Source organism: Abrus precatorius, unplaced genomic scaffold (assembly GCF_003935025.1).
Source record: "Abrus precatorius isolate BTA unplaced genomic scaffold, Abrus_2018 Scaffold6, whole genome shotgun sequence".
In the NCBI taxonomy this organism is placed as follows: domain Eukaryota; kingdom Viridiplantae; phylum Streptophyta; class Magnoliopsida; order Fabales; family Fabaceae; genus Abrus; species Abrus precatorius.
This window is the reverse complement of record NW_020874406.1, coordinates 23,315,008-23,372,111: the sequence shown is the minus strand read 5'-3', so window position 1 is coordinate 23,372,111 and position 57,104 is coordinate 23,315,008. Positions and strand designations below refer to the sequence as shown.

The following is a 57,104-nucleotide window of genomic DNA, read 5'->3' as shown; positions in this document are numbered from 1 at the left end:
TGCTATTAATTAAAAATTTTAAAAAATATAAAATTATAAGAAAGGATAGTTAAATTAAAATTGATATTTACAATTTATATTTTTTAATAAATTTCAAATATTAATAAAAAATACATTAAAAATTTGTATTACAGATATTTTCTCTCAGCAATTTCATGCCCATCAAAACTTGCACTGTTTAATGGGTCAAAAGCTGAAGCAACAGTGAAGGCCTCGGCTATCCAAAGCCCAATTGAATGTTTCTTTTGAGAGCAAAGTTTGAGTTGGGAACAAAACAATGCATCACTGTTAATTGATTCTTTGTCTCTGAATAAGGGAATGATTGGTTACTCTTAACCTGACATAGAGTGGCATCTTGCTGTTATTCTTTGGTTTCACTGCACCTAAAATGATTTGCATGTTTATGGAAGCTTTATTTTATTTATGTGATAAGGAGAAAATAAATAGAGAAAACAAACGTATAGTTAATAAAAAGGAAATTTTAATTTATTAAAAAAATTAAATATATTTTTTAAAATTTTGAAAAACAATTAATTAAATGTACTGGATATTCTTTGATAAGTATTATTTCTATTTCTATTTCTTTATCAAGAGAAAGATGACTCTGTTTAATTTAAAGTTGAGTAAAATTAATTTTATTAAAAAAAAATGTTGCACGGTTAAATATTTTTAAAATGTGAACATAAATTAATTTGATTTTTGTTAAAATGTGTATTATACCTAGAAAAGTGTAAGAATTCATTAGTCTAACAATACACAAACAAGCCTGAATTGCACAGGACTAGAAATCTAATATTTTGTCAAAATTAATTGTTAAAAATTTTAATTTATCGTTTATTAATTACTTAAATAGAATAAATATTTGGGTCTTGTTATAGTAACTCAGGACATTGGTTAAATCAACGAAGAATTTTTTTTTTAATTGATATTACTTTAGAAAGTATTGAAGGTCACAGATATGAGATATTTTTAAGTTTTGAAATAAAATATTTTTCTGTTTTCATTATTTATTAATATTTTGAGGACATTTATTAGTGTTCTTAAAATATTTTATACAAATAAAAAGATAATAATACAAAATAATTAATATTATTTAAATTTATATATATAAATTAAATTTATTGTCCTGCTTGTAGATAAACAAATAGAAATAGAAGTGACATTCTTTTAGAATACTCTTAACGAGACCATTTCTATTCTTCTCGTGTGTAAAGTAACATCAATTGTTTGAATTTGTGCTTAGAATGGTGGACCACATAGCTGTTTGCATTGAACTAGGGGCACCTTGCAATATCATGTCCATTTACTCTAGAAAAAATAAGGGTGAAAAAATGATATAATTTGATATATTATATCAGTCATTACAATAATTATATACTCATATTAATATTAATATTTTTATTTTTATTATTAAAAATAAATATAGCAAAAAATTATTTTTCTACTTTCAGTCTTTTTTATAGGAAACAAAAAACTAAATAACTGTAATCAAAGAAAACAATTAAGTCAGTTATTTTTTTATAAATATAAATTTTATTCTAAAAACACTATGATATTAAATAGTGTAATTAGTAATTTATATATTTAATGATACTAATAAAAAAAAGATATAAAAAAAATTTAGTAATTAATGTATTTTGAATCTATACTTTATTTTTTATTATAAGATAAAAAAAAATACTCTATTTTATTTCCTATAAAAAGAATTGGAGGTAGTATTTTCTTATGCAAAGATTTAAGAATAATAATATATAATTCATTATTAAATACCATTTAAAAATATTGCCGAATAGCTTGATATATTTGATTATTAAATGCTTTTGCATTGGAACACAACTAAAATTCTTCCCTACCAGAAGCCAAACAATTGCAAATTCTTTGCCTGCCACCCACAGGCCAAAGTTTGGTAAATGGTAACCATCATGCACCACAACCAGTCTTTAACTATCACCTTAATTAAAAGGCTCAAATTCTTCCTTTCTTTCTTCTTTGAGAAAATCCACCGACTTTTTTTATACATGCATAATGGAGGAAAATGACTTTTTAAATGAATTATTTATATATATATATATTATTATAATTAACCCATTCCCTTTATGAAAATCTCAAAAGGCTTAATTTATATAAAAAAATATGGTGCATTATACTAATGAATAATTCTATTAATATAATATAAATCATTATTTCATATCTCACAATGATGATATAATTAATTCAGTTTTTATAAAAAATAGTATACTAACCTGAGCTAATAAACAGTAAGCAGAACATTTTAATGCATTAACCCATCTTATATATATCACCTCGTTGTTGAAATCCAAGCAAAGCATAGGGAATCCCAAAAAGTGTCGAATAGTTTGTTCATAATAGTCATCACAAAATGACACTGAGCAATAAGACAAATCTATTGCACTGGCAGGTAGGGGACTCTGTTACTGATTTCGAATGAACATATTACTTATTATTATTATTTCTAAGATGCCCCTTCTTACATTAATGTGGTTTTTTTTAATCTAGTGTATTTTTCCTATTGACTAATAGCACCAGTATAAGTTTTAAAAGAATAAAATGCAACAAAAATTGTGCATGTATGTAGCAAGTTTTTTTTTTTTCTTCTCAAAATGCTCCTAGCACATTGATTCATGGCATGATTATTTTAACATTCACTGACTCTGCACATTAAGTGTATGTTTAAAAAATATGTTAACAAATCATAAATCTAAATTCGACATAAAAGTTATAGTTAATAAGGTTAAAATAAGCATCAATCAATACAACATACGAATATGCGACGAGTGCATGAACAAAAAACAAAATAAAGGTGGAATGTACTAGCTATAGATGATGAGTTAATGCTTCTAACCTGATTGGCATTGTACGACTCCATCTGAGGCTACTTACAATGAAGAATTGAATGTTTTTTAACACTTGGAAATGTTTCCAAACAGAGGAGCAAAATGTCCCCAGCTAGCTCATGGAATTTGGGAGAAGATAGAAACTGTAACAATTAACCTGTTACATACAATATGTAAACAAACTTGTTTTTTTTTTGTCTTCCAGCTAGTTCATAATGACATCTTTCTGTTTTCCTGAAATTGCATTAGGAGAGAGTCAGAGTGAGACTGTTTTGTTGTTTGTCTCAGAGAGGAATAGAAAATTGGCCACATTTGTCCTGCACTGTCACTATTTACCTTCTTCCTTTGGGAAGATTATATATATTTATTATAAAATGTTCAATCTGATCTTGAATAATTCAAGCACCACTTGAAGGCAATAGCAATGCTAGGCAACAATCTCATCACGTGGCATGACATAATTGCCAGCTTGCTCAATCTCATACATGTACATATAAATGGCCAACATCATTGGCTAATGCAGTTTGGTCTTGAAAGTCATCATGATTCTTGGATTTTGGCTACTTGTTCAGTCCATGAGCATTACTAATACTTGCATTGGTGACTGTACCCTGAGAAAAAAGATAGAGAGGAATTTTGATAGTAATAACTAATACTTGTTGATTCCACAAAATAATCATAATGCTAATCATTCTTTGCCCTTGTGATTATTTGGTTACCACCAGTACTAGTCATGACTAAAAGCAGGAGCAAAAGCAATGATGGACAAGGATGAAACATCTTGTTCATTGTTGCTTCTGCATATTGGTCTGGACCACAGAACAATTCATTTATGAAAAAGGTTATTGTAGAAGCTATAATAATATAATTTGTTACATTATATGAAAAAATAATACCTATGAGTGAGGGTATCATTACTGATGCCTGATCCTATTTTTCTTTTCTTTTTGGGTCCATGCTCTATTTTGATATATCAAAGAAGCAAATATTCAACATAATTCAATGGGAAAAAAACTGGTAGTAAATTCACGGTTTCAGCTTCTACAATTTAAGAAAGATGCTATCGATATATATTATTCATTGTGCCACTTATAGCATATTTGCTTAAATAATAGAAAAAATAGTATTTGAAAATTATTATAAACTTTAACTTTTATTGTTGTTGTTAAAATAGAGTGCTACAATTGTTTCATACAAAATTGAAATTATTGCAACCATATTTCACAGAGTCTATGATTGTGATTATGATCAGTTAATCATTCTACCTATTTCACTCATTCACTGTGTTTATTTTATTTTTATCTAAGTACTTCATGGGATGGATAGGAAAAGCACTCTGATACCTCTTTTTAGTGTGTCCCGTAAATCATTTACGCCGTCATTTTAATGAATGATGAATTCTTTCCTTTTAATTTTATCTCAATTATTGAAGAATTTCCCTACCTTCAATAGTCATTTGGCCAAAGAAACAAATCTGAAACTTTGCAGTGTTAATGAGAAATTATTGCATGGTAAGATATTACTATGTCTATAGTCTCTACAAATTATAAAATAATACATAGTTAACTTTTTATTAATTTATATTTTAGTTTAAAATATAGTAATTATTATTTTTTAATTAATCAGAATTATGACAAGAATAATCTCATATCATATAATAACTTTTCTTATATTTTTTAATTGATTAAGATCACATGATGTGATAGTCTTAAATCATATAATATTTTTTTCAGTGTTAATAACTAAAATTGGGTAAGAGAAAGTATTGAATGTTGGTTGGTTTTATGTAAAGTTGAATAAAAATAATTTTAAATGATTAAATGTAATTAATACGTGTATATATTAATTTAAATCACATAATATTTTAATTAAAAATAATTTTTTATCGAAAAGCACAAAAGTTGATTTTGTAATTTTTAAAATAAAAAATTATTTAATTGAAGTATTATAAAATTTTATGATAATATTCTTTGATGAGACTTAAAATTTTACTTCCATAATATATATTAACTATTTATTATATAAACAATTAAGATATAATTTCAATTTTAATTTAAAAAAATAACATCTAAAATACTTATGATAATGTAATTCTATCTTTAAAATAAGCAAGTCTTAATTTTTAGTACTACTCGCTACCATGATGACATGATATCCTAAATAAATAAGTAACTTTTAACCATGAATATGAACAGATACCTATGAGAATTCATTCCAGTTAGACAATAATGGCGGTTCATGATTCTCTCCACATCCACTGGCCCACTACTCCCTCTTCCTTTTTCCATTTCTTTTTTCTTGTCTCTTTTACCTTTTTTCTCTTCTCTTTTCCATTCAATTCATTTTCACACTCACTCACAACCCACTGTTTCGGTTTCTGCTAACAAACATCCCAGTGCCCACACACACACAAAAAATCTCTTTCTTTCAGCTTGAAGTTTCATGATCTAGAGCTTTCTGAGCCTGCATTCCCAGCTGCAGAAACCTCTCTGGGGTGCTTCATTACGCTCTAGGATCAATGGGTAAGCTCCATTTCGTGTTGGGTCTCACCCTTTTGCTTCTTCTTCACACTGTCTTAGCCGCGCCATCCACTACTTCACCTGCAAGTAAGTCTCCTCTGTGTTATATTTCCACTTTAGTTTCATCCAATTTATTCTTTTTAACTCAAAATTTGTCTCTTTCTTCAGAGATTGTTAGTGGGTTTATCTCAAATGCTATGCCTGCTTTCACCAAATGGGTGTGGTCGCTTAAAGCACCCACCAAAACGGGTATAGATCTATCACAATGCTGCTTTTGCATTTTTTTTTAATTTGGAATTTTTGGGTTAATTGGAATTGGAATGTTGCAGCGATTGGTGGGAAGTCGATGATGAAGTTTGAGAGTGGGTACACTGTGGAAACCGTGTTTGATGGAAGCAAGCTTGGAATAGAGCCTTATGCAGTTGAGGTGTTGCATAATGGGGAGCTTCTGATTTTGGATTCGGCTAATAGTAACATTTATAGGATTTCTTCTTCACTTTCTTTGTGTAAGTGTGCCAATGTGGTGGACTGGTAGCTTAAACTATGATCTGATTGACTCATTGCCATTATTCAATCTTTTTTTTTTTTTTTTTGGGGGGGGGGGGGGGGGGGGGAGAGGAAATTAGCATATCTAGCTTCTTGACTTTCTTATGCCTTCACTGTTGTCACCATGGACTAAGTCTTTCTTGGAATTGGAATTCCTCTGACTTTGGAAATTATGAGCTACTCAACTTGTGTTCTTTTGATAGTGGAAAGTTGTGACATTTTGCTTACTACCTCACCACAACATTCTGCTCAGTATTTCTTGCAAAAGTCAAATTTGAATCCTTTTAGACCGGTCATACTAGGTCGCATTCGTTCTAGTTTTTTTTTTTGTTGAACTTGAAGTTCATTACTGTCTGAGACTAAAGCATATGATATAGTTGCCATGTAATTCTTGTTAAAGATGACAAAATGTTATTTCTTATTAGCGGAATTGTGTCTCCCCCTGCTCAACCGCTTTTCGTATTGAAGAATCACAAAGAACTAACTGAAGTAATGTGCAATGTGCTAAGTATGATATCGTGTCACTCTAGTTCCTGTTTGTGAGCTTTATGAAGATGTATCACACTTTAATTATGTTGCTGTTTTCTTTTAAATATAATTTCTCGGCCACATTTGATCTCATTTGCATTTGAATTTGTATATGTCCTACATTTCAATAATAAAATGTGCATTGCAATTCTGCAGATAGCAGACCGAGGCTGGTGGCAGGATCTGCTGAAGGATATTCTGGACATGTTGATGGAAGGCTTAGGGAGGCTAGGATGAATCACCCGAAGGGGATAACGGTTGATGACAGGGGAAATATCTATGTTGCTGATATAATGAATATGGCAATTAGAAAAATTAGTGATTCAGGTAAACATTGTTATGCTCTGAACAATCCATTGTTCTCCTCTCCCCCTTGAGATCCATTTTTTACTTCTCACATTAGAATAGTTGGAAACTTTTTATTGAATTATTGTTTCTATTTCCAGGTGTCACAACAATTGCCGGAGGAAAATATAGTCGTGGAGGGGGCCATGTTGATGGTCCAAGTGAAGAGGCTAAATTTTCTAATGACTTTGACGTGGTTTATGTTGGAAGTAGTTGTTCCCTACTTGTCATAGACAGGGGTAACCAAGCCATCAGGGAGATCCAACTCCACTTCGATGATTGTGCTTATCAATATGGAAGTGGATTTCCACTTGGTAAACTAAATCAATCCAGAGTCTTTAGAAATTCTTTTAATTAAAAATTAAGATTGAGTACCGTCAATTTGCAGGCATTGCAATGCTTGTTGGGGCTGGCTTCTTTGGTTATATGTTGGCACTATTGCAGCGTAGACTTGGTACAATTGTAGCATCTCAGGATGTGAGTGCCTTGTGTTGTCTTTACCCTCCTGCATACGTTAAATCAGATGAAATAAAGACATTACAAATAAATTGGTCATAATTAAATATGAATGATTCTCCATTGATAGAATAAAAAAATTTATATGCAGTTGATAGCTGGAGTTATTTTGGAAAGTACAACGTTCTCAAGTCTTTCAATAAAAATAAATTTGTCACTTCTGTTGATAGCTACATGCAAGGAAAGCTCTCATTTTATGTTATGCTATGGTTTCAAATAAAATTCAATTTTTTAACTGCGCATGTGCAGTTAAACTCATGCTTTCTTCTTTAAAACTGGATAATTTATGGTTCCTTAAAAGGATTTCTGAATATATTAGAAAACTTCAGTCACTAATTCATCTCATGCTTATGTAGCCTGAGGGTCCAGCAATCTCTGGCATTTCACCAAGTCCATATCAAAAGCCAGTGAGGTCTGTCAGGCCTCCTTTAATTCCATCAGAAGATGAATTTGATAAGCAAGAAGAAGGTTTCTTTGGATCCTTTGGGAAGCTTCTTACCAATGCTTGGGCATCAATAGTGGAAATAATGGGAGGATTATTTCCTGGTTTCAGAAGAAAACCACAGAGCTATGAATTTCAAAGCCAACCGATATTCCGGCAACCTCAAAAACAAGTACATGCTTGGCCTGTGCAAGAAAGTTTTGTGATTCCAGATGAAGATGAGCCCCCTTCTATTGACACAAGAACCCCAACACCTCGAAAAACATATCCTTTCATGTTCAAGGACGCAGAAAAAATGCAACAACTGTGGCAAGGTCGAGCATTCTATAGTGGATGGGATGGAGATCTTCAGCAGCAGCAACAACAACAACTTAAACATCATCATCGTCACCAGTATCATTCATCAATCCCTCACACTTACTATGAGCAAAGCCACGAGGAAACCAATGAGATATTATTTGGGGCAGTGCAGGAGCAGGATGGGAAGCAAGAAACTGTAGTTATCAAGCCCGTGGATTATGGTCAATCTCTCTATGATCATCACGATATTCGGTCTCGAATCAGTTCTATGGGTTATATCCACAAGTACTAGGTATATATACAATCAGAAAGATTAGGAGTAATGAATCCCCTATCCAAGCTTTAATTAGAGAAGGGAGGATGGGGATGAAACCAAGTTCACGAAGTGTAATGATTTCTTTGAAACAGTGGAATCCTTGTAAAGAGGAGCTGATCATCAAAATATTAATTGTTCAATCAGTTTTGCCAAATTGTTGGTCGCTTTGGCCATAATTTGAGGATGAGATCAAGAAATTTTAGCTCGATAATTTTCCTTCTGATGATGTTTAAATGTCAAGCAGAAGTTCTCTGCCATTCAATATAGATAAATTATATGCTTTATTTTTTCCCTTTGTCCCAGCTTCAATCTGAAAGTTGTGACATGTTAAGAGTTTTTCTTCCTCTAGAAGTATAAACATTAGATCATTGTACTTTGTAGGGTACCATGCAAACTTTTAATGTTTGTTATGCTTCTAGACAAATAAAATCTCCTCCTCTTAGAGCATGTCAGAACTTGTGTTTGATGATATCAGTGTTTCACTTACCCTTTTGCAGTTCTTCCAAATGCAGAACAGTTACAATAAATAAATCAATCCTGAACTGAATTTCTTAATCTAGGTAGATTGACAAGGATGAAGGGTCCCAAGGTTAAAGTTGTTGCCCATGGATCACTTTTTAATTTCCATGTATATTAAATTAAAAATAAAGCAGCTATCGGTGATTGAAATTAAAAAACAATAGTTGTGACAAATGAATGTAGAGAATTGAAGGGGGTCATAAATTGATAATTGATGGTAATAATTGAAGGTGGAAGCTGGTAAGGGGAGTGACCACCGGAGTGTGTCAACACTAAATTTCCACTCAAGTGGATCTCGACATGACATGTTGGGAGCTCCCACTAGCCACTACACGTGAGTGACATTATGACATTTTGCATTATTAATTTCTCAATACTTAACATTGTCTTAAATAATTTTTTATTGACTTAATTTGATCCAAATATCAATTATGTTTAAAACTAATTATAAAACATATTGAATTTCATTCTCAAATTAGTATGGTATTTATCTTTTTCTCTAGTTTGATATTCAAAATGAGTTATTTATCTCTCTCTCAAATTAGGAAGAAAAACTTAATTTGAGCATTTATAAAAATAAAGAAATTAAATGTGAATAAAGGGACTAAAATCATACATACGTTAAAAATATAAGGACCAAAAGTGCAACTAAATTAATATTTTTTATAAAATCATCTGCGAATAAGACTTAACACTAGGATATCAAACACAATTGATATAAATGTTTAGAGCAGATCAAAGCTTAACTAGTTCTTCAATTTGTACCATCTTTGAAAAATGTATGTAAGTAACATTTGCAGTTAACTTAGTGCATGTTTGAGAAATTAAACCAATAATCCAAGCTTTGCAGTCTCTTGCATCAAAGATGCCTTGGGGTATGATCTCTGGAAAAGTAGATGAGATTAAATACAAAGATTTCAAATTTTGAATTATTATGAAATATACATCGACGAGAATCGGCTAAGCACAATGAATACCAAAAAAATTAAAAATACACAGAGAAATGTGGATCGGGTGAATACAGGATGTGGCTCTTGGTTTATTTTTGTCAACATCCCTGATGGGCTTTTTTGGGTTAATACGGCTGTTGGGTTTAAAACAAATGATCAGCCTCAAGGCCTTCTTTTTTGGGCCCCCAAGGTCGTCTCAAGTTGTAAGGATAGATAATGAAAAAAACAAAATGGAATGATATGCAATTATCCGATCCTGTTAACAAAAAATAGTTGAATATAAGAGGCTGGGCCCGATTCTAGACTGGGATAACTTCATGGAGATTTATTTTTTATACTTTCCTGCTTTTATTGGAAATTTTAATTTTAAAACTTTTATAAAATGTACATTTTGAAATAGATTTATAAGTTATGTTTTTAATGCGATTTAAATTTGTAATTTATCTGTTGAAGTTTAATTTTCAGAATGTATTAAATTTCCCTTCAAAAATTAAATTCCAGCAAATCAATTTGAAAATATAATTTTCAGAAGTAATAAAAATAAATTATCTTCATTGTGCGCAAGAAAAAGAAAAAAGAAAAAAAAATGGGGGAGAAGGGATAGAAACACGGCGGTGCAAGAAGAAATTTCCTAACTCTACTCATCACGTTTTTATTTAAATACGCTTACTCAAATTTTTACATAAAAAATTGAGTTGAATTGATGATATGAAAAATGTCGCAACGAAAATAAAGTTATATTGAGAAATGATAATTATATGTTTCATAACATATTCTACAATGTACCTTTATTATTAAATAAAATATATATAGTCTACTCAGAGAGAATAATATGCAAAATAACTTAGAGGAAAAAGAAAATAAATAATTTAAAAAGTAAGGAAGCTGAATGAAATAAAAGAAAAAATAAGTTAATACAAAACAATAAACACAATTCGTTGCGTTAGGATTTGTTTTTATTTTTAAGTGTATTAAATGTTAATTAATTGCAAAAAATGAATGAGAATATTTGTAGTTTTTTAAACTGTGACAAAATTTTCTTTACTTTTTTAATGAAAAATTAAATTTGATCTTACCGAGACAATTTATGATAATCAATTTGCTACTTATTACTTACCTTGTATTTTTTTAAGTGTAGTTCCAATACCATTTTTTATATCTAAATTACAAAGTAGTTTATTTGTTTTCTTAATAAATTGAGAGAATAAGCAATGTTGAATCCACATCAAATAAGTTAATTCAACATTTTTTCATGTCTAAATCATTTATATAAATTTAGTTCTGAATTATTACATGATCATCAAACTATTAGAGTGGTATTTATATGGTTAATACTTTTATGTTGGAGATTATTAGAGTGCGTTTAGTAATATAAATTTATATTTTATTTAAAATTTGGTAATTTCTTAACTTTGTTTAATAAGTTGAGAAGTTGTTTAATAAATAAATAAATTTTTTAAAAAACAGTATTTAACTTCTAAAAGTTAATTATCAATAATTATTTATCCTTTTTATCCTAACTTAAAAAATATATATGAGGATTTTTGATTGATTATTTAATTAAATGCTTATTTAATAAACATTTAATTAAACAATCAACTAGTTGATTACAAATAAATAAATATTTATTTTATTAATAATAAATAAATAAATTGGTATGTAATTATAATATTATATATTTTTAATCGTTTAACACATTTTAACTAAATAAACAGTTAATTTTGTTAAATAACTTCAATTCAGTCAAATAATTAGACAATTATAAAATTTTAACTAATTTCACAGACACAGGCTTGAATTTTTAAATAATTTTATTGACTGAAATCTTATTTAAAGAAAACTGAAGAGGCTTTGGATAAGTTAATTGCTGAAATTCATACAAATCTTATTACAGACAGCAATGAAATAGCTTGGAATAAAAGCTTAATTTGAGCTTATAATATTTTAAGAATACTTTTGATAGTTGACTCTGGATTTTTGGTTGTACTAAATTTATGACTATATTTAATGAGCTGATTATGGATCTTATTATATTAGTTTTTCATATTTTGGGGTTGTTATTAAGTTCTGGTTGTCTTGAGTGGGTTTTTTCTTTCCCCAATATAAGGTGAGAAAAATATTAACTTTAGAATAAAATTATTACTATAAATATTATTTTCATTTTCTTTTCTCCAAACATAAGAATTTTTTTTTTAAAGAGTTATAACATCTCACTAAAACAGTATCAACAATTGTGAACAAATCATTGTGACAGTTTCCTTTCATTTAAAAGGGTCAAATTTTATTACTTTTAATTCCGGATGAACATACAATTATTATGGGGTTTGAAGTTTCACTTTTGTGTAATCAAAATTTGGTTTCAATTAGAGGTTTACTTTCATGCCCACACGACACATATCTCTCTCTATGAGAAAAATTGAAGACAAAAATTTCAAAATATAATTTTTATTAGATTGAATTATATTTTAAATTAATTAAGCTTAAAAGTCAGTGCATGAATATTCAGTCGATGAAAATCAATACATTACTTGTACTTCTAAAATATGTCGATAAAATTACAATGGTAATTTATTTATCTACAATTTTATTTTCGGAGTTACATTTTACTATTTTTGTATATTCAAAAGTTTACTAGTTTTGGTGAAAAGTACGTAGAATAGATTTATTTATTGTCTTTTAACAAAACGAATGAAAAACAAAAACCGAGTTCAATCTAGAATACTTCATGTTAAATTGAATTAAATTTAAAATAAATAATAATTAAAAATTTAAAAATAATAACATGATTTTTTAAAAAAATTATATTCAATTACTATCTTTATTATTTAGCATCTGTCACCTCGATTTGTTTTAAAAAAACTCATATTCTTACACCAATTTTTTTTTATCTCTTTTTTAGTTATCATCTCATGAATCATATCTTTTAATTTTTTTTTTCCTTCAAACGTATAATTTTCCATTAAATTATAAAAAATCACATCAGACTCAGGTGAATGGTCTGTACCAGGTATCTCTCTCTCTTTTCTTTTTTGATAGCATCTATCTTCTCTTTTCTAACACTTGGTTTATAAATTGAAAATACGTTTGAAAATTAAAAAAGTTATAAATTAATTGAGTTCGTGACTGGAACAAAGTCTTCTCCAACATAATTAATTAATGCCCAAGTGAGGAAATATTTTTATTTATTTATTTATCATAGAGCAATACAATAGAGTCTTTTAGTTTTTACTTTTGCAAATGCAGCAAAGTTTACGAAACTGTCCCTAGTTATTTAATTTGTTTATTATTTGGGTTTTTTAATTTCATTTCCATTTATTTCTACTCAGAAATTTCAGAGACGGAAACGTTAAAATTGTAAAATCGTTGCAAAGTGGAAGAAAGGAAGGAAGAAAAAGGTGCGGTGGTGTTGAGTTGTATTATATTGTTTCCTCTGAAATTCACAGAACTCGCGCACACAACACACACATAACGCGAACACTCCCTTTGTTTCAGATCCGAATCTCTCAGCGCCTCCCCGATTCGGATCTCCGATTCCGGTGACCCGATTGATCTCCGTTTCCGATTCCTTCCCTTCGCAATTGGATCCGATTTGAGCTTCTCACCGGCCACAATCACCATCAATTATGAACCCGTTCTCTTCAGGGACGCGTTTGAGGTAAGCAATTAAATCTTCATCTTCTTCGCCTGTTCTCGAATTGGATCAACATCAAGTGCTTGCACACGCACACACTCTCGCATCCGGCACCATGCGTTCAAATGCTCCTTCTTCGTGCTGGTTTTGTAGCCAAGTAGGGCTTTGTGTTTTGGAAAATCTTGAATCATCTCCGCATTTTTATTTTATTCGAATTTGTTGCTCTTTTAAGTTTTATGTTCACGATTTCGCATTATTTTTCAGCTAAAATCAGTGATGTTTGTTAATAATTCCTTGATAACTGGTTTTGATGCGCTTAGCTGGGTTGGGGTTTGCTCATGGTATCTGAATCAGATATTGAAATCGAACTCTTGCGTCAAGTTCTAAACTTAGATAAACATTGCACGTCTTAAGAGGTTCTTTTGTATAGTTGTAAAACCATTGGAACAATTAACATATAATGTATCTTTAGTTTGTTGGTAGGATAAAATCTTGAGCATACAGTGCAATATTGTAAGCAACTGAATGATGTGGAAAGGTGCTCATGAGGTTCTGGATCACGAGAGTACATGACTCCCATGTTATAAGACAGATCTTTATTTGTCTTCCTTGTCTACAGAATGTCACTGAAGCTGCCCATCTTAAGTGCCATGACCAACCAGATGGATAATGGATTTAAATCCAGAGTTAACGGTTGTTTAGGTTGTTAATGTATCTGTGATTTATATAATGTTAAAACAAAAATAATTAAGAACTAGAAAGCTGAACATTTTTATTTGCATTATTTCAGCTGGAGAAGCAATGAATTTGCAAATTAGCATCCTATTCCTATGGTTTTGGTTGCATTGTGTGCCCCCATGTTGAGTTTCTGAATGGATTTGAAACTTGTTTTACACACTTGGTTGGTTTTGGGAGGGGAGCAATGTGCCATGCCTTGAACACTCTATCAATTTGCTTTGTCAATAGTGAGAGAATCTCTTGTCCTCCCCTTCTATACTAACATTGACTAAAACATTACATAAAAGAGTTGAAATTACAATCCTTGTATACTATTGCCAGCAAAAGCAGAATTTTATTTTCAGCATATTCTTGTGTAGCTTTTGGTGTGTTTTTCTTTTTACATTTCTGATTGAATTTTTATTTTAAAATTCCTTTTGGTTGGCAAAGTCAAATACACTGTATGTATTCCAGGTTTTCATGCAAGTTGCAAAGATGATACATCTTTAGTATTTGGTTTCTGTTAGATTTTAATTGAAATCAAGATCTTTTAATTTTCTGGATCATATCCCAACTTGTAGGGACATGATTAGGGCCATTCGTGCTTGCAAGACTGCAGCAGAAGAACGTGCTGTTGTAAGAAAAGAATGTGCTGCCATTCGTGCTGCAATAAATGAAAATGATCAAGACTATAGGCATCGGAATCTGGCTAAGCTAATGTTCATCCACATGCTTGGTTACCCCACACATTTTGGTCAAATGGAATGCCTCAAGTTGATAGCATCTCCTGGATTTCCAGAGAAAAGAATAGGTTATCTTGGCCTCATGTTACTTCTTGATGAAAGACAAGAAGTTCTAATGTTGGTCACCAATTCTTTGAAACAGTATCCAGTTTCTAGTTAATGTTTCATTTTTTTTGGTATTCCATGATATTTACATTGCACTTTACAAATTTGTTATTGATAATGATCTTGTACTTGCTGGAAGCAAATGAGGAAAAAACATTAATAATGGGTCATAGCAAAGCCTTAACTGAATCACAGAGATCTTAATCACACAAATCAGTATATAGTGGGACTTGCACTTTGTGCTTTAGGTAACATTTGTTCAGCGGAAATGGCTCGTGATCTTGCACCAGAGGTTGAGAGATTGCTGCAATTTCGTGATCCAAATATTCGGAAGAAGGTGACTTTTTCCTTGTACCTCATGTATTGAATCCGAGTTTTTATCACTTCTGAAACATTTAAGTTTCATATGTAGTGATTTTTTGGTTATATATTTTGTGGGGGGGGGGAAATGACCATGAATGTTTTTATGACTTCTTAGTGACACAGTGTCTTCTAGACAGTAACATATTGCTCTTGAATCTTGAAGCTTAATGATTAGTTTTGAAGTTCCTCTACTTTTATTCTGCAAGAGGTTGCTTGTTATTTGTTGTTCTTTCTTCTTAATTTATTGTAATGATGTTTACTTCATGAATTTTGAGGAATTTTCTTACATGCATCTGGCGATTATTTTCAACCATTCTAGGAACTATGTGTTTGCCCAATGATTTTTTTAATCTATATTTCGGGTAAGGAAGTAATTCCGATGCACACAAATTAATGATGCTTTATGTTGGATGCTCATTTAATGAGTCTGCACTTTCATTATGTGATATTAATAATAACAAAAAATGGTTACTTTATGTTGGTCTGTGCAGTGTGCGATAGCCATTTGACATGGCAAAAGTAAATTTTGGGATGTACAATCATGTTTGACCATATCACACCCAAAATTGTTTTGAGTTATGAGAATGAATATGAAACATTAAGTGGTTGTAGATATCATTTTTTTCATTGATTACCAGAGAAGTTGTTTGTGACTGTTCCTTTTTCTTTCATGTTCATTATTTTGAGTGGAAGTCTACTTATTAAAATCCTCCTATGTATTGTACTTAACATGCAACAATTGGTTCTGTAACCTTGTCTATGTTATCACATGTCAGTGTTTTGTGATCTCCCAATTTCCTTTTTCTAAATAATTACAACATTGCAATGTAATTTAATATTTAGGTTATGGACAAAATCTTTCTCATTTAACATTGTGAGCTATGACTTATCGTTATTCATTCTCATTGACTAACTGTGCTCACTGTTATATAGGCAGCATTATGCTCTATAAGGATCATAAAGAAAGTTCCAGACTTAGCTGAAAATTTTGTCAATCCTGCCACTTCCTTACTTAGGGAGAAGCATCATGGGGTTTTGATCACTGGGGTTCAGCTATGTACAGATCTGTGTCAAATTAGTCCTGAAGCTCTTGAACATATTAGAAAGGTAGTTTTTCATCTCTTGTAAATTGTGTTGTCAAACACAATGTATTTTCCTATAACCCACTTTGGATATTAATTGATTTGAAGTAAACTTATCTATTGTAGACTTAGCATGACAAATATTCTGTGCTGAAAATCTAATTATCTACATATATGTGCATATGGATTCTTCTTGGTATTTGTGAGTTACAAGTGTCCATGAATTTTTGGCTTTAATTCTTGACAATGTATTAATTTTGGACATTTTCTGTTGTAACAAAATACTTTGTGAACAATTAATACAGAAATGCACAGATGGTTTGGTCAGAACTCTTAAGGATCTAGCCAACAGTCCATACTCCCCAGAGTATGATATTGCTGGTATCACAGACCCATTTCTCCACATCAGATTGCTTAAACTTTTGCGAGTGTTGGGTGAAGGTGATGCTGATGCTAGTGATGCTATGAATGACATACTTGCACAGGTCAGTTGTGTGTTTACATTATTATATTATTATAGTGCTCATGCTGCAATGATTGGGTTATTGCATTTTCTGCATGGCTCTGTGGATGAACTTGTATGTTGCAAACCATTGGATATCTTGTCCACTTGCATGTGATTTGATTAAGGAAAACCTTGGTACAAACTACAAACACAAATTGATATGGACATCCTAAGAAAGATTGAAAAGTTTTTTACTTGAGAGAAATTTCTTTTATTGAAGAAAAATTTTGTTAGAGAGAGGAGGAAAAGTATAAGTAGGGGTAGGATAGGATAGGATATCTTCCAAAATAGTAAAACTAGACATGTAACATGAAAAATTGAAGAATTGCAGCAGGGATGTCTAGCTCTCTGCCTATCTGAAATTGCAACTCCCTTGAAACTACTGTAAGCACAATTTCAAAGGGAAGCCATGACATTGTCCTATAACACAACAAAATAAGGGGCCAAGAGATCCTTACAGATGCAAAAATTCTGCTCGGCTGTTCCTACCAAATGCACCAAAGGACTATTATGATTTAGATGAGATCAAACATTTCTTGTGATTTTGGATGTTGGTGTGTTTTGGTGGCATTGATTGGAAGATGTTCTATTTTAGGTTTATTTAATGTATCGTGGATCAGGTTGATTTTGCACTAAAGTAGGACAAAATCAAGAAAGAGTATAAGTTGATCCCTTTTTTTATATATGAACTATCTATAGAAAAGAAGAGCTTTTCTGCCCTTCAGTCAAATTATTAGTACTTGTGGTTCTAAAAGTTGGGATATTCACAATGATTTACTGGGTGTAGTAGCAATATGGTAATGATGACTTTGAGTTGTTGAAATGCATGAATATTTCATATTTATGAAGTTAGAATGGGTAGGCGTGTTCTACAATTAAAAGTGTTTTGACAGTTTGTACTTAGTTTAAATGTTGATGTTAGTCTGCTTTGGTTTCAAATTTATTATCAATTTGCTAGTGGTTCTTAAGGTGTTATGTGAATTCCAAAATGTTTTGAAAGTGGATTTTTTTCATTCCTAAAATCAGAGTAAAATAATGTATTTGATGAAAAATTACTTAGTAGAATATGCTTAAAGTTTGAAGTTTATTTTTAATCTGTTATTCTTTTTCTTGCATGCATGGGCTTGTATGCGTGGCTCATTGAGAAGCTGGATTTTCTTCTGTCTTCAAATGCAAATTTATCTGTATATTTCTAACTAATTCTTCGAAGGAGATCACGAGGAGGGTGGCTTTTGGTGTCTATGTATAATTGTATGGTACACTGAAAAATTAGGTTTATTTTGGCTAGCACTGGTATTTATGCTGTAATTATATGTGTATGATTTGGTCAGTTTTAGATGCTCCAATTACCTGGCCAAGCTAAGTTTTTTTCTCATAAACAGTGTTAATGACTTGTTGCTGTAATCAAGAGTTAGATCATTCAATTCAATATTCATAGGATTTGTTTGTTGTTTACCAAATCTGTGTTGTGAAGGTATTAATGAATTGATGAGTTTTAGTCTACTTTTCATTATTGTTGATGGCCATCTCTTCTGAAATTTAAGGTTGATGATCTTTAAAGTTGCTACCTGTTTTAGGTGGCTACGAAGACCGAATCCAATAAAGTTGCAGGGAATGCCATTTTATACGAGTGTGTTCAAACAATAATGAGCATTGAAGATAATGGTGGCTTACGCGTGCTCGCCATTAATATCCTTGGAAGATTTTTGTCAAACCGTGACAATAATATCAGGTCTATTTCTGCTCATTTCTGTCTTTGATAAGTAACTGAAAAATTTGATTAAGGCGTATGTATACCAATGTTATCAATGGTGGATGCCAAGGCAGCTTATGGCGGAAGCATGGCGGTGATAATAAAATAATATAATCTATATTATATATACAAAAAATATATAAGAAACTGCAGAATGTAATAAAAAACCCAAAAGCTAACATCATATGCCAAAATCACTGAACCTAATTGATAGAAAACCAACCAATAACAACAAATGCGTGATAAAAAGATATCATAAGGCTCATGATAACATAATAACGTATTATCATAAATCTCAAAGCTTTTGTTATTAAGTCATGTTAAGGAGAATTGCTGCTCAACCCAAGTAATAATGTGGCAGAGGTGTTAAAATGAAAAAATGGATGAAAAAACAGAAGGAATACTGAACCTGAGAAGAGAGTTGGCAAAATTTGAGAAAGAAAAATTGGTAAGTGAAAGAAAATTAACTGAAAAAACAGAATGAAAAACAGATAATGAAAACTGAGGTTGAAAAGGAAAACGGAAAAGAAAATGAGAAAGGAAGGAAATAAAATTGAGAAAGCAAGATAAGCTAAGAAGGAAATCTGTGAGTGAAAGAAACAGGAAGATTAAAGAAAAAATGAATGAAAAATACAATTGAGGAGGAAGGCAGAAAGGGAAGATAAAAAAACAGAATGGAGGAGGGAAAAAAAATGTGGTTCACTGGAAAATGGGTCACATCAGAGATGATGGCTATGGTGGTCGCTGGAGATGGTGGCCACATGGAGTGGGGAAGGTAAGAGAGGGAGTAGAAAGACTAAGATGCCAGAGCAGTAGCAAATAAACAGCTGCAGGCTCAAAAATCACAGTTTTAGGGTCAGCAGCCAAATTCCCCCCCTTTTTTTGAGGAATTTCTAAAATTTCCACCATGGCTGCTATTTGACAACACTGACTTACACAAGTGCATTAAGCAATTCACCTTGCAAAGTTCCACTTTTAAAGCTTGTTACAGTCCAATGAATTGGTGCAAGAATCTAGGAGGTGTTCTTGATTAGTAGGATTGATCTCTTGACCCCTTTAAACATTCTCCTGTTATGGTCCAACTTACAACTATAACGCTCATGTGGCAAGTGACCAGGAACTGTCTATTTTTTCCTTGTTAGAATATCCAGATTTTGTTAGATCTATGGCCCCCAAACCAGTATTTTGACTGGTATCAACTGAATATGTAGAGAGTAATTACTTTTTAATGTTATTTCTTGTAAGCTTATAACTTGAAAGGAGCATCTAGGAGTCTAGGACACTTAATTTTATTCTTAACTGGTATAGAAATGATCCAGTTATCCATTACTCATCATTATGACGTGTTGCCCACTTTTCCAAATGCCTTTTCATAGGTGCATTGCTTATCATTTGAGCAATTGATTTAGTCTTACCTATTTCGCTATTGTCTTGATCCAACATATATAAATAATTTTTAAAAACAGGGGATCCCAAATATTTTGATTAGAACATTTGCTTGATTATAGCAAAGACATTTACGGTTGGATTAAATTTAATTAACTGATATGCAGTAAGCACACTTAGTTATATTCTGAGAATTCTATACTCTATAGTAGTTTAAATTTAGGTTTAAATATACTTTTTGATTCCACAAAATAAATCGCATTTCGATTTTGTTTATTGTAATTATTTTTAAGTCATTACATAATTATTGTTTTTGGTCCTTCTTACTAATGTGCCTTCAGGAAAAAGTGACGTGACACAAGATTGATGCATGAAAACACTTGAGTTAGCTATTTCATCATTTAACATTTATTAGGGACCAAAACCAACAAATTTTAAAAATGTAGGGACTAAAAAAAATTTGTAAAGACCAAAAGAAAAATGCAGTACTTTTAGGGGCCAAAAAAATATTTAACTTTGAAATTTATTATTACTTGTTATATATAAGGGCTGTTTGTTTTTAGATTTTTTTTTTTAAATTTTAACTATAAAAATGTCACATTGTTTTCGTTCTGTTTTGTTTTAAAAAATTTGTATAAAAAATAGCAAAATGAAAATAAGGTGGTACTTTTGTAATTTAAAGTGAAAGAAAAAACATTTCTTGAAATCAAAATGGCCTTAAATTGTCATTGTATCTTTAGATGTTAAGAAAACGAGTCTTTAACTTTTAACTTAGTAAAACAGATGAAATTGCATGCCCATACAATTTCTTTAATGTACCATGTTTTAAAGGATTGCATCTAGTGTTTTCTAAATATTCATTTTCTCCTATTTTTTTTTTTTCTTTTCAAATTTAATTATTGAAGTAAATCTTATTCTTCTACATTCTTCCTATAGATATGTGGCGTTAAACATGTTAATGAAGGCTGTAACTGCTGATGCTCAGGCAGTACAGAGGCACCGTGCAACAATCCTAGAATGTGTAAAGGTATTATTAGATTCTGTCTTCTTCCTTGCTTATTCAATGACAAAGATGGGCCTTGTTTTACAACCTGAGGAATTGATCACTCGACTCTTTACTTCAGGATTCAGATGCTTCAATTCGAAAAAGAGCCCTTGAACTTGTTTATGTTTTGGTGAATGAGACTAATGTGAAGCCCTTGGTGAAAGAGCTTATAGATTATCTGGAAGTTAGTGATCATGATTTCAGAGGAGACCTTACTGCCAAAATTTGCTCCATTGTAGCAAAGTGAGTCATAAAGATTCCAAATGGCATAATTTGTTAACATTTGTATTCTTTTTTATTTTTTATCAGTATCGAACAATTTTTGGGGTCCACCTATGATATTCCGTTTATATAAGATGGTTTCATGTGTCACAGGAACAGTTTTTATTATCATTAGTTTTTTTAGAAACATACAACTATTTTTTGTGTTAGTGAACATTATATATGTTGGTGATGCAATCTCTGCATTTTGGCTATTACTATTTTTTCTTCTCCCTCTCCTCTTTGGTAAAACAAAAAGAATCCTTTTGGTCCATTCATTTTATATTGTTCCTCATATTTGTTACTCCCTGTTGATTTAGAATTAATAAGTAGGGATTTTCTTTAATTTGCAAACATAAATGTATATGATTGACTGGCTTTTATTTATTAATGCATCAGGTTTTCCCCAGAGAAGATATGGTACATTGATCAGATGCTCAAGGTTCTATCTGAGGTATAAATATAAGAGACTAGCTTTTGTAGTGAATTAAAATCACCACTGTGAAAATCTGAAGCCATGCTAGCTTTTCAGGGTTTTCGTCACTGATGTGTGTTTGCATGTGAATTTGATTCCTTTAAAATACATCATTTTAGAGAGAAAAGTGAGACATTTCAACCATAAATGAGAAAATTAAGACAGTAGATTTAAAAAATTCCTTGTATGCAGCATCCCATAAAAAAAGTGATTTTCCATGGCAGCTTATTAATAACATTAGTCCTTGTGGTTTATTTTAAGCATCTAAAAGCAGTAAGTTTTTATTGAAAAAGAAAACATTTAGGCCCATTTTGGGTAAACTTTTAGAGAAGTCCTTGTAGGAGAAAAAAATTAATAAAACTTCTTACATAAATTAGAAACAACTTATACTTCTATATTTTTTTAGAAGTTTTTTAATTTATTTTCTTTAAAATTTGAAGAGATAATTTATTTTTAAATTATGAGAGAAGTTTTATTCATTTTTTATACTAATTTTTTTTGTTAAAGGACTTCTCTAGAAGTTCATCTAAAGTAAACCTTATTGCATAACTTCTCACCTTAAGAGAAGCTAAATCCTTGCAAGTAAATATGATAGTTCTGTACTCCATTTCCCATCTCTACGTTTTGCATACAACATCCCATAAAAAAATGATTTTCCATGGAAGGATGTTATTTTTTTGCCATGATTGTGCATAATGATTTTGTTAACGTTAATCCTTGTGGCTGATTTTAACTATATAAAAATGATATTTTTTTTATTTTGGGAAATAATGTTTATTATACTTTTGTATTTTCGATATAATAAATGCTTTCTTTTTCAATAAAAAAACTTATTAGTTTTAGATGTTTAAAATAATCCCTAGAAGTTGATGTTAACATATTTGAACTTTTATTATCATTTTATGATTTGGTGGTACATGTATCAATGTTCAAAAACTGCTACATACATATGATTTCATGTCTCTATCAATTTGTTTGCACCAGAGTTGTGCTGCTCCTATGTGTCTGTCACAAAATATTCACCCAATAAATTTGATGGTAGAACGTGATTATTGTTTGAAGGGTGTGCCTTGACACAATAGTGAGGTTGCTACCTTGTAACCTAGTGGCCACAATTTCTTGTTGTGGAAACTACCTCTGTGCTCCCAGGGGTAGGGCTGTATCTTATTCCTATCTTACTGGGCCCCCTAATGCTGTGATCTTCATGCATTCGGATGCCTTCTTTTTTTTGTAATTATTGTTATGGTGCTTGTTGTGTCCATATTGATCCATTCAATTTAGCTATACATGTATATTGGCTGCGAGTACTGATCTCTATTCTATGTTAGTAGGCTGGAAATTTTGTAAAAGATGAAGTATGGTATGCCTTAATTGTTGTGATAAGCAATGCTTCTGAGCTTCATGGATATACAGTAAGAGCCTTATACAGGGCATTTCAAACGTCTGCTGAACAGGTGCTCACTTCTGCTTTGACAAAATCTAGTCACATTGTTGATTTGCTTTTGAGGGCATTCATATAATATTACGTTATACTTTTCATCAGGAGACTCTGGTTCGAGTTGCAGTGTGGTGCATTGGGGAGTATGGTGACATGTTAGTCAATAATGTTGGAATGCTTGACATAGAAGATCCAATAACAGTGAGTGAATGCTACTGCTTGAAAAGTTTATACATATGTACATACTATTCCTTCAAGTTGCATGAATATGATATAGATATAATGATGTAAGATGGGATTTGGTTTACATGTTTGATTGGTAGATTGGTATATTTTACATATACTCTGGAAGAATTTGCTCGAAGCTATTTGCTAATTTAATGAAATCTGGGCAGATGTTCTTTATGCTAAAGCCATAAATATTAGGAATGTGGCTGGCCGTTTTATTATAATTTCTATTGCTTAGTTGGATTGTTTTATACAGAGGAATGAGCTAATACCCCTGCCCATTGTGTTTTTTTTTCCTCCTCTCTGTGTGAATTGCAGCATTTAACAATGATTGGACTACTGACAATTGATGGCTAAGTTTGCTTGTTATTAACTGCACATTAGAAAATCTAAATGAAAAGTTTAATTGCATATAATTTTAAAAAAAAAATTGATTAGTTTTTATCCTTAATTTTTTTTTCACACTGGCAGGTGACTGAGTCAGATGCAGTGGATGTTGTAGAGATAGCTATAAAACGCCATGCATCAGATCTTACCACAAAAGCGATGGCTTTGATTGCACTATTAAAGCTCTCTTCACGTTTCCCTTCATGTTCAGAGTACGATCTGTTTTTCCTAATTTTTCATTATCTATTTCGTCATACCTTGAATTGGAGTTTGTCAAGACACAATTCACCCGAAAACTCATGTTATTAGGTGAAGCATTGTGAAAGGTTTTGTATCTGATGTGCTCCATCATGTGAGAGCCCTTTTGGATTTAAAGTTATATGTGAGAGCCCTTTTGGATTTAAAGTTAGAGTTGGCAAAACTCACTACCCAATTCATTTGGGCCTGCTCATTGCGGGTGACAAGCTTTAACAGACCAGATAAAAAAATCCCTAATCTAATTTATGCTTGTAAAAATGGTGTTCAAAATGGTTAAAAGCCCAGTTTCTTCAAAGTTTAGCCTGCATTGGACTTGATTGAATCAAACTGAAAAATTCGAATTTAATTTGGGTTAAAATTTAAAGTCTAAATTCTGCATTGTATTGGGTAGGTTTGGGCTAGCCCGGTTGGACAGACCTATTTTGGCAGTTACTTTGTGCTGAAATTCAACATTTAATTAGAATAATAGAGGTGGAATGAATCAAATGATGAGTGATAAAGGCTTTGCCACTATGTCAAGAATCAACTCTTCCAAAAGTTTAAACTATTAGTTGAAGACTCATGAATGATTATATATCTAACAGCATTCTCTTGTCCTGCCTTTTTATTTTAAAGTAATTAGGAATATAATAATCTAGTAGAAATATTCAAGATAATTTTAAAAAGTAATTCCTATGATCATCTGACAAATCAGGATTTTTTGGTCTATGATCATCTCCACATGCCAAAGATATATGCACCTTGTACAAGTTTATATCCTTGTGCATTTTGTATATTTGACATGGAAATTTTATTTTCTTTTTGAATGATAATATAGGAGGATTGGAGAAATTATTGTTCAGTTCAAAGGGAGCCTTGTGCTAGAATTGCAGCAGAGAGCTATTGAATTCAATTCGGTTATTGCAAAGCATCAGAATATTAGGTGAGGTTAATTAATCTGCTTATTATATTATATCAAGATCTTTGAAAACTACCACACACTCGTGAGAAACTGTCATTGTGCAGGTCTACGCTTGTAGAAAGGATGCCGGTTTTGGATGAGGCAACTTTCATTGGTAGGAGGGCTGGGTCTTTGCCAGGTGCAGCTTCAACTACAGCTGCACCTTCTGTTAGTCTTCCAAATGGAGTAGCAAAACCTGTGGCTCCTCTTGTTGATCTGCTAGATCTAAGTTCAGATGATGCTCCTGCACCTAGCTCTTCTGGTGGAGATCTCCTTCAGGACCTTCTTGGTGTTGATCTGCCACCCGCATCACAACAATCTGGTTAGTATTTGTAGGGTATCTTATAAATTATTGCGATGCCTGAAAAACTATATATTTTAGTATTTAATAATTGCTATCTTTGTTTATGTATTTTTTCTTTTTGTGCATACAAGAGCAAGTGGCAATGCTTTACGAGGCCTTTTGTTTTTAAACCACTTGATCCATGATTCCATATGAAAAACCGTTGTGAAGAGCCTTGCTCTAAATGGGTTTGTTGAAAATTTATTTTTTGATGAAGTCCAACAATGTTTGATCCATAGAACCTACCCCACCTAATGAGATAAGGCTTTGGTAATGGTGGTGGTTATTTGGATTTGTTGAAGAAGAAAGATGCAAATTTATTCACTTTTCTTTATCATTAATAGTTCCATTGGACATATTTGTAGCATGTCTGACTTTTATTTGCAATTTTAGGTGCTGGCCAAGCTTCAAGAAGTGGCACTGATGTTCTTTTAGATCTTTTGTCTATTGGATCACCTTCTGCCCAAAGTAGCTCATCTACAGTAGACATCTTATCCTCCAATTTGAGTAACAAAGTACCGGTTTCATCATTGGGTGACCTATCATCACTTTCACTTTCTTCAAGAACAAATTCAAATGCTGCTCCTATGATGGATTTATTAGATGGTTTTGCCGCCAACCCACCAACAGGTTGTAAACTTTGCAACATTTGGACATTATCATTGAGTGAAATTTAGTCAAAGTACTGATTCCTGATCCTTTTTTATCTTGAATAGAAAACAATGGACCAGTTTATCCTTCTATAACTGCATTTGAGAGCAGCTCCTTGAGGTTGACATTCAATTTCTCAAAACCACCAGGAAACCCACAAACAACTATTATCCAGGCTACCATTACAAATTTGTCCTCTAATACATATACAGATTTTGTTTTCCAAGCAGCAGTTCCTAAGGTATGTCAATCAGTATGCAACTGAGCTTTCTGCATGTAGTGATAACATCATCAATCATCATCACTGTAATTTTAAATGTATAATTTGAATTTACTGCTCTTAAATATATCATGATATTCATTGTTATAGTGATAACTTGTAGTTTCTTGTTGGCTGTTGTTTCTCTTAATTAATAGATGGATTCTAGCAATAAAAATGTTTGCAGCTGTCAGTAGCTTGATAGTTTCCTTTGTATTACTCTAATTAGTTATCTGAGCTTTTGAGTGCTGAATAATTAGATCTATTCTATAATGTTTGATAATCATGAGCAGTTCTACTAGTTGATCTGTAGGAATAAAAAAATCTTTTTAGCTGCTTTGTTACTTGCCACCATCTAGTACTTACGAATTTTGTTATTTTGGCTTGCAGTTTCTTCAATTGTACTTAGATCCAGCTAGCAGCAATACTCTTCCGGAAGCTGGAAATGGGTCCATAACACAAACTTTGAAAGTTACTAATAGCCAACATGGAAAGGTAGATGCTCTTTATTAATATTGTTTTACTGTAATGTTGATCACTGGCATGTTGCTGCTAAGCTGCTAAATTTATGATTTATTTTAGTATCTGATAGTACATGCTGCGAAACTGCTAATGACTTGTGTCTATGGGTTAATTGATTGACCACTACTTTTCAGATTGTTCATCAAAACCACCAAGGATATGTAGAATAAACTCTAATATATTTTTAGTTTACTGCACAAGCATTTAAACTCATTAGGCATTAGACAAAATCATATTTGGCTTTGTTGTTTGAAGTCTAGACTCTAGATTGACTTTAATTTACTAATGATGGATATGTCTTCAATGTTAATTTTTATTGTTGAGCAATTGTGTAGAATAAACTATTTTTCTTGTGTTTATAATCTTCGACATAGCAATTCTCCTACTCTTTGCTATCTGTTAGAGCTTTTTTTGGACTTGCCACTCCATGCCTATATATGGGACTGGGATTTATAACCATGGACGAAACAACACCCCCCCCCCCCCCTTTCTTCCCCTTTATAGAATGGATATGGTGTACTCTTCTTGAGATTTTTTCCCCGTTATGTTCATCTATATGTATAAGCACTTCTTAGACAAGACTTGATTTCTAGCAACTATTCTTTTTCCAGAAATCTCTTGTCATGCGCATAAGGATAGCATACAAGATAAATGGCAAGGATACACTTGAGGAAGGACAAATCAATAATTTCCCTCGTGATTTGTGAAGCCTAATGATCAGGGATCATTAAGGTGATACACAAAACCCTTTGTTTTGGCCAGGACTCTATAATTACTGGTGCAGTTTTCATGTTTCGTTCCTTCAGATGAGGAAGGTATCGTTCGAGCAGCTGGACCACTTTTTGGCTCATATTTGAAGTCTAGTGGTGGCTTCACGTCTTTCTTTCACCTTTTTCTTTTTTACTTAGGTGGTTTATGTACATTAGTACAAAATATTCCTGTATGAAAATGTCGAAATCAAATTTTGCCTCTCTAGGCACTGAGAGTTATGTGTCATGTTGAGAACTTGAGGTGCTTTCTTACCATTTTTTTTTTGGAGGTAGTCGCTCGGTCTTGCTGTCTAAAGTTATAGTGTTGTTGAATGCAATTTGATCCTTTAGACGATTGGTGGTATATTTGATTTTATGTAACTTTTCTCCCTCAAGATTAATGAAATGTAAGCTCAAAATTATTCAACTTTCTTGCTTGTTTTTGGGCTGTTTGATTGAAAAGTGAGGATTATACATTGTGAAGTATGTGATTCATAATCATCCCATATATGTTGGTAAGAGCACTTTATGTTGTCTGAATACTACCCTCCAGGAATGTTTTTATCTAAATATTGGTAAAAGTTCCAACTGATATAATAGGCTAGACGTCACATAAACCCTTTTGTAAGGTTTGTCAAGTTTAAAAAATTGAAGTTACCGAATTTTGAAACGCCAAGGGTATTTTCGCAATTGACTAGAGCCGAAGGAGGAAGGTACAAGATTGTAATTGTCTTGCACGTTAGCCCTTCCACTTTCAATTGCCTATTGGAAAATCCAACGTCCAAGTGAACTTCACATGTGGACGTAAATTCCGTCCTAGCTGTAAGTTCGAGTACGACACTTGTGACGATATCTTAACCTTAAAATTGGGTAACTTCGGTTGCTTTTTAAAGAACATTTGAGTTTTACGGATCCGAGGTGAATAATTAAGAGAGAGATTTACTGCAAGCACCGTGTGTGTATATATAATTTTACATAATTTAGATATTTGCAATTATGTTATTTAGAATTTAATATTTATTTATATTAAAAAAATATTATTCATTAAAATAAAATAATATAATAAAGTATTTGTTAATTCTATTTTTATATGAAATTGATTTACTTAATCTAGTAGAAGAATTGAAAAAAAAATAATATATACTTATATACATTCACTTATTATTTAGAAAAAAGTACATTAACAAGTTATAACTATGATTTTTCAAAACATATTTTTTAATAACTTTAATTTTCTTATAATACACCTAAAAATATAAATCATTCAAATATTTCTTAAAAATGAGTGAATGAACGTTATATGTATATATTGGTATAAGATCCTAAGATTATTTGTTAGGGGACTGTACTTTTTAAAAATTAATCTTAGGTTTTAGACATAACATAAAATAAATGTACACTTGTTAATGTTCATAAGAAAGTAGATAACTGATATTTTATGTAGTAAACTATCAAGAATGCGTTGGATCGATTAAATTGCAAGTTGTTTGTCTTCTTATATGAAACGCCTGATGGTGCTTAACAACTTTGTGCTGTCATATACAACACTAAAATCACTCAACAGCATTCTAATTTATGCTTAACCACCTCGTTGTTTGTTTCCTTTGCCCCACCTTAGATTATTGTTCTCCACACTTCATCGATTTGAGAGAGATAAACGTCGTTATCTAATATCTTTCTTGGTTGAATATCTCTCAATAATAAGTATATATTGCAGAGTTGGTATCTTTCTATATGAGATCCAGCCAACCATCTATACTAAACTAAGTTTCTTTACTTTTTTTAGAAAAAAATTAAGTAAAGTTTCGTAGGTATTGTTTTATAATTAAAATTTTATTTTAGTAACACGTATCAACCTTTAAAGTCAATTTTTATTATATAAATTATTAAATAAAATTCTGGTTTTAATTTCTTTCTTTTAAATCATGTAAATAAGTTTTATGTTTTTGTTCCTTCTTGAATTTGGGGTCATCTTGGGACTGTCATTTTGCTAAGGTATAGTCGGTGACCATCTAACAGATGTACCCCATTATTATGGGTCAATAATGAGGTGGTGGAAAAGCTTGCCTTTAGCTCACAGGCCCCAGCATGAAGGTGCACACTGATTCTTAGCCTTAGGAAGTTGACCTAAAATTAAATAAGCTTTGGGGGAACCATGGTGGAAGTGTGAATTGCGGTTACTACGTGCTTTTGTCTGACAACCGCAAGCAAAATATCAAAATTTAATACCTAAATGTGTAATTCATAAATTTTCACTAATGGGTTTGCATTGAAATTGGAGCTCGTAATTTATATATTAATTTTCTAATCATGCATATATTAAATTTTTTATTAAAAATCTTATGATATTATAGAATTTAATGCATTAATAATAGTAAATATTATAATTTTTAATAAGAATTTGTTATTGTGTATTTTTTTTTAATACATGTTAAAAAAATTGTTTATTTTTATACACACTAGTGGAACGTGTAATAACAAGTAACATAAGTGAAGAGTTTGAAAGACTCAGCAACTTGTGAATAATATTTAGAAACAAAGGGTTGTTTTTTGGCAGACAGAGTAGGAGAAAGGAGGTTTTCCCTATCCAAAATTAGGATAACTAACCTCAATGAAAATTTTAATCAGGTTACAGATATAACCGGTTCATATTAATACTTATAGATCTAAATTATTAATAAAAAGATCACCAAAATAAGAAGTAAACCCACGACTTTTTAAGATTTAAGACAACATAGAATGCGAGATCAATAGAGCAAATAGAGAAATGCGTGTAATTAACATTAATCAAATTTTCCAAGAGGTATATAAAATAATTAGGATGTGCTTGCTTTATTTTTTTTTGTAAATATATTTCAATTAGTAATTATATAGAAACAAAAACATTTTATATTTTCCTATTTTGTGTTATGAAAATATGATTAAAACAACCAAAACCTTGTTTTCTAAATTTCTTTACAAATCCTAATTTTTTATATTAAAAAAAAAAACAGCAAACAAATCAAAACCATCATAGGTAGAGAGCACTCTCACAGTCACAGAACCCCACCATTATCCACTGGCTCATGATGTCAGGTCAGGAGTTCATAGTCATGATCTGAAAAACTCATGCACCTCACAATTCTGTTTCCACCCATCTCGTCATCTTGGGGTCATGCTCTAAGCATAAAGAAGGGATAACCTCAATAGAGGGTCGTAACTCGTCACACACAAGATTAAGCAATAGAAGAAGGAATATAATCCTTCCTTGTTTCTTTCTTTCACTTTATTTTTAACCCAAAAGCGAAAAAGCAAGCCTCTCTAGAGAAAAACCACAGCATCCAAAAAGCAACCCCCATTTGACTTCACTTTAATCTTCCTGCTCCTTGAAGGAAATTGCTAATAAAAACCACTTTTGACACTTAATTAAATAATCACATGGCATTAGGGACCCACATTCAAAATTATGTCAAAATCATATGGTGTGACTCTTTCCAAATACTAACTTTACTCTTTTCTTTTTCCTTTCAATCTCTACTAAATATAGCTTTCCATGAACTCTCAACAAAAATAGGTGTTTGATTCTGCTAATATAGGAAGGATATATTACAAACAAAAATGATTGTTCTACATTTGAGTTTCTGTCCTCCTTTGTACCAAAGTGGTATAGGGGATAGAGTAAATATTAGTTTTTCTGTACATAAAAAGTGCTATAGGAGGTAAAGTAAAAAAAAAATGTAGCAGGAACTGCAAAATAAGGGCAAATACATACCGTAACCCATTGCTGGATTAGGAGTTATATTCTTTACACTCAAGATTAAATCTAGTTCAAAGAGCATTGTTTGATTATGTGTTTTATGCATAATTTACAAGTTATATCACTACAAAAACAAAAAAGTAAAATCAAAGTGTGAGAGGAAGCAGGAGCTCAACAAATGGATTCATTCATTGAAAATATGAAAGTAGTTAAAATACAGAATACAGAGTAGCTTCGTGCATCATGTACCTCTGGCTTTATTCATCCATGGCAAATTTGAAGTGACAGCAGAATTATGGAAATGGGCATCTGATGAACTTATTAACTTATCTTTCCTAGACCATTGCCAGATCTTGGAAACAGAGAAGCTTTCACCTTTCCTTGCAATGTTGATTTTTTTACCCTCAACATCCCCATCAGTGGAAGAACTCAAATTTGGAGCTGCTCTTCCCTTCAGCAGTCTCATGCTGTCACTGCTACCTCCATCACCTCTACTTGGGCATAAAGCCACTCTCAGATCTGAATCAGCAACCACGTACTGAAATGACCCCATTGAATAGCATCTCCTTACATCCAAATTGCCATTGCTGCTCTCTCCTTCACCCTTCTCTACCCTCTCTCCATCATTTGTGCTTCTAAATTTTCCAAGCCTGACAGAAAACACCCTTTTCCCATTCACTATATGACTTTCTGTAGTTTTGTTAACAGAAGCAACCCCACCCCCACCACTGCCTGAAATCCCATCTTCCTCATGTGGACCCTCAAAGTCAAAAACTGAGTTTTCAAAGGCAAAGCCTGGTGAATAAAGAGTTCCTCTACAAAGAGGACAAGTTGAATTAGACAGCAACCATGTGTCTATGCAATCAATGTGAAAAGCATGGTTACACATGGGAAGCAATCTCAGCTTATCTTGTTCCAAGAACTCACAGAGGCAAACTGCACAATCAAATGGCTCTTTCAAGCCTATTATCTCTTTGTAAAAGAAGACAGGGAGAGCATCTATGAAGGCCTGATCCAGGCCTGAATCATGAAGATGGAAGAGTTGCTGTAACTGTCTCTGGTAAGCATCTGATTCAGACATGTCAGGGTATCTATTGGATTGGGAAATTGATGAAGAAGACCTGTGCTTTATGAGAAATCTAACAAGCAAGTGAAGCAGACCCAAGATGAAAAACACCACAGCTAAAATAACTATAATGAAAAGAATTGCAGGGCTTATTCTACCCCCAGATGAAGAAGCTGGGGATGGAGCTGACTGTCTCTGATTCTGATAGTTAGAACTATAAGGCAGTGATGAAGAAGAATATGGAGAAAGAATAGGGGGGCTAGTGATAGCACCATTGCTCTGAAGAATTTGAGAATGAGAATGAACCCTATACATTTTCAAAATATAGTATTCCAAATCGAAATTCAAGTTAGACTATGTCTAAATTTTAAGCTCAGAATGAGAGAGTGTCAACCATGTTGTGGTTTTGAGCAAAGTTACAACCTTTGCCTATTTTGGAACTAAACCCAACTCATGCATTGTGAAAAACAAGAAACATAAGCACAACATAACATTTTATGGAAACATGCCTGAGAAAATGTCAACGTTGCAGTAGCAGTTGACCTACCATAGTTGTTGAGAATTTGAAATCTCAGCAGACACCTGAGCCTGGGTTAATTGTTTCTCTCTCTTAGAGGGTTATCTTCTCCATGAAAAGGAAACCCTAATGATGATAATAATAAGTAAGTGATGTAGTGTGTGCATCTAATTGTGTTTCTCCATGTCTAAATAGTAACCATGTGAAAACGAAGTCACTTCCAAACCCCAAGGTTTTTGGGTCCCCTACAGCTGCAGACTATAGTACAGACCATAGACCTCACTAAAGAAGGCAAAAGGTTAGGCAAAATTGTCATTTTCTCGTTTGACAACTTCAGATTACTGCCTCAAACACGTGTCTCAAATTTTGTTTATTTCAAAGGATTGTTACTAAATATTATTATTGGTCTTTATAAAAATATTTTTTATTTGTTATTTTAGAATTTAGAAAAATTATTTTTATTACTCTTGTATTAACAAATTAAAAAATAAAAAATAAAATAATTAATAAAGATAAAATTAAATATTGTTTTTTATACAAACTAGAATATTAATTAATTTTCTTAAGTTATGTGAAATAAAAAGGAATTGAGTGAGTACTTTAGAAGAAAAAAATATGAACAATGATATATTTTTATTTGATTAAAAAAGGAAAGGATAAATTAATTTTTAAAAATTATTTTTTAATTTAAATGTTGATTTTTTTTTTCCAAGTCAAGAGTAATTTTGTTAAGAGATACAAAACATGATACAAGGATGGAAAGTCCAAGAGTGCACTATTTCTCGCCTTCCAATTAATCTAAAATGTTAACTGTGCCCTTTTTAGGGTTGTCTTGACTTCGAACATTTGTATTGCAGTCGTGTCTTTTGTATCCTATCGTTAATGGAAAAACCAGAAAACAGCGATCATATATAATTCAAACTGATTTAATAAGTTAAATTTCAACCAATGTAAGAAAAATTTCAAAAAATTAAATTAAAATCAAGTCAAGAACGATAGAAAAGTATCGTTCAGTTTGTTAGTCGTAGATTAGTTTCTATTAGCTAATGTTGTGTCAGATCAAAATAACTGAGAAGAAAGCATGTTAAAAAAATCAGCCATTCATCTTCGGCTTTCTTCTTGCTGGGGTAGGCCATTTTTACAAAGCTGATAATAGTCTTGCATTTTAACATAGTCTTCAACTTGTAATTTTTCACACCACAATTGTCCAAGGCTCTCGTCTCTAGTCTCAGCCAAAACACAACTTTTTTTTTTGTCTAGTTCAACAATTTCGGAATTATCTTTTCAATTTGTATTTTACCTTCAGAAACTTTTGATATAACTGGGTACCCCCAAATTTGCATCAAAATCTTCAAAGAAAGTTTTTAACTTGTAAATATCACTATGAATCTTAATAGGGACTTGGTCCCTAAATTGGCTAAAGTTGATACAAATGCAATTATCTTCTTCTTATTAGAGCAAACTACTCTCAAACTTTCGAAAAAAAAGAAACAAGTTACTGTTATAACGTAACTTAAAATTTTATGCTTGAAATTAACATAATATAAAATTTTGATATTTATAAAAATAAGAATACAAATAAACTATCATTCTATCACTTTATTTTTTAAATTCATCTTATTTTTATTATAGTTATCATTTTATTTTATGAATTCACTGTATTTTTTTATTCTTTTGTAAGAAGTGACAATGTTCTAACTTATTTAAATAGTTAAATTTTAAAAAATATTGTTACAAAATATAAATGAATAAATTTTAAATTTATGTTTTAAGTTTTAGGTTTAAATTTTGAACTTTATCTTCTATCTTTTTTAATTGAGATTTTGAAATAAGTGATTGTAGCTCTCTGTATCTTCCCTACAACTGAACTTTAAGCCTTGATCCAAAAACTCATCCATTGATCACATCTAGATTATTCCATTCTCCTATTTTGATCACCCCTTCAATTTATTTTTTAGATTATAGATATTTTATATTTAGTTTCTTTTATTTTTATTACTATAATGTGTAATTAAACACCCTTTTGTCATAATACTGAAGTGAATTCTTATAATATAACTTGATTAATTTTATGATAATGATGTAATTTGTAAATTAAAATTGTCCATTTATTGTTATTATTATTGTTAAATTTATCATCCAAAGATTAATCTTAGTTTATCAATTAATAAGTAATCATATTATTAATAAGTTAATAGAATTAAGACATCATTTGAGTTTATAAAATATTTATCACCTAAATTTCTAACTATTTAATTAAGTTTAAGAAAACCAATATATCTTAGTGCTTTTATTTATGTATCATTGGGGTAAGTAACATGTACATAAGAAGATTACCGTTATTACATCATCATCAAGTAGTGTTAATAATTAATTAAATAATTAGTAATCACTTTAAAACAATTGAATAAAATTGAATTGAGAGATATATAGTAATAAAAAAAAATTGAAGCCTAAACTTTCATTATTATCAAATTAATTCTATAGTCTCTCTTTATTTGACTTTCTTTAATTATCCAAGTCATTTTAATTATTATTATCAATCTAAAAAATTTCAATTGTTAAATTTGTCTAACAATGAAAATTATACAACAAATGTTCCAGAATTTTTCAAAATTTGTTCTTAATCAACAATTTATTTTTAATAATGCAATACTATTGTCCTTTTTCATATTCATATTCTCAAAATTTTGAGGAAAGAAAAATTACTATTATAACTTAACTTGAGCTTTTATGTTTGAAATTAATAAATTTTATTAAAAAATACATTATAAAATTTAATATTTTTTATTATTCAAAATTTAATCTTGAAAAAGATTTGGTGTATAACTAACGGTAAATATATTAAAGACATAAATATAAAAAATGATAAAAATAAAAATAAAAATAAAATATCTTACATATAAACACAAATTTGAATGATTCAATAATTTAAAAAAATAAATTATTTCATAATTTTATTCTGAGCAGACAAGGTAAAGAATTGGGAGTCAAATCGGGGCTAATGGGGACTGTTCGCTTTGGGCTTAAGCATAGTGTAATAAATAAATAATAACAGATGAATAGTAAAAAGAAGAAAATAAACCAAAAACCCTAAAAACCTCGTAAAAGGTTCGCGTAGGCCCGTGGTGAGCCGATTTCATTTCATTTCTATTTTGTGTGTTTCTACAGTAACAAAGAATAAATAAAATTCCAAAGCAAAACCCACAACAAAGTCTTACTATGCTATGCTATGCTCTCTAATCCGTCTGCGCCGTTACGCTTCACACTCTCTACTCCCTCTCCGTCTCTTCTCTCCGATTAACCGTTTCTCCTCCGTGGCCGCCGCCATGGTTGCCCACGCCAAAGACGACGCGTACCTGAACGCGGTGATTCCGAAGCGCATCCAGTTGTTCGAGACTATTCTGGCCGAGCAACGCACCCAGCGCCTCTCTCTCTCCTCGGATCCCATCAAGGTCACTCTCCCCAACGGCAACGTTAAGGAAGCGAAGAAGTGGCTCACAACTCCTCTTGATATCGCTTGCGAAATCTCTAAGAATTTAGCTGCTAACGCTCTCATTGCCAGAGTCAATGGCGTGCTTTGGGACATGACTCGCCCGCTAGAGGAGGATTGCCAGCTACAGATCTTCAAGTTCGAAGACGACGAAGGCCGCGACACTTTCTGGCACTCTAGCGCTCACATTCTCGGCGAGGTTCGTTAAATTTTTTTCTTTTTCTAATTTTTATTTTAATTCGGACTACGATGAATAAATGATGATGATTTTTAATTTGGTTATTTGCAGTCTCTTGAGACGGAGTATGGATGCAAGCTCTGCATTGGGCCCTGCACTACCAGAGGAGAGGTTTGTGTGTGCCTTTTTTTGCTGTTGTAATGTGTTGCTGCACTGCTGACGCTGTTGTGATTGGTGATCTTTTGAACACGATGTGTACTGAACGAGAAATTGAGTGTTTTTGTTTAGGGGTTCTATTATGATGCATTTTACGGTGACTTGAGTCTCAATGACGATCACTTTAAACAAATCGAGGCTGTTGCATTGAAGGCTGTCGCGGTATTTTCTCTTCCTTATCTTATTTATGTGTCTTTTTAAAAAAATTTATGCTGTTGTAGCTGCTACTGTTGCTCTTGGGATTATTTCTGGTTACTGTGATCGACAATAGTTACAGCTCTTACTTAAATGTTGATTTTGTCTTGAAGCCTCGAGATATAGGTTTATAGCGACTTTGTAGGTGAGCAATTGTGGAATTAAATATCAAATGGTCATTCAAATTTTGGTGTCTTGCATGGTCATCCAAACTGGAAATCTGATGTTCGCCAAGAGTGTGCTAGGAATGTTAAAATGAGATTTTATTTCATTTGGTAGACCGAATGTTGAGTTTAGAATGCTAAAAACCTGTTAATGATTTGATTATTAAAGAAAATGCTCTTCTAGAGGAAAATTTCTTCAATATGAGAGCAAGTAAGGGTGTATGCATCCTTGAATTTTGGAAGGTTAAGTTCTCAATGGACTTTAAATTAAATAAAAGGTGGATACACCATTTTAGAGACAACCTCACTTTAGAGGACCCTTATTTGATTTTTTAAAATCCCATGGATTTCATTGCTTTTGTTTTAGAATTCATCTCAAATTTGGTTAGACTTGGTCAAAATTGATTTGATAAAAATTTAAGTATATACATATTAGATTGATCATCCCCCTCCCTGTTGTGAAAGTTTTGATCTGATTGTCATTTTTCATTGTTTTCTGCAAGTCCGAAATTCTTCCTTATCTTGTATATATATGTGTTGCTCATTATTGTGATAAACATTACTTTTGTGTTGATATATGTGATGGATGATGAAGATTATATTTCCAGGAAAAGCAACCCTTTGAGCGCATTGAAGTTACTCGTGATCAGGCACTTGAGATGTTTTCGGATAATAAGTTTAAGGCAAGTTTATGCTTTTACTTTTGGGGGGCAGGGTAACTTATTGTTTTAGCTATAAATATGTTTTTTATTACACTGTCATATCAATCTGAACCATATTTCCTATATGCATTCACCTATAATTTTTGATATCACAAATTCACTATTTGCTGCTTTGTGGCTACTGTGATCAGGTTGAGATTATAAATGATTTGCCTGCTGACAAAACTATCACGGTATACAGATGTGGTCCCCTGGTTGATTTATGTCGTGGACCACATATACCTAATACATCCTTTGTGAAAGCAATTGCATGCTTAAAGGTATGTGTGCAAGCTGTCTAATCATGCAACTCTAATTATTTTTTATTTATCCCATTCAAGTACTTCGGTTATTGGTTTTGCAATTCCAGGCTTCATCAGCATATTGGAGGGGTGACAAAAATCGGGAAAGTTTACAAAGAGTTTATGGCATATCTTATCCCGATCAAAAGAGTTTAAAGGTGATTTTTATTTGATAAGTTGTTTTTTTGGGTTAACTACCTGTTATTCAAACTGAGCTGGGTTGAACCGAATGTTCAGTTGCAGTACCTTGTGGAATAAGTAAATAACTAGCTAGTAGTTGTTAATGAGATGTAATATATAGCAAAATTTTGTCTGCCATCAACACTAAGGGTATGTTTGAGAGAGGGTTTTGGAGGGGAAGGGAGGAAAAAATATATTTTTTAATTTTAAAATTAAGAAAGTTATATATTATTTATGATGATGAATGCATGATTAATAGATGCATGCATGATTAATACACTAAGTTTATGTTAGTATCTCAATTTATATATTTTATTTTAAAAAAATATTAATTTTGAATATATTTAAAATGAAAAATTAACCCACCCTTCACTCCAAAATCTTCCTTCCCAAACAACCCATGGGAAGGGGTACCTGTGCCTTCTTTAGCAATATTGCTTTTTGCATCTTTATTCTGTGAGCTGATTTATAGGGTAAATGGCCAAGTTGTATGTTGTAGATTTGTAGAAATTATAATAGTTTCCTTTTCTCTTGTTATGCTAAGACTAAGAGTTCCAAGATATTTTCATTTTCTTATGATTCTGTCACCACATTCCAATTTTCAGAGTTATTACTTTATATTTTAGCTGTTTTATTAAATGAGATCATTTTGAATGATATTAAATATATCAATTTTTTTAATGTAATATGTGCCATTTCTCAAATTACTTTCCTAGTCATATGTGATAGCCATATATATGAGCCTCCTATTGTTAGATGTTCTCTATTTGCTAGGTATTAAGCATTAGCCATTAACCCTTAACCATTTTTTCTTTAAACTGGACTGGACCTATTTAACCGTGAACTTTTCCTCTGGCTGGTCCACTCAAGCATCTATAGGATGTCTTAAAACCAGTCCCAAAACCGCAGAACTAGATGGGAAGATGTCTAACCGTGTGAACTACTCACAGTTTGGCTATTCAAACTGGTCCAAGGCTTCTTCATTTTGCAAATATATGATGTCATCAAGTCTTGAACCTGGTGAAGCATAACCGTACCCCCAAAGGTGCTCCCTTTGGCAGGATACATCCCCTAAATAAACCTAGAGTATTCTTAGTGGGGATACTCCCCCCAACTTAGATACTCTTTTAATATGGTGAATAGTACTATATTAGTAATGAAAAGCCATCTAATGTTTACAAAGATAACTTACATATATGGAGGCCAAATAAAACCCTAACTTAAAGGAGGTCCAAAACAAAAATATACCAAGTTTAAAATAATCCCAAGTTACTACAAATAACAAAATATAAGACAATCCCAAATTAAAATCCCTAATTAAAAAATCAAATCCCAGCATAAGGTAATTCAATCTACATCACTTGGTTTTTGTGCTTTCATGCACACAAGACAATTGAACTTGAACTTCTTATGGTGAATCTGGACACACACTTTATTGTCTATGTGGTATATGATCTCTTTATTAATTTTCCCTTTTTTCGGTTCTTTAATTTTCAGGAATATTTGCTTCGGCTGGAGGAGGCTAAAAAGTATGATCACAGGATTTTGGGTGTTAAGCAGGAACTTATTCTTCATCATGAATGGAGGTATGTTGGGTTCATTCTTGTCTGATTGGAACTTTCAGTAAAAGCTTCTCTGACTGCTATGTCTTGATCTGTCTTTGTTTATGTCAGCCCAGGAAGCTGGTTTTTTCTTCCACATGGTGCTCGAATCTACAACAAGCTCATGGAGTTCATTCGAAATCAGTACAGAGACAGGGGGTATCAAGAGGTAAAGTTTTAGTGTAGGAGTTTCTTAATGTTACAATAGCAATCTTTTTCTTTGTACTTAGTGCTTGGTATCCTCAGGTCATATCTCCAAATGTATTTAACATGGATCTGTGGGTGCAATCTGGTCATGCTGCAAATTATAGAGAGGATATGTTTATCTTAGAGGTATGGTTTTGTCCCAATATGTATAAATGTATGTTTGTTTATGAATGCGGTTTGGAGGGACTATCTTTTCATCTTCCCCATATGTATATATTTATTTTGTTATCGTTTTAAAAAGGCATCTTCAAAACCTTCCAAATAGTTTTTTTAATCTTTTGTCCATAAAGCAATCAAGTTATCTGAACAAAGTGCATCTTTCTTACAGATTGACAAACAAGAGTTTGGGTTGAAACCTATGAATTGCCCAGGGCACTGCTTGATGTTTAAGCACAGGGTTCGATCTTATAGAGGTAATTTTCATTTATGTAGGGATTTATCTCTTCAAATAGTATTTTTTATGTTCCTGCTTTGGGAAATTGGGTGGATTAACTAATCCAGATTTTAGGGTTGAATTTGGGAGAATGCACATGTTTGAGCTCCTATATGAGTGGATTGAATGTTGCCTACATAGAGAAATACGTTTTTACTCCTTTTTTATGATTTCATCTTTCCTATTCCTATTGTAAGGCAATAATCCGTTTATACAGAAGGACTATAGGGAAGGGGAACTGTGGTTCATCTGCAAATTGTATTTTTCCTTATAATATCATATTGTCATTTGACATATAGAACAAGAAATTTTCAATCAGCTACCTTTTCCAATTCCAAAATTGAACTTGACTATAAATTATACCTTTGGGGTGGTGAGAGGTGGACATATTTTGTTTTTTATTTTACAAGTGAAATAAAATACTATATCTCTAGTTTCTGTTTTAGATGGACATACTTCATGAGTTTGGAGGACTGAATTTGGTTGAGCAGATACTTTTTATAAAAAACACTATCTCACAACTTATAAATGATTCTGCAGAACTCCCTCTTCGTCTTGCTGACTTTGGGGTTTTACATCGGAATGAAGCTAGTGGTGCCTTGAGTGGATTAACCCGTGTTAGGAGATTTCAGCAGGTAAACCTTTTCTTTTGTAATAAACACACGACCCACATAACCTACTGAATAAAAGTTTTGATGAAAAAGGCGATCTATTTTTTATTGGGTTATATTTCCAATTAAAATTAAATTGCTGTTTTAGTTTATTAAATTAGGGATCACATTCTTTTTTATGTTAAGGTACATTGAGACATGCAGGCATACATTTTTATGCTTTATAGCATAATTCGTTGATTCTTTCAATTTTGTTGGCAGGTACACAGTCAATACTAAGTATAGGAAAAATCTATTTAGTGTGTTTGAAACTAGGTATAGAAAAAAATCTATTCAGTGTGTTTGAAATTTTAGAGTACATGTTTGAGTCTCATTATTTTTCTATTGCAATTTGGTAGAGAAAAGCGTTAGAGGGGGTACTGGAGTTGGAAATGTTGCTTAAAACAAAATGAGGATTAAAGATTGTGATGTTAAAAATTCATTGACATGGATACAGGAGATTGACCTACTTAGCTAAATATAAAACACTTAGGATCATGTTTATATACATTTATAATTGTGTAGCTAAAACGTCAATTTTTCCCCTCAGTCTTGTTTATTTCTTTAAAATATGGTACAATTACAACCAGAAAAACATTGCAAGCTGTTATCTCAATTGTTTGTTTGCATAGTCTTTAATTTCTATTTTCTATACTGATTGAGTACTCAGCTGTTAATGACACTAGTTTTAAATTTTGCACAGGATGATGCTCATATTTTCTGCAGGGAGTCCCAGGTGAGTTTAAATTTATGCAGCATATATCTTTAAAGTCTCTTTTGAGCTGAGGTTTGAATTCTTGATTTGATTTATTTTACAGATAAAGGATGAAGTGAGAAATGCCTTGAATTTCATCAATTATGTGAATGACATATTTGGGTTCACATATGAGCTGAAACTTTCAACGGTATGCTTTGCTCATTATTCTTCTTAATGCCCATGTACCTTTTTCAATGTTTTAAAAACCTTTGTCCCAAAGCTTTGGTCTTCAACTCAATGTGCTCCCAATAGGAACTTAATTGTTTTTGTCTGTGAACTGTTCGGATTTTATTATGCAATCCCATTTATTTTGACATTTTCCTGCAGTTAATTAAATTATAATTTTGACTACATGGGTGGCTTATATAAATTTCTGAAGGAATGTACAATTTTGGTTGTGGTTTCTTTCTCTCATTGTTAATATCTGTGAAAGCTAGGCCAAAATGCTGGAGAAGTGCAGATCTTGTACCAAAATTCAAGACAATAGAACTGACGTCAATTTATACAAATTAACAAAACACCTCCATATGTTGATAATTTTGAATGTTTTAAATTGTGAGGTTAAAACCACATTCATTTTAATTTGGATGACCTGGTTTCAGACTAGCATTAGCATAGATTTGGCATACTTCATCAACTAAATCAATGATAAATTGAATGGGTTTTGTAAAAGTTTTTTTATCCTTTCCCATATTTTACTGAACGACTTTTTTAGTAAACTGGACCAAATTTGCAAAATCAATGACTTCAGTATTATATGCATTAAATGTTCATGCTACTTCCATGTAGCACTGATGTTTTTATAAATCCTTTAGCAATTTTTTTTTGTCTTTGTAACCTAGTTTCCAGTTAAGATAAAAATAGATTAAGTTTTTGCTGATCAAACCTCTTTTTCCCCTTTCAACTGAAGATTTAGTCATTTATTCTTTACCATGTGTTGACTACTTGAGTAGAGGCCAGAGAAATATTTAGGAGATTTTGCTACTTGGGAGAAGGCTGAAAGTGCTCTTAAAGAAGCTTTAGATGATTTTGGCAAGCCTTGGCAGGTAATAATTTTCTCTTCTATATGTTTTCTAGAAGTGTTTTGTGTCCGCATTATATAGTTAAAGATATTGCTTTGAACATTTGGTTATAATTTTTATTAGATCTATAGTTCAGAGTGGGCATCCTGAAGTAGAGTTTGCCTATCTTGTTTTCTATTCAATTGTCTTTTTCTAAAACTGTTTGATTATTTTCTTTGGAATGCTGCATTTATTTGCTTTAATACTGTTGTGCTTATATTTTTCATAAAACCTTGCAGCTGAATGAAGGGGATGGTGCATTCTACGGACCAAAGATAGACATAAGTGTATCTGATGCATTGAGTAGGAAATTTCAGTGTGCAACTTTGCAGGTTTGCACTGTTCAGCTGGATTTGCTTTCACATGATTCAGTTTTAGGATAACTTTTCAACTGATAGTTAGATGAATGTGGTTGCATGCAGCTTGATTTCCAGCTTCCTGATCGGTTTAAGTTGGAATACTCAGCTGAGGATGAAGCCAAAATTGAGAGACCTGTAATGATACATAGAGCCATTCTAGGATCTGTTGAGCGCATGTTTGCCATACTTTTAGAGCACTACAAGGGTAAATGGCCCTTCTGGCTCAGTCCTCGTCAAGCGATTGTATGCCCTGTGTCAGAGAAATCACAATCTTATGCATTACAGGTATATATATAGCTCTGAAGTTAATGTTTTATTCTATTGTATATTTGCCTTGTAACAATTAAATGATAGGGATGTGTACTGCATATCATGCGATAACACTTTTAATTTCATTGGAGGATATATTTTTGTGGTAGCCCATGTTTTCCATGCATGTATAATTGATCATTTATTTACTACTCTCCACGGAGCTGATGCAACATTGACTCTCTCAGCTTTTTGCTGAGCGTATGTGTATCACGTTGAAATCATTGAGCTTTTAATTATGCTTAGAGTGTCACATGCATTTTTAGGTAACTTCCAGTTGTAACTTACTGACAATGTTGAAATCATTGAGCTTTTAATTATGCTTAAGGTGTGTTTTGTTTGCAGAAATGTTTTTCGTTTTGACTAATAATTACCAAAGATTCTGCCTTGGATACTATTTGAAAGTAGGAAACAAATGAAAATGTGTCATTTTTATAATTATTAATAAAAACAAAAAAAAATACTTAAGTCAAATATACCATTAACTTGTCATAGTTTTGTTTAAAATTTTTGTTAGGATACCTTTACTATATTATGATAAGATGTCAAAACCAAGGGTTGTTGATTGTTAACATATTCTTGCACATCAATTTCCCAGGTGCGAGATCAAATCCACCAAGCAGGGTATCATGTTGATGCTGATACAACTGATAGGAAGATTCAGAAGAAGGTAAAACAAACTTTAGAACAAAAATTTTGATTTTAATACATGTCATTCATCGAGAGGTCAATAATGGACACATTGTTTTGACAATGCTGCCTGATGAAATGTTGGTTGTTTATTTGAGTTGTATCTCATTTGAAAGAGAGACTCAGTATTGCTACTGTTTATACAATTATTGGTTTATACAAGTATTGTGGTTAGTTTCCACAGTGAATTTATAATACTAATGCTATCGTTTTTCTGCCCCAACCTGTTCCCACTCGTCGGTTACCAATGAGTTAAGAGTTATGCTATGTTATTTAGTGTTACTAGATTTTATACCTTGCGCATGCATGTATTCTTCTATTCTTATAATATTAATTATTTAAAATTGATTTTATTGTCTTTTGATATTTGGGGGCTTTACTTGATATCATAAAAATTTATTAATGTCAAATGAATCTCTAGAGGATTAAATTAATGCTTGAGAAGTTCTTTTTATGTAACATGGTGTACTCTTCTTAATCTAATGCCTTATCTTAATAAAATAGAATTGTCTTAACTCGAAGTTATGGCTTTCTACAGGTGCGAGAAGCACAGTTGGCACAATACAATTACATCTTGGTTGTTGGAGAGGAGGAAGCTAATACAGGACAGGTTCTTCCTTTTATCCCGTTCTCAAATAATTGGTAGTGTAATTCAATTTCAATTCTTCACATGCTTTTCATTTGTGTTTGACCTACACTTTGATCATTAAGTTGGGGCTAATTAGAAGTGTATAAAAGAACAAGCTTGCTTGTAATATGAGCTGTGCACAAATAGGTGTACATGATAGTTTGAATCTTGTGAACTTACGTCATATGGAAAATCACGTGACATCATTCAAATTCAATACCTGAAAGATTATTGATCATGTTGTAGCTATCTTGCGTTGAATTTTTTAATACCCAGCGGGAGGCTAAGAGTTGATTCGTTGTTCCAGGTGAGTGTACGAGTTAGAGACAAGGCGGATCACAACGTTATGAGTATTGAGAATCTACTCAAACATTTCAGAGACGAAATTGCAGCTTTCCACTGATACTCTGCTTGTGAGAACAGTTGATTTCAGCCCAGATATCTGAGTTGTACTCATTTGTCTGCATTTATTTATATTACCAACCCAACAAGTTATTGTTATTTATGAATGATTTGAGTGATCTCTGTATTTCATTTCTGTCGCGACTAATATAATGTGAATTTTGGTTATACTTGGAGCGCACTCTGGTAGATCCTTATAGTTTTCTCCCTCTAAATTCCGTGTATCAGCATTCGAGTTAACGTATCGCTCATTTTTCTTCTCTTTTTAATTTGGTGTCACATTTAAGGAAAATATACGCTGTTGAGTTGATCCTCAATAATGATTGTTAGTGACTTTGGTTAAAAGGTGTTCTTTGGATCCAACATTGTTTCTCTCTCTCTTTTCCGAGTTTTTTCCGGCGGATTATTTAACACGTTAAGTTGAATATGTATCTAGGTTCGCAATAACGTGTCTCTAGATGAATGGACATGAAAAAAAAAAAGTCAATTTGAGGAAAATCGATTCCAGACGAAGATACAACGGGCTAAAATCAATTATTTACCCCGTGACAATTTCAACATCAAACGGTTGTGTAATTATACTTGCACATTTTAATTATTTTCAACTGTTTAAATTGCTATAGTCAATTAATTTTATCTTATCTAATTTTAAAACAAACCAGCTCTTAGTTCACCCAACTGAAATTTTATGTTGCACGGTGAAGAGGGTAATTTTAGGTTCAGTCTTCAGCTTCTCCATCGTCACAAATGTAGTTGGTAAAATTCAAAATTTTTCTATCAAACATGATCTCGTCCATGTCCTTGTGTATTTGCAAGAAAAAGGAAATCACCAAGGCGGACTCAGAAAACGGTGATGAAATTGCAAATCACCCTTTCTACCCTTGTCTTCAGAACAGAATGAAAGACCATAAAGAGTTGCAATGGTAGAAGCATTTGTCTCAATTTTCCCTTTTCTCTCTTTGATCTATTGTTTTCATTTTCTTTTAATATTAATATCTTATAAATTCTTTATTCATATTATTTATTGGTCAAATTGGCATGATATTATTCTACAAATTCATTTTAATTTTATAATATATTCTCCATTACTATAGGTAAATTTGACAAATGAAATACTTTCGTCTGTGATATGTTTTATATTTTAACATAGGTTAATTATAATTTTAGTGCATATACTTGACTTACTTTTTTGTTTTAGTCCTATATGAAAAAACTTTACATTTTGATTCCTATGTGTGTGTGTGTGTTTTTTTTTTTTAACAAATCAGTCTCTCCTATGTGGTTTTAATATATATATATATGTGTGTGTGTGTGTGTGGACTGAATTTAATATTATTTTAATTTTGATAAACAACAGAAAATAATTTATCCTATAAGAACCAAAAGGTGAAATTTCTATTTATAAGGACTAAAATGAAAAAAGAGAGAGTCAAATGTAAGGATTAAATTTATAATTAAATCCTTAAATTTTTTTGGACATTTTAATGTATATGTTGCTCTGGGATTTTGTTAACACTATAATACCATCAATTCTTCGAAGTTTATGAACGGACGAAAGATTCTCACATGCAGATTGAATTTTTTCAGAAGCCTTTCCAGACATCCATACCTGCACCAGTTGTTGATCAGAAATCAAAGTATGTTTTTTTGCAGTAACTTAATTTTGAAAATAATTATATTTTAAATACCTTTTTAGAATTTCTCATTAATTTTTTTAATGATAACATTTCATCTTATCATTAAAAAATGGATGAAATGTTATATGTTGCTTTAAATATTACTTAATTTTCTATCATCCCATTATTTCAACTAAACACATTAACTATTAAGAATAAGATTATAAAGTGTTAAATAAAAAAGATTAGCAAAAAAATAAATAAATAAATAGAGGCAGTACCATAGTTGTTTTATTCAACAAGTATCCTTAGTTCTGTCACTTAGATCATTTTATTTGGCCTTGTAGCTCTAGGTTTTATAATTACAAAACTTTTATGAATTTTATGAAAATCACATAAGTTAAGCTTTATTAATTACACACTTTTAATAATTAATTACACACTTCTCTCTCTCTCTCTCTCTCTTATTTATTATTTCCTTCACTTTTAGTAGTTCTTCTCTTTTTAATTGGTTAAAATCGTATAATTAATGAAGAAAATATAAAATAAAAGAGAAAACGTTTATAATTAATAAATTTTAACATGAGCAACTTTACACAGGATAAATAAATAGTTTTAATAAAATCTTATTATTATTATTATTATTTGATTTTTTAAACGTTGGGTGTGCATATTTATTAAGGATCAGAAACTTTGTCATGAAAGTTTATAATTATGTCTCGTTTGAGATTTTATAAAAAAAATTCTATTAAATTTTGAATGCTTTGATCCTTTGGGATTAACTTCTGATAAGTTTTAAAAGTCAATTCTTCATCTGTATACCGTGATATACTAAAACTTAAAGGTGATTGTTGTTCCCATATTTCAACTTATATTAAAAGTGATATATTTAGATTGTAAGGTCATTGTTTTATGATATTGTTTTAAAAATAAAATGAAAAATTAATTCTAAAATAATTTATCTAGTAAAAAAATATTTTTGTACTTAAATAAAACAGACATACTAATTTTTAAATACAAGAACTGCAATGTATTTTCAGTATATCTTTATGAGAAAATGGAGAGAGAACAAACAAAAGAGAGAGAAAAATTTAATTATATGAACAAGGATGGCCTTATCTGTTAGGTCACTGCCTAACTTGAGTCTCTTTATTAAATAAGTTTAATTAATTATTTTTAAAATTTTTTATAGATAAATGAATTAGATTTTAACTCAATCAAAATTTGTCATGAGTCTATTGTCTCAAAGTCATGTATTGATTATCTAAAGATTTTAGTTAATTTATTTGAAAATAAAGTTATTTATTTTTATTGTAGAATTAAGCCAACCTTATTTCATGCAAATAGAACAAGATAAGTCTTATGCTTGAAACATTTCCATCCTTATATCATGCATAAGTTTAGCAGGCATGGTACATTTCCATACTGTATATGAATAATAATTTTGTATTTTATTGATGTAACTGATACTGCCACTTATGTCTCAAAATTTTAGGTTCTAAAAGTAATGATTTCATCACTCTTGCACCACCACCTTCCGGTTAATGTCTTGTAATTAAGAACTAAATTAAATTTGTGAATTTTACCAGAAGACTGTGATAATTTATTTTACTCATTAATGTTTGGCCTTCACTTTAACACTCTCTCACAATCATATACACATTCAAAATGTGTGTTCAATGATGCGTTAACAACTTAACACTCTTTGCCTTTTGAGTAAAATCTGTATGAATTCGAGCGACAGAAGTGAATCCAATTTTACTTATCAGTTGGACAAAACGTCGAATGCTTGCAGCTGCTACCAGCAGCCTTTTAGTAACCAATTGTTTAAGAAAAATGATTCGCATCCTATTTTAGAGAGAACGATAAAAAGCAAAGTGAGATAAAAAAAAATGTAAATTGATAATATCATGATAAGAAAGGAAGAGAAAAATTAAAATTAATGGAAGATGAAAAATAAATATAAAAGAGAAAATAAGTGTAAAAATATAATAGTTTGATTTTAATAGACAATGCACTGTAAGTTAGGTTACAACCGTGTTCTGCAACCCCTATTATTATTTTCTACCTACTGTATGATTTTCAGTATGCATATATCATAGTAAGGGTTTCTCAGAGTATAGTGCACGTGGCAGCTGCGTGACATAGATATAGTGTTCTTCTCTCTCCCCACAACTACCGCTACCCCACCCTCGTTAATCTCCAGTTGAACCCAAATTAGTATCTCTAAATCACAATTACGTAGATATATCCTCAGCATGCTGATTGAGTGGCCTTATTATATGGACTATATATAGCATATATTTTCTTATTTTATGGTATTTTATTATAAGTTACAATAATATATTAGTGTTCGTTACGTTTTACATCCTTAAACAGCCGCATGCAGCCGTTGATTTTTCAGTATATTGTGCTAGATTCGCTGTGCGTGCTGACTACGTTCTATGGATTACTACCCTTACATTCAGAGGCACAATGACTGACACATGTTGAGCAGCAGCTGCAGATGTGCACACGCATGCATGAAATGAAAGTTACTTTGATACTACAACACACTAGCAAGAATCAGAAGCATCTAGAAAAAAACAAGGCTAAAAGACTACAGCTCAAGCTGAAAACGCAGTATTTATTATTATATCATAATAATACTGAAGCTAATTAACAACTTACTACAATGTTAGGACGTAATTATGACTAATTTTCATTAATTCCGTTGATTCCCTTATGTTATTATAAGTCTAATACTCAAAATCCATTGTTGGATCCGTTCCTAGTTACATTATTCTGATCTTGTTGCTGATGAAAATGATGTTGATGATGGAACCCTGGCATTGAACTGCTGCTTTCACCTATATCAAGTTCTGGCCTGTATACCTCTTCATCTAACTCTTCCTTTGCCACTTTTTGCATTCCCATGAATTCTAATGGCCTTTGGGATGATGACAAAACATGATGATGTGACTGCGGTTGTGTTGGTTGTTGTTGTGGTGGTGGTGGCACAACTGACGGTAGCTTAGAGAGTAGTGCCTCAAGGCTACTCATTGAGGGTGTTACCTTCAGCGGCAAGTTGAAATGATGGTCATATAATTCAGCTTGGGGTGCAAGGTGGTTGCCTTGGAAATGCCATTGTTCTGGGATTCCATACCCTCCTTCTACTTTATAAGGGTATGCAGAAGATGATGGATGTGGCAACAGTACACCAGGGATGCTCTCAATGTAGCTGAACTTTTTTCTCAAAAGAACCACATAGCTCAGGTCTTCAATCACCTTGAGTGCCATAGAGAGACATAATAGAGTGGACACGATCTGAGTGAGTACAACTGTAAAATATATTTTTGCTAAGTGTGTGGTTTTGTGAGAGTGAAAGAGAGAAAGGAGAAGAGAGATCACCTTGTGAACGGCTCCTAATTGAACAACACCCTCTCTTACAGCAATAAGAGCTATGGTCTGAAAGATATAAAACTGAATTAAATATAGAAAGGAAATCTTGTCTGAAATCTAATGGGGGCTGCATATTTGAGTGCCATACCTTTATACCAGACAGGAACTGGGCTTCCCAAGTCCTAGGGTGCTGTAAAAGAGCATATATGTAATCAGGATATACCGAAAGATTTTTTATTGGGAAGCATAAATAAACATGAAATCATGGCTATTAATTTGCAACATGGGAATATCTTAAAGGTTTTTTAATGTGAAATTAATGACTAAACTTAGATTATATTAACATTTAAATATGTCATTTAATGCTCACTGTGTAAGCATATAAAGCACTCACCGAGTCTGCTGAATTGTGCCATGCTGACAAAAAGTTAATTTCTTGATCATTAGGTTCTTTGTATATCCACTTGTGGCTGTGATCTGCAGCCACTTTTCCTATCAACCTGCTCCATGAAATTTAATTAATTGAACCTTTTTGCTTTGAAAATCTCCCAATAACAAAATACAAGAAATGTGATACAAATAGGGAGATTAATATGGATTGATATATATAGATGCATACCCTTCTCCATAGTTATAGATCTCATGTGACATCTTGAAGAAGAGTTCCGGTTGCAGCCCTTGGTAGGGCTGTAATTCACAGTTCCCATAAACAGATGAAGTAGGACAATCAGCAGAGTTAATTTCAGGTGCTGCGGAGGCAGCAAAATTGCAGAAACCATCTTCCCACACCAATATCCTGCATGCATATAAATATGTTGTTAACCAAAACACAATAATCTTGCACTAGCATATTGAACTTAACACTGAAAAACATTACCAGTTCCTCCTGTTTCCTCTTGATCTATCGTAAGCCCCTTGTCCTTCCCACCTATGTTAAGAAGAAACAAGATTGAAAAATCAGCAAACACTTATATCCTAACCAACAGAGAAATGTCTTATGAAGTCGTAATCATTTAGTTCATAAATAGTATATATGTGTGTGATGTTTGTGCCTAGTGCCCAAAATCTCTTTCTGTGAACATTCTGAGTTAATAAGAAATGGTTGATCTTTAATTTTCCTCTCCTTACTTGGGTGGAGGGTAGTTCCTAGGCAAGATCCTCCAGAAGACAGCATAGACCCACTGAGAATTTTCATGGATGCACAAACTTCTGAGAGTGTGTTGAAGGAGATGGGTAACAGCCAATGGAGTGAGATGTTCTTCCATCAAATCCTCACAAGCAAAGCAACTATAGGCTCTATATATTTGATCTCTTCTCTTCCTTTGCACCCCTTTACCTAGCTATCTTTAATAGTGGGGAACTGCAACATCCTATCCTCCTTTATATAAGCCCACCAACAAGGAAACCTCACATTTATACCGCTTCTTCTCTCTCTCTCTCTCTCTCTATCTCTTTCTCTCTCCTACACATACATTACATTTAGGTGGGGGGAAAAGAGGGGGTGAAATAAATGAATCATATACTTTTCAATTTACACAAATATTTTAATATTTTATTGAGGCCCCACCACCTGTTTTCCTTCTCCCTTCCCCAAATCCTTATTTTTCAATAACCTACAATGTTGAAAACAACCAAAGTCACCCAAATTCTTGAATCATCTATCAGCAGCAAAGGCCAAAGGTAATATATATATATATAGCTTCAATGACAGCATGATTTATGAGTTACGTACGTAGCTACATGTCTTTGATGACTCTTATCTTCCTATATAACTTTGAACCCCAATGCTCCAGCAGCAGCATCTTTTCCTATTTTTTTTTTTTTAAATTTATTTTCCATCGCTTACCGTTCTGTTTCCTGACACTCTTAGGTATCAGCAAGTACTCATGATTCCAGTCCCAGCCAAACTTCCTAAACCACAACCATTTATTCAACTCGACCAGCCACAACACCACACCTAATAAATGTTATCACCTTATAAATAACTTAATATATATGAAAGAGAGAGAGAGAGACTTTAAAAAAATAAAATTCCTTGAACTTGTAATTTTGTTCGATCGGTTGTCTGCTACACGAGGAACAAGATAATGGTGGCAGGATATCCCTTAGAGGAAGCGAAATATCAACATCAAATGACTGTTTGATATACTATTACATCACAGTAGCGACTATCAAGTAGTGATAACTAAGTTGTGAGTAATAACACATAAATTGCACTATTAATTATTGGATAATAATTTGCACTACTAATTATTAGATAAGCCAGAAAAAACTTTGTATTATATATATGTGAGTGTATACATGTATACAGTACTATACAGTTTGTATATGCTTTACGGTGTCAGACATTAACATTCCTAATTTTTTTTTACCCGAAAAAGGAAGACCTAAGTTATTATTTTTTCAAAACCTAAACGAAAAAATGATTAATGTAGTCTCAACTTCACTGTAAATTCTTGAAGCTAAAAGAGTTGAATACTTGATTCTAAAGTTCCAGTAGGTTGCAGGATGCTAAAATTAAACACTAAACATAAACACACAGAGAACCCTCCTCAATCCTTGTTGCACTGCTAGGGAAAACATTTTTCTTTTCTTCTTTCTTATTACAAATTTCACCTGCTCCTGATATGCAAATTAAAACATTGCTGTATAAAGTTTCCACAAGTCTTTTTTTTTGTTTTAAAAAATTACAAAAAGTATTAAACCTAAAGTTTGAAAATAGAAATTGAAAGCAACGTATCATACATATAGTAACATTGAGAGAGAAACCGCGGCATACATAAAATGACACCAGCTAGAGTGCAACAGCTTGTAACCATAACCTGGTAGTGATCATTTTTCCAAACCAAAATCATGAACTACAGAAACAAAGTTTCAACGACACAATCTATATACTTGAAATTTATGATCAGCTCCACCATCTCTCTCTCACACACACATAGTATAGTCGGTATCTCCTTTGTTTGCACCTGCTACACTTGCATCTCTGTTGAATCTGTAGGTTACATAATGACTAAATGGAGAAGAACTCATTACTTTCATTTCCCCACTCTGACACACACCAGAAAAAGCTTGACAGACAGGCCATTATACTCCTATCACTTTGACCATCCATTCATTATAACCAACAAATAAAAACTCTTCACAGTATTTGCTAGCCAACCAAGCATTAATGTTTTAGATTACCTAATAACCCAATAACCATTTATTGCCTTCATTTCTTGACAGTGACACACATTGCTGTCTCCATGATTTCCTAAACGGATTCTTCCTGTGCAATGTGTACCAACAACAATACTTTTCATGTCTGTGTCCGCGTGTGAGTGAGAGAGGGTTGGTGTGATTAAGGGGTTAAATAAACTGTACTGTACATGTATAATTCATGATGTGTACGATGGTAAGGCAGAGAAAGTTACATAGCAGTGGTAGAGAGTTGGGGACAGTGTCTGAAATGGGTGATGTAAGCAAAAGGAAAGTGCTGGGGGCTACAAAACAATTGAATGAGTTTTGGATTTTATTGGAGGTGGGTGATGCCCTCTAGTGGACATAATATATTGGTATTTTGTTTCTTTTCAAAAAAGAAAAATTAAATTTATTCTAAAAAAATTAAATATTTTGTTAGGGGAATGGGATTGAAGAAGTTTGGTATGGGAGCAAAGAATGGCACAATAGTCTTGGTCAAGGAACAGGTGTTGAATCTGAAAGGATGCCCCATCCCTTTCTTCAATTAAAGGAAGTGGAATCTCTGCTCTCCCATCCTTCCCAATGTCTATGTCCCATTTGATCATGTAAAAATTAAATAATAGAAAGAAATGCGCAGATGGAAGAAGAAACTAAGTAATTAATTAATTGGGAAAAGGCATGTGATTTTCATAATATGTGTCTTTAGAAGCACATAAATTATTAATTAGCAGACAACGAAACATAGTATCTAGTAGTGCATACTTCTAAGCAGGCAAAGATATTTGCTCCGCCCCAAACGTATTGCACAATATATATGTGCTATAGAAAATAACATGGTATGGGAGAAAAGAGTGTAATTAGATATTGTTTTGGAATGTTTGGTGGCATGTTATATAGGTTATAGTTAATGCCTAGGGTTAGATTCCCCTCCGGCCCCTCCCTTTTTGTCTTAAAAGAAGCAGACACATAACCCTCACGCCTCAGTTACTTGGCTTCGTAATAAAGGATACCCTAATTGGCTATCCGTGATGTCTATCTATATCTAAATTTCAGTGTTTCTTGAAGTGATGGAATTTCTTATCTCCTTAACTAACTGAATTGTTTCTACCCTTAAATTCTATGAATATAATAATCTTTCTCACATTTCCCAACACTTATAAGAAAATTCTTATTTGTTTGCTAATCTATTCCTATTTACTTCGGTGCTCTAATATAGAAAATGCCTGCACATGTAAAAAAAATATGCATGTCTGCTATCTATGTTACACACCTATATATGCAACTAAGATTGGGCTTAAAATATATGATTATTTATTGAAATTTTTAATAAATTATTTACCATTTTTTAAATTCCGCGTGTGTGTTTTCTTGGTGACAATAAGGTCAAGAGTTTGTGTTCAAATTGCTCATCAAAGATATTTCTAGTTAAATTAGTTTCTACTATATTAGTTTCTATTCCGCTATTAACCCTCAATGCCTTTCCTGATTATATCAAACTACCAGTAAACATAAAAACCCTCTTCTATCGTATGCATAAGTAAGCAAAAATTTTAAATAAGGAAATTGCGCAATTGATTCAGACAATAATTTTTGAAAAATATATTTATTTCACTTTAAAAAAAGGTATGAGTATTTCAATCTGTGAGAACAAGATCCGAAATCTTACTTTGCTTTGCTTGATTAATTTTTAGAAATTCTTTACCATCTACTTTAATTGTATAAACAAACCACCTAAGTCTCCCCCACACCAACCATCTAATAATATTAATTTCACACATGTGATGTTAAACATCTAGTCATCAAACAAACTTAATTAAAAGTGTTTTAGAGTGTGATAGTAAGTAATTATAAAGTTTTTATATATATATATGGGCAAGATCTTCTTGTACCAGTGTAAATTTAAAAATTCTTACACTTAATTTGAGCCTTTCATTTAACTTAAATTTAACGGTCAGTAAAATAATAAATTATAATCCGTTAGATTTAAATTAAATGAAAGGATCAGATTGGGTGTAAGAATTTTTAGACTTACACTGGTATAAAAAAATCTTCCTTTATATATATATATATATATATATATATATATATTCTCTTACTTTCTCATTTGTAATATATCACTTATATTTTATTCTTTAAATTATACTGCATTTTTAGGAAAAATCAGTTATATAACAGGGACCTCTTGCAATGTTAAATATATGCAAGAAAAACAGTACTTGTGAGGTAGGAACAACTTCTTAAATATTTGAAACGGAAATTAGTCTCAGACTTGAAATATTTAAAGAAACCATGTAAGCCCACAACATTTTTTAAAACGGATTTATAACAAAAAAAATTGCTTTTTCATACCCTCTTTTATATATAAAGTAAATTAACCTATGAGGGAAAAATATTTAAAAAAGAAAAAATTGCAACTACGATTATGGGTTCAAAATTCACCACGTAATCTATGCATTACTCATGATTCTGCCAGTCCTGTGTGTGAGAGGGAAGCATATTGATGAATAACTCACATAGGAAGCAAAAGCATAATTATGACTAATAAATATTGGAGAAACTTGAGTATCAATATCTTGAAACAGTTACTACTTATATTAGACGAGTGGCTTCTTCATGGAAGATGAATAGTACTTGTTTGTTGTATACCAGTCACAATAGCTAGCTAGGTGTACCACCAACAATACGGAATTTTTTTTTTCTTTTTTCAACTATAAACAATAAAATCATAAAACATTTTTTTAACATCTGAACGGGAACATCTTTAGGTTTAGGGATATTTTAGATGTCTTTGTGTTGAGATGTATTTATAAAATGTATATATAGAGAAAAATAACAAATAAAAGATGAAAAAGATTACATATGATATTTTGTATTTATACTAATTTTTAGTAATTCAGATAATAAATCAAATTATATGTTTTTTATGAGCAGGAGAGAGAAAGAAAAAGAGTAAAAAAGGAAAAAAGAAAATAAAGAAAAACTCTGCAAACTTTACTCTTTTTCAAATTTGAGCCCTTCGTTTATTGATTTTTGTGGTTGAAGGGTTGTCTCCCTTAAATCGCATAAATTGACCTTTTTTACTATTTATCTGAAAACCATTAGTTCCTTTCTGTACTTCTCACCCAAAAACAGACGAGAAGCATCCTCTTTACGTATAAAGGAGTGACCTTATACGGTGGAAAGAGTTCAAAACGCTTAATATAAAGATTGGGAGGTGCCTTTATCATCTCAGATTTTTGTTTTCTTTTTAAAGATTTGGTGAATCGCTATAAATAATGGAGCTTGTTAATTACGATTTTTAAGGAATTAAAAGTATTTTTTTTAAAAAAAAATCACATTATACTGCATTAAAGACGAGGAGAAAAATTCATTAAGAATCTATTTAAAAGTATTTATGAAAAT

The 57,104-nt window shown here is 31.8% G+C and overlaps 5 protein-coding genes across 8 annotated transcripts; 3 read left to right on the top strand and 2 right to left on the bottom strand.

Moving 5' to 3' along the window:
- The first annotated feature begins 5,297 nt into the window (after positions 1-5,297).
- Positions 5,298-10,390, top strand: LOC113869635. Of its 2 annotated transcripts, none has more exons than XM_027506065.1 (7): positions 5,298-5,461; positions 5,543-5,623; positions 5,704-5,880; positions 6,605-6,775; positions 6,895-7,107; positions 7,182-7,270; positions 7,666-10,390. In XM_027506065.1, exons 1-7 carry the CDS (start codon positions 5,374-5,376, stop codon positions 8,341-8,343), a joined length of 1,497 nt encoding a protein of 498 aa, XP_027361866.1. In that variant the 5' UTR covers positions 5,298-5,373; the 3' UTR covers positions 8,344-10,390. The 2 variants fall into 2 exon arrangements, with proteins under 2 accessions (XP_027361866.1, XP_027361867.1); XM_027506066.1 differs by having other exon boundaries at positions 7,182-7,281; positions 7,701-10,390.
- Positions 10,391-13,213: 2,823 nt separating this feature from the next.
- On the top strand, positions 13,214-28,131 carry LOC113869987 (AP-1 complex subunit gamma-2-like). The gene is made up of 19 exons (XM_027506570.1): positions 13,214-13,231; positions 13,329-13,491; positions 14,766-15,068; positions 15,228-15,369; positions 16,329-16,502; positions 16,783-16,962; positions 18,560-18,714; positions 21,058-21,148; positions 21,246-21,409; positions 21,827-21,881; positions 23,234-23,356; positions 23,446-23,541; positions 24,040-24,167; positions 25,031-25,135; positions 25,219-25,475; positions 25,890-26,126; positions 26,213-26,388; positions 26,797-26,901; positions 27,540-28,131. The coding sequence occupies exons 2-19, from the start codon at positions 13,460-13,462 to the stop codon at positions 27,633-27,635; spliced, it is 2,619 nt and encodes an 872-aa protein (XP_027362371.1). The 5' UTR covers positions 13,214-13,231; positions 13,329-13,459; the 3' UTR covers positions 27,636-28,131.
- A 3,444-nt stretch (positions 28,132-31,575) lies between these two features.
- Positions 31,576-33,130, bottom strand: LOC113869639 (RING-H2 finger protein ATL47-like). Its single transcript, XM_027506069.1, has one exon. It carries the CDS (start codon positions 32,792-32,794, stop codon positions 31,655-31,657), a length of 1,140 nt encoding a protein of 379 aa, XP_027361870.1. The 5' UTR covers positions 32,795-33,130; the 3' UTR covers positions 31,576-31,654.
- A 3,001-nt stretch (positions 33,131-36,131) lies between these two features.
- LOC113868924 (threonine--tRNA ligase, mitochondrial 1) lies at positions 36,132-45,688 on the top strand. Of its 3 annotated transcripts, XM_027504924.1 has the most exons (19): positions 36,132-36,688; positions 36,779-36,838; positions 36,956-37,045; positions 37,851-37,925; positions 38,096-38,224; positions 38,314-38,403; positions 39,923-40,011; positions 40,099-40,195; positions 40,273-40,359; positions 40,562-40,646; positions 41,207-41,301; positions 42,020-42,052; positions 42,135-42,221; positions 43,027-43,119; positions 43,374-43,466; positions 43,557-43,778; positions 44,401-44,472; positions 45,031-45,102; positions 45,428-45,688. In XM_027504924.1, the coding sequence occupies exons 1-19, from the start codon at positions 36,224-36,226 to the stop codon at positions 45,521-45,523; spliced, it is 2,130 nt and encodes a 709-aa protein (XP_027360725.1). In that variant the 5' UTR covers positions 36,132-36,223; the 3' UTR covers positions 45,524-45,688. The 3 variants fall into 3 exon arrangements, with proteins under 3 accessions (XP_027360725.1, XP_027360726.1, XP_027360727.1); XM_027504925.1 differs by lacking the exons at positions 37,851-37,925; positions 38,096-38,224; positions 38,314-38,403; ... (2 more) ...; positions 40,273-40,359; positions 40,562-40,646 and adding an exon at position 37,314 and having other exon boundaries at positions 36,177-36,688; positions 36,956-37,024; positions 45,428-45,657; XM_027504926.1 differs by lacking the exons at positions 36,779-36,838; positions 36,956-37,045; positions 37,851-37,925; ... (4 more) ...; positions 40,273-40,359; positions 40,562-40,646 and having other exon boundaries at positions 36,177-36,605; positions 41,210-41,301; positions 45,428-45,657.
- A 4,195-nt stretch (positions 45,689-49,883) lies between these two features.
- LOC113869894 (protein RICE SALT SENSITIVE 3-like) lies at positions 49,884-51,784 on the bottom strand. The gene is made up of 7 exons (XM_027506411.1): positions 51,648-51,784; positions 51,397-51,447; positions 51,139-51,315; positions 50,914-51,019; positions 50,668-50,709; positions 50,529-50,585; positions 49,884-50,405 (listed from the first exon to the last, which is right to left on the bottom strand). Exons 1-7 carry the CDS (start codon positions 51,782-51,784, stop codon positions 49,884-49,886), a joined length of 1,092 nt encoding a protein of 363 aa, XP_027362212.1.
- Between the last annotated feature and the right edge of the window lie 5,320 nt (positions 51,785-57,104).

Bases quoted from the DNA above. Each gene is read 5' to 3' on its own strand.
- LOC113869635 (XM_027506065.1), top strand. From the start codon at position 5,374: ATGGGTAAGCTCCATTTCGTGTTGGGTCTCACCCTTTTGCTTCTTCTT. The intron at 5,624-5,703 runs GTATAGATCTAT...GGAATGTTGCAG, and splicing joins TAAAGCACCCACCAAAACGG to CGATTGGTGGGAAGTCGATG. The intron at 5,881-6,604 runs GTAAGTGTGCCA...GCAATTCTGCAG, and splicing joins TTCTTCTTCACTTTCTTTGT to ATAGCAGACCGAGGCTGGTG.
- LOC113869987 (XM_027506570.1), top strand. From the start codon at position 13,460: ATGAACCCGTTCTCTTCAGGGACGCGTTTGAG. The intron at 18,715-21,057 runs GTCTATTTCTGC...TTCTTCCTATAG, and splicing joins AACCGTGACAATAATATCAG to ATATGTGGCGTTAAACATGT. The intron at 21,149-21,245 runs GTATTATTAGAT...TCTTTACTTCAG, and splicing joins CAATCCTAGAATGTGTAAAG to GATTCAGATGCTTCAATTCG.
- LOC113869639 (XM_027506069.1), bottom strand. From the start codon at position 32,794: ATGTATAGGGTTCATTCTCATTCTCAAATTCTTCAGAGCAATGGTGCT.
- LOC113868924 (XM_027504924.1), top strand. From the start codon at position 36,224: ATGCTATGCTCTCTAATCCGTCTGCGCCGTTACGCTTCACACTCTCTA. The intron at 40,012-40,098 runs GTATGTTGGGTT...TGTTTATGTCAG, and splicing joins ATTCTTCATCATGAATGGAG to CCCAGGAAGCTGGTTTTTTC. The intron at 40,647-41,206 runs GTAATTTTCATT...ATGATTCTGCAG, and splicing joins CAGGGTTCGATCTTATAGAG to AACTCCCTCTTCGTCTTGCT.
- LOC113869894 (XM_027506411.1), bottom strand. From the start codon at position 51,784: ATGGAAGAACATCTCACTCCATTGGCTGTTACCCATCTCCTTCAACAC. The intron at 51,316-51,396 runs GTAATGTTTTTC...ATATGCATGCAG, and splicing joins AGAGGAAACAGGAGGAACTG to GATATTGGTGTGGGAAGATG. The intron at 50,406-50,528 runs GTGATCTCTCTT...ATGGCACTCAAG, and splicing joins AATTAGGAGCCGTTCACAAG to GTGATTGAAGACCTGAGCTA.